This window comes from Sceloporus undulatus, chromosome 4 (assembly GCF_019175285.1).
Source record: "Sceloporus undulatus isolate JIND9_A2432 ecotype Alabama chromosome 4, SceUnd_v1.1, whole genome shotgun sequence".
NCBI lineage: Eukaryota > Metazoa > Chordata > Lepidosauria > Squamata > Phrynosomatidae > Sceloporus > Sceloporus undulatus.
Window position 1 is genome coordinate 226142223 of NC_056525.1, and position 60948 is coordinate 226203170.

Below are 60948 nucleotides of genomic sequence, written 5' to 3' on the forward strand. Positions count from 1 at the left end.
ACTTCTGTGTTTTCTGCAAAGCTTTTCAAAGAGAGTCCAAAGTTGGGGGGGAGTGCAATAGTTGTTTTTGTCCACACAAGTGCTGTAATGACACGTTATACTGACAGAAATACATGATGAAGCAAAATATAAAGATTTTAACATGAGACATTCTCGGGATTTTATTATTCCAAGGCATGGGCTTATTAAAGCCAAAAACCTCTGCTTAACCCACTGTATAATGGAATTTTAGTAAAATAGTAGGTAAGTTCTTTCTAAGGTGATGTTCAGGCATGATTTCTTTGAAAGAAGGTGTGTTTTGCCCAAGTAATCTAAAATAGTTATTCGCAGCCTGGAGCACAGGATCAAAATTCCCATCATCCCAGACAAGATGCTGGCATTGCTGATGAGATCTGTATTCCATAGGATCTGTATTTCATAGGCATGAATCTCTCTGCAAGTTTTTAAAACAAAAAAACTAACATTCCACAGCTCTGGTACCCATCATTCTCATGTGGCATTTCTTCCTTTCCGTGATTAATGGCACAGGTTAACACCACATGGAGTTCCTTTTACCTGAAGGGGTGTATGTATGGCATTAAGGAAGCAAAGTCTGAATGCAAAAACTCCTCCCTTTTAGATAGCAGCAAAAATATCCCATGTGTGTCTGTCAAATTGGCCAAGTTTGGGGTTTTGTGACTTCCCCCTCAAATCTGCATGAAATGACAAGAAATGTCAATAAATCATGAATTTAACCAAGTCCTAACATTATAAGGCCAGAAAGTAATCAACAAAAATGCCATGTTTCAAGAGATGGCTTTCATCTCATTAGTCTTATGACGTTTAATGTACATAACTTATCTACCACCATTTTCCTCCAGAAAAGCCTAGAGGAAAATAAAGAAGAAATATATTTTCTGTAAAACGTCACTAGAACAGCTTTCAGGCAAATGCTATAAAGCAATAAAGCACAGCCTCATTCTTAAGGAGTCAATGCAGCCCTGAATCCCAGTTTGGGAGCAAAAGTATGGTATATAAATAGGTAAGAAGAAGAAGAAGAAGAAGAAGAAGAAGAAGAAGAAGATGATGATGATGATGATGATGGTTCCAGAAATTTATAATTTACACTTGAGCCACTGAGTGGAACATCTATGACAAAACTGACAGATGACACAGAAAAATCAAGGGTGGGAAAATAATGGCACCGTTAAAGAAAATTCAAGAGCAAAAGAATACACACACCAACCTAAAATAGGAGCGATCTTGTAGCACCTTTGTTTTAGTTACTTTTATAGTTATGATAGGAAGAATATCATATGGTCACAGTGCTGGTTCATGCTATGCCTTGTCCTCTGCAGTGGATGTTCAGGCAATGTTGAGGTAGAAAAGAGAAGAAGATTTTTGTACTACAAGCCAGCAGCATGTAGAATTCAGGTGGGCAGGGGATCCAAGTAATTTAACAAGATGTTATTTTAGTTGCTTCTAAGAACTATAAAAGCAAAAATAGTAGTTTTGCATGAAAATAAAATTGTTACAAAAATTGTTACTGAGCGCCTTGGAACTATAACAATTATTTGTTAAAGTAACTGTCCAAGCATGGACAGATGAATGTTATGGCTGAAGGCAGACCCCTATAAGCATCTATCACATGTAGTCCCCCCCAAACTAACCCACACCTTTAACAGTGAGTGTTAGGGATTACTTGAACCTGTAAAAAGAACAGGAAGTGCATATCATTCACACTTCCTGTTTTGCCATGTGTGGCATAATGGACAGTGCATTTTTCCTTTGAAATGATGCATGTGCTCCTAGTCCAAGAACAGCTAATGCATTCCCCTGTGGCGAAGGACATGTGCAAGCAAAGACAAAATAGAAATCAAAAACAACTCATCACTTCCTTTTCTCTCTTCCCCCCTCCTCAACCTTCAGTCCCCTTTCAATGATTCAATAGCAAGCAAGCAAGCAAAGTTGCCTCGTCACCTCTGACAAATTCAGAATTGCCGCTGAAGCATTTCAGTGCTGAATATTTGTAAACTGGGAGAGATGGTTGTCTACTGTTGTTTCCCTTTTCTAGACATTAAAGCAGCTCACACATACCTTTAATATTATCCTTTGTAAGGCTGGTTTGGAGAAATCCAACAGCTCAAACAAAAGAGTCAGGTCACAGAACACAGGGTGAGGAGGAATGGGGACTAAACTCTGGAGGAAGAGTGACTCCCTAGGCCTACTACCAAGTTGTCCCCAGAAAGCAGCTTCCTACATCTTCTGACTACTAAGACCCTCAGTAAGAAAAAAGAGAAGTCTCCCTGGTAAGGGAGATTTCGATGCCAACAAGCCGCAACTAAACTACAACAACCATCTTCTTGGAGAAAGAGGAAAAGTTTACCAAGCTATGACTAAAAAGTGGATTTACTCATATAAATCAGAGGCACAATGCATGGGTTTTCTTCAGCAGGTGAAAACAATAATATTAAAATAAGATGACACTCTGTGGTACCCACTCGGAATGACCAAACTAGAGGGAATAGAAGATAATTTATTACTAGCTTAGAGGAAGTATTAACAATGGCTGCAAAACTGTCCCAGCTTTGGTGAGGGTGCGCATTCTTGTCAGACCTGAACAGGAAATTATGACAAATGTGCACATGACAAGGTAAAAGTTAACCTTGACAACTACTCTGCATTTTGGCTACAAATTTGTCACTAGAAACCACACTTACTGCCTTTCTTTGGGGGATTTACTGTCCCTCTTTATTCTGTATTTTGACAAAAGTTTAATACAGGCGCTACAATCCTCTGCACTCTTGCTCAGAAGCAAACCCGCTGATATCTAGAAGACATCTGAGCATACATGCAAAGAGTTTAAGGCAACAGACAACTTAATATCCAGTACTGGCCTAAATATCTGAAAGGCTCCAGATCCCATCTGATCTTTGAAGCTAAGCAGGGTCAGCTCATGTTAGTACTTGGATGGGAGACAACCAACAAATACCAGGTACTGCAAGCTATATTTCAGAGGAAGGAACTGGCAAAACCACCTTGCTTGAGAAAACCCTATGAAATGCATGAGGCCATGATAAATTGATAGAAGACATGAAGTCATATACACACACAATATACAATATACTCAATAGATGGTAATATAATTTGCAAGGAGAGACACTGAACACATATAGATGGCCTGTAGGCTTTGCTGTTTTCATAACTATGGCATCATACCTTCAACAGAAACACACAAATACAGTTTGGATCGTATTTGATGACTCTCATTGACCTTGATTTCTGCCAGGTCCAGCCTAGACCAGGCTGCAGGGGTGGCAGGAACTTAAAACCCAAGACACCTAGAGCAGAAAATTTATCTGCAATTAGTTACCATTTCCTTTACTCTGGCATGTACAAAAGGTCACATCCTGTGCTCCACCTAAATTTCCTTCATCAATTCCCCTGCCCTGTATCCACAATCACTAGCTTTGCATAGAACATATTTCAGTATTAAGCATGCATTGAAGTGAAAGCTCACCTCAACTGCAGTTGCTAGAGCACAGTTATAGAGAATTAAAAGGTCAGTAATTCCATTTCAGTGCTTGAACATGTACCCTCACAGTCTCAGTCCCACTCATTTAGATACAACCAAGGCTGAGATTATTCCCACTTCAACTAACCTAACAAATTCAGTATTATTTGTTTGTAAACATGTATAGGAACAGACCACATCTGCAAGTGTGGGACTGGTTTCTGAACTAGAGTTGGGAGATAAGAGCTGGGAGTTTATCACACAGAGGCAAATTGGTTAAATCCTATGGAGAAACAGGATTTAAAAGTCTGGTGGGGAAAAACTCGCAAAAGTGGGTTGTTTTTCAAATGTGTTCGTGTAAAGGAGAAATGACACAACATTAATTCAAACAAAAAGATGCCAAAAACCACTCATTTTTACTTTTGGAAGTTCCAGAAAGTAAAAAGGAACAGGTTTGGGCGGCTTTCCATTCAGGTTAATGTCACATTATTTCTCCTTCATATAAACATTGTCTGAAAAATCTACCCGCTTTTGTGAGTTCTGTCCTTTTTTTTTTTTTTTCGGATTAAGCCCTGACATTGTTTGAAAACCTACCCACTTTTGTGGGTTTTTTTCTACTTTAAATTCAGCTTCTGCACAGGATCCATCCCGTGAGAGGATCAGACCAAAAGGGCTCAAAAGCATTTAATAGGGTGCCAAGTGTCTAGGAGCAGATAACCTTTAGGAGAAGGATATCTACTACTCATTCTCTCTAGGGAGAAGGCAGGAAGGAAGAAACACAGAGTAATCCTATAAGCACTATTAACTCACTTGTACTTTGAATCTAAAGCCAGTGTGGCATAGTGGTTTAAGTGTTGGACTACAACTCTGGAGACCAGGGTTCAATTCCCAGCTTGGCCCTGAAACCCACTGAGTGACCTTGGGCAAGTCACATGCTCTCAGCCTCAGGAGAAAGCAATGGCCAACTTCCACTGAAGAAATCCATTAACGGAAAGACTTAAAGGCACGAAATAACAACAACCTTTGAATCTAAGAATCAGCATGGTGCAGTGGTCCAAGTGTTGGACTAGGACTCCAAGAGACCCAGATTCAAGGTCCTGCTTGGCCATGGCAACTGACTGGGTGGCTTTGGGCAAGTTACACTCTCTCAGCCTCAGAGAAAGGTGGTGGCAATGCACACACCCAAACATATTTTATCAAGATAACCATGTGACAGGTGTGCCTTAGGTCGTGATAAATTAGAAACAAACTTAAGGCATGCAACAGCAACTTTTAATCTACAATAAAGCTCAAGGAGCATGTGAAGGTGGTGCCATCACCCATTCCCCCAGGATCAAATCCAGAAACCTCTAGAGAAGAAGGAAAAGTTAGAGGTGTGTGCAGGAGCGATTATGGGGCTGAAGAAAGCCAGTGTGGTGTAATGGTTTGAGCATTGGACTACCACCCTGGAGACCAGATTTCCCGCTCTGTCATGAAAACTGGATGACCTTGGGCAAGTCTTCTTGGAGTCCCTCCACCAACCTCCCCATCCTGAGCGCATGGACACAGAAGTCCACACCATTGGTTTCCATGCGTGGGAGTTCCTCCTAACTTCCAATGTTCCTGAGAGGATTCCACTGTCTGCAATATTGCCATGATTCTTATCCTACTTATTCAGGCATCTTTCTCTTCAGCTCTTCTCTCCTCTTTGCCTCCTTTGAGTATCCCAAGTCACCCTCACCCATTTCCTTTCCAAAAGTTGTAGAATTCAAAGATATAACCACGTTGGTCTATTAAATTAGTATGTAAAGAGTTCGTGTAGCAGCTTTGAGACTCACTGAAAGAAACAAGTCAGCAGCATGAACATTCATAGATTTCAGTCCACTTCCTCCAAAAGCCGCTAGACTTAAATCTAGGGAAGCTCAAAGTGCTACCAACTTCTTTCTTTCAATTAGTCTCAAAGGTGCACCAAGATCTTCTGACATACTTTCTTTCCAAGAGTGTCTCAAAAGGAAAATAAAATAAAATGTCACACTGAGCTCTGAAGGTGCACAACCACAAAAATAATGGGGTAGAAGAGGAGCCAGTGTGGTGTAGTATTTGAGAGCTGGACTATGATGCTGGGAAACCAGGGTTCGAATCTCTGCTCTGCCAAAGGAATCCCCAGATGACCTTCATGTTTGATAAAGAAAAAAACTGAGCTATAAAAAGATAATGCATACAAAAGGAATATAAATGAGATTTCCCCATCCCTAGTGGTGAGATGGTGTGATATAATGGTTTGAACATTGGACGTCAACTCTGGAGAGCAAGGTTCAAATCCCTGCTCTGCCCTGGGGACCCCCTGGGTGACCTTGGGCAAAGTCACACTCTCTCAGCCTCAGAGGATGGCCATCGCAAACCCTGTTTGAAGAAAAACAAAAATCCATCAGTGATGCCTTTGTTGCCTGATGAAGAAGCCCATGGAGCTTCGAAAGCTTGCCACAAGCGTATTGTGCATTTCATTTGGCTGATAGATTTTTGTTTGTATTTGTTAAAGGCTAGAGCCCTGAATGCCCTCTGAAGACACTTGCCAAGAAAACCCTAAATCGGAAGGGCTTGAAGGCACACAACAACAACAAGAGGTGGGAGAAGACAAGAGGCAAGACCTGAGACACACTGCAGAAATAATCCAGTTTGGGAATGCTAGGGAATTCTGGGAAATGTAGTTTTGTCAGGCAATTAGCCTTCTCCGCCAGAGAATTCTGGAGCCACAATGAATTACAATGCCCTGGATTCCCAGGGCAGTTAAAGCGGTCTGAAACTGGATTATTTCTGCAGTGGGTTTTGGACCCCTTTAGATCAGTGCTTCCCAAACTTTGGTTCTCTCCAGATGTTTGGGACTTCAGCTCCCAGGATCCCAGGCCGCCTTGGAACTGGAGGCTTCTAGAGGAGCAGAAGACCCCCCCCCCCGATTCCCTGGGACTAGGGCCAGAGCTGTTGAGGGTGCAAATCCTCCTCCTCCTCCTCCTCACCTCTCTTGCTGCGTCTCCATCGGCTGCTTTGGCAGTGGCTGTAATCCATACAGTTCAGGACGATCAAGGCGAAGGAGAAGAGGCGAAACTGCATCCTGGGGCTCCGGAGGGATGGGACCAGAAGGAGGTTTCCAGCAGCAGCAGCAGCAGCAAAAGGCGAAAGGGGCTCTTTCCCAGGAGAGTTCTCCTCCTCTCTCTGCAGGAGGCGAAGGGCAAAAGAGAGGGAAGGAGGAGAGGAGAGGGACAGGGCAAGGGTCTTGCCCTCAAACAGCCTCTGAGTCGCTGAGCAGAGTCTGCAGCCTCCGGACAACTCCGAGCATCTGCCTCCTCCTCGCTCTGCAAGAGAGAGAGAGAGAGAGGGAGGATGAAGGGCACGTGCATCAATGAAGGGAAAGCACAGCCTCCTTGCAAAAGTGGAGGCGGCGAGGACTCCGCAGGGATTGGGCTGTTCTTGGGCTGCTGCTCTGGAGGCCCTCCCTTCCCTTCCTTTCCCCCGGGGCCAGGTCACACTCTCTCAGCCTCGGAGGGTGGGGGCCAAGGCAAAAGCAGCCCGCCCCGTTTGTGGGAGACACTGGCCAAGACAAGCCCGCGTGGGGCAGCTCTTCACCTTCGGGCGGGAGGCTCTGCGGGCACAGTCACACTCTCTCAGCCTCAGGACCCCCGCGGAGAGCCCGGGCGCACCTTCGGGGCTGACTCTGGGAGGAAGAAGTGGGCAGCAGGAGCTGCCTCCCTGAAGTCCGCTTCTTCCTCGCCTTGAGTCCCGAAGGGGCCTCCCGGGCTCTCCGGGGCTGACTCTGCCGAGCAGCGGGGCCCCTCAGCAGGGCACCATCCCCTGGAGAAAGGGCCCCGTCAGCCCCGGGCGGAAAGAGCCCGAAGGCACCCGGCCAGAGTCACCGCCAGGGCCGCCTGAGGGAACTTGGAAACAACTGGGAAGCAGGCCAGCGAGGACTGTCAGCGTCGCCTTCGGTGGGAAACCATTTGAAGGCAGCCAACAACAACAGGGGAATGAATCCATCAGTCGGAAACGACTTGAAGTAGGTTGCATCCACATTGGAGAGAGAACCCGGTTTGACACCGCTTTAACTTGTCGTCTGGCGCAAGGCTATAGAATTGTGGGAGTTGGGAGGGAGTTTGTTGCGGGGCGCGGGGCGGAGTTGCCTTGGGCCAAAAAGAGTGGCATCGGGGCCAAAGCGGTCTCTCGTCTCCTCTGCCCTCTTCAGAAGCCAGAGACCGGGCTCTTCTGCCCTCCTTCGCTTCGCCTCTGGCTCCTCTCTCCCTCGGACACTTTCTCCCCTCAGAAAGTGGGAAGGAAAGAAGCCCAGGAACCAAAAAAAGGGAGTCAGGAAGGAAGAGAGAAGAGAAAGGCACCCACGGGGAGAAAGCCGCTTTGGGGGCGTTGGGGCTGCCCTCCCGGAGGCGCCCCGGAGAGCTGAGTGGCTGCTGCAGCCGCCGGAGAGGGTCTGCCTGGCTGCCTGCTCCCGGCTCTGGCCTCCTTATAAAAGCTCTCCCTGAGTCCCGGCGCTTCTCCTGCTGCTCCCTTCTCGCTCCCGGAGGCGGAGGCGGGACGTAGGTGGCGCTGTCCTCCGCAGCATCCTTTCCTCTCGGCCCTTTGGGGGAAGAGGAGAACCAGGCCAGCCCTGGCTGGACTTCTTCGCCCCTTCTGGCTTCTTCCTCCGAAGAGCTGGCTCTGAGGCTGAGAGAGTGTGGCTTTGCCCGGGGGGGCGGCGGAGGTTACCACCCTTGTCCTCCAGAGTCCAAAGCTCAAAGCCCTCTTCCCCAGGCTGGCTCAAGGTCTTCTGGGCAAGTCTCTTCACAGGAGGGCCTCCCCTGAGGCTGAGAGAGTGTGACTTGACCAGGGTCATCCGGTGACTTTCCCTTGTGTCCTTCTTGTCCCTGTTGTCCTCACATGCCTTCCAGTCACTGCCAGCCAGGCCGGCCAGATGTCCCAAGCGCAAAGGAGGAGGAGGCGCTGCCAAATGGAAGGCACTCCAGAAAGAAATGGAGGGCTCAAAACACCCCTAGAAATCTACATCCATGCTTCTTATGGAGGACATTTTTGGCATTCCTCCTGGACAGAGGTCCTGGCAAACAAGGACATCTGGACTTTCCCCCTCTAGACCTTCAACAAGAGGAATCATGGCAACCTGGTGTCATAACTTCAAAGGAGGGCAAAGCACTGCAAAATGTAGGACATTCTAGAAAAAATTAGGACATAGCCAAAGAAAAGCTCCAAACACTCATTTCATCTGGTTTATTTACAGCTATAGGTTACATGGGCATGCTGTGCACCTTCCAGTTGCTTCTGACCTCTGGCAACCCCAAGGCAACCCTATCATGGGATTTCCTTGGCAGGATGAATTCAGAGGAGTTTTTTTGTGGGTTTTTTGGGCTATGTTGCCATATTCTAGAAGAGTTTGTTTCTGATGCTACACCACCATCTGTGGTTGGCATCTTCAGAGAAAGATGCCAGCCACAGATGCTGGTGAAATGTCAGAAACAAACTCTTCTAGAACATGGCCACATAGCCCAAAAAACCCACAAAAAACTATGGATGCAGGCCATGAAAGCCTTTGACTTCAAATTCAGAGGAGGTTTGGCGTTGCCTTCCCCTGAGGCAGAGAGCATGCAACTTGCCCAAGGTCACCCAGTGAGCAGGAACTGAACTGGGGTCTCCAGAGACATAGCCCAACCACTAGGCCACCTTAGCTCTCTCTTTTTTTTTTAACTCAAACCTATTTTTCTGATGAACTTATCTTAAAATGTTAAAACGTTGGCTTGCAATACACTTATAGAACTCTGAGCAAGACAAATGCTTAAAAATGTACTTTACTAGCAAGAACCTCAACACTGAAATTATTACTTTCATTTCTCATCCCTCCTGCTTTTTCCTCAACCCCAAATTGTACACTTTTGGGGACTCAGTGCCACTGATCTGCTTCAACAACCCAAATCCTCCTTGCCTTTCCACACCTCCATCAGAAAAAACAAAGAAAACCACCACATGGTCAGTGACAGTCTTCTTCACAGCCTACAACTAACAAGCCCTTTGCAGCAGTAATAAACCTGTTTTGCTACCTCTTGCTTGCCTGCTGGGATGATGAAGGGAAGCTTTTATGGCTCAACATAGAGGATGTTTTGCAGTTCCTCCCAACCCAGGACATAAGGTTGAAATGTAGGACATGTCTGGGAAAAGGAGGGCCTCTGGTCACCCTGCTCACTAGGGTTGGTGTCACCTGGTGCAGTAATTCCTGGTGTCACCCACCAATATGCCTACATATTGACCTCCTCCTCCCATACCACAACCAACAGAATCCTGTTGTTGTTGTGTGCCTTCAAGTTGTTTCTGATTTATGGCAACCATAAGACACATCAATCTTGGGGTTTCCTTGGCAAGATTTGTTCAGAGAAGGTTTGCCATTGCTTTCCCCTAAGAATGAGAGCTTGTGACTTTCCCAAAGCTACCCAGTGGGTTTCATGGCCAAGCCAGGAATCGAACCCTGGTCTCCAGAGTTGTTGTCCAACACTCAAACTATGTTAGCCTTAGTTTTAAAAAATGTACTAGTGTTACTCATAAATCATAATACCCATATACTGAAAGTAATGGTAATAGTTGTGACATAAACAATAAGTAAAACTAAAGTTATACCTTTTAAATTACAATATTGTATGCACAGCTAAATGTGTTTACGTGTACCTTGTTTTGTGTGGTTAAAGTGAAAATTTGGTAAGATGTAGTGGATTTTTTTTTAGAATTTAAATTTATTTTTAAAACAATAATTAAAAAAAAACCTCTGGGGCTTCTGCTTTCTTCTCCCATTGAGCCTGGTCCCATTCACACCATCTCTTCCGCATTTTAAAGGGGTGCAGGCAAATGCTACAGCCTGCTTCTGCCCAAAGACAGATGTTTGGGGAGCATCGGTGTCACCCCTCTCCCCATACGATTTCACCTGGTGCAGCCTGAATCCCCTGAACCCCATAGTGATGCCTCTATTTCAGAGGAACCAAACACATTTGAAAACCAAAAAACATTAGACAAAGAGACTGAGACACCTTTATCCAAAATGCTTGGGACGAGAAGTGTTTTGGATTTCAGATTCTTTTTTATTTAGATACTTCTATTTGGATATACGTACATAATGAGATCTCTTGTAGATGGGATCGAAGTCTAAACACAAAATTCATGTGTGCTTCACACACACCTTATACACATAGCCTGAAGGTATTTCATACCTTACAATATGTTTAAATAATTTTGTGGACAAAACAAAGTTTCAGTACCCGGAAGCATTAGAAAGCAAAAGGGTCACTATCACAGCCACCCATGAAAAACGGTTTTGAGGTTTGGAGTATTTCAGATTTGAGAATTCCTGATGAGGGAGACTCAACCTGTCTAGAGGCTCTCAGGCCAGCCCAAGATATTTTGCTGACAGATATTTTGTTGCTGTCTAGTCACTTCTAGTTTTAAAGTAAGAAATTGCCACAACTCACATTCAGTGCATGGTACCCAGAGCCACCTAGATTACTTTAGCACAGGAGGCAGAAATAGTCCTTAAATACCTCTTTCGGAGCTTGAACAAATTGCTTTTTTTCCTTTTTTGGATTACAATTGTAGTTGGCATGGCCAGTGGGGAATTTTGGCAACTGTACTCCAAAAGAAGAAGAAGAATTTGCCAAGCACTGGCATCTCTTCCATCTGTCAAAGTAACATTTAAAAATATAATCATCATAAAAAATAGTTTCTTGTGTCTTCACGACATCCAAAATCTGCTGCTTGAAGGAGTGGCCTTATCCTGCCCTAATAGCAGAGCTGGTATTGAGGCCACTGGTTAAATGTATACCTTGCACAGCTTAAAACAACAGGTACAGTTGCTGGCATCTCCTGTTAAACAATTACAAATAATATCGAGACTTTAAAAAAAGACAGCTGCTCATCAAATTACCCCTTTACACATTATAAACTTATTTGAACTTTAATATGATACTTTAAATAATTGTGTTTTAACATTTTTATCATCCAGGGATGGGTTGTTTGTTTTTAAATTATCCTGTTTTAGCCTTGTTGTAAGCCAACTTGGATCCCATTTCAGGAGAAAGGCAGGGCATAAATACATTTTTTTAAAGTAACAAAAGTAGCATGGGATTAAGGTGAACTTTGCCATGCTATTTGGACACACACACACCAGTTGTTACACTTACCTGGAAGGTGCCAGGTAAAGAAAGTCTGAGTTAGTGAAATTGATCTTTAGATACATTTAAAACTAATGACATAGAGGCCCAGGGCTGTGTCTGATATTTAAAATGTGCAAACAGACTGAGAGATTTTTTATTTGCTCTAGAGAGAAAATAGCAACTGATAACCAGCAAGAAAAAGCTACAGGAAAACAATTCACTGTTGCTGTTTGTTTGTTCTTTCATGAATGACTGCTGAACAGTGCTTACTGTGAGCCTGAACCACATACCTGGTGCATAGTTGCTCTGAGCATGTATAGAGAGAATTTCCCTTGCTGATGAAAAACCTTCCTTTAATAGTCAACTTGTTCTTTCATACTTCTGTTACCAAAAGATCCACATCAGGAGAGACTGGGGATTTCCAGAGGTCAGGGCTCTCACTCAGCCACGCAGGGCTTCAGAGACTTGCACCCACCTTTCTGATGTCCTCATGTCTTCTAGGGAGTGCAGTTGGCTGTTTCACCCAGTTTTCAAGGACCCTGGCCCATGTCCAGTCTCTTCTAATTTAAAAATAAGGTCTTCGTTCAGCTAAAACAGGCCAGGAAATAGAAAAAGTGCTAAGCATCCAAATACATCCTCTAGAGAGCCTAGTTGCTTTGTGTCCACAAACTGGAAGTGGGATGTGAAGGTGCTGCAGTGGGGGCTCTGTAAGTCACACATTTGGTCAACTGTTGCATTACAAGGCTTGACAAGCTTGGGACAGATGTCCTAACTGCAAAGGAGGATAAAGTGCCACAAAATGTGGGATATTCAAGAAAAATGTAGGACATTCCAAAATAAAAACTAAAAACACAGATATAAATATAAACTCATGCTTCTTAGCTATGCTCAAAATGGAGGACATTTTGAAATTCTTCCTGAACAGAAGGTTGAAATGTAGGTCATGTTCTGGAAAAGGAGGACATCTGGTCACCCTTGCTTGGGACAATTCTGAGATCTAGTGCTATATATATTAAGAAGGGTCAAAAGACCTAAAGAGGGTGATCCCAAAACATCCCAAAGAAAACTGGCTATATACTCATATGAGCCTGGCTTACTGTTGGGAAAGAGACAGAAAACCAGGAGGAAGTAGAAAATGGAATGGCACATTCTGGATTTGGTATGACTAGCAGCAATATTGTCTTGACACCCCACCACCACCACCACCTGTCTTATAAGGAACAGAACATATAAAGCAAACAATATGTTTGCCAGCCCTGCTTTCTTCTTTCTTTATTGAAAGCTTGGCCAGGCATAGGTTGCATGTGTGTCTTGTCTTTCCATTTAAACCTCTTCACAGCACCAGTTGCCAGTGAACCTTTTTGGCACATGAAGAATTTGAACTCTACAATGCTTTCACATAAGATCTTCAGATGCCAGACCCCAAAGGCTTTAATCCAGGGGCTAATTTGAATGGCCTGTGGCATTTTGTTAACTAAAAGACAAGACAGTTCCCCTTCCGTATACAGAAATACTCACACATACAGAACCTGGTAGGACTGCCAACTGAATGCTAGCAATGGAACAGTCTTCTTCCCTGCCCCTGAGGGCAGCAGACCTGTTAGAGGTACACCACACTCAGCTCTGCTGTCCAACAGAACTTGAATGGCCAGGGAGCTTGAAAAGAATGATTAGGGCAGGGGTAGGCAACCTGCGGCCCGCGGGCTGGATGTGGCCCGGCAAGGCCTTGGGACCGGCCCCAGCCCGGTCCTGCCACCAATTGCCACCGGGGCCTTTGGCCTCTCGTGCGAGGGGCATGGTGGGGCAATTGTCTATAGAAGCCTCAGAAACATGCATTTATCTTAACATTTTTTTAAAAATCAGCAAATTTTTTCATGTGTCCTCCACTTTTTATAAAAAGTGTCCTCCATTTGAAAATTTTGTCCTACATTTGTCCCTGTTTATTTATTTATTTAATTTTTAATTTTTAAAAAATTATTTATTTTTTGGCTTCAGCCCACCAGTTGTCTGAGGGACAGCAACCCGGCCCCTGGCTCAAAAAGGTTGCCTACCCCTGGATTAGGGGAATGACATTGCTGCCACTTTCCTCACTCTAGCTATTGGTAGGGCTCACCCTTCTAATGCCAAGACTCAGAGCAAAACTGTGTGACAGGGAGGAAAGACTTCAAAGACAAGATTGCTGGATTTTCAGGTACCTGAGCATTTTTTTCCTCTTGAATTTTCACAAGAGAAGATTGAATTTTGCCTTGAAGAGTTTTGGTTCAAGGTTCTGCTCTGAAGTCACTTCAAGCCAAATTGCTCCGAGCTTCACCTTCCTGACTGTAATATAGGAAATATTAAACAATCTACTTTTTATCGCCCTTGTGAGAACAAAGAAGAGGGGGGAGGATTAAAAGCTCCAATGTTTGCTAATAATCCACTGCATATTTTTAACAGGCTTTTAATATGTATTTAGATGGTCAAGGTTGACCCATGACATTTTATTTCCCTGACCCACTCAATTCAAGGTGCACAGCACCCAAGGCTACAGAATAGGGTTGACCCTACCATTAGTTTTATTTGAAGGACCATATCTCCCTCTACAAACCTGCTTATGTCTTGAGGTCTTCTGAAGAGGCCCGCCTTCTATTCCACAACCCTCTCAGATACATATGATGGGAACATGGGGGAGGCCATTTTTGGTGGCTGATGCCATGTATCCTAGAGAGGTTAGACTAATGCCCTTTTATAGGCAGGTACAAATCTTTGCATTTCAGCAGGCCTTCAATGGCCTGCTCAGGGGAAAGGGCTTATTGTGTACTGTGTTCGTCATTGGTTATGCTTTTAACTACTTTTATTTTCTTTGATAGCTTAATTATATTTTAACTTTCATATGAAGTAAAAGATTTCGCTCTGCCTATGTCTGTTATATGGATATACAAAGAAAGGAATCTTACTAACCAAGCAATATAGATGGCACTTTAAAGAGGCAGGGTGAATTTCTGTGCTGCAGCACAGCAACCCTAATTTATTAAATGATCTTCCATGTTGTAGTAAGGCAAGAGTGCCCAAAAAACCCAGAAATGAACAAAGAATCCACACAGGGACCAAAAATGGCCTTGGGAGCCTCACTTGACCCACTGTTGAAATTTTGAAGTCATCAATTCCTTGAGAGGGTTTAATGTGAAGAGCTAGAAGATGCCTGTTTTGCAACAGCATTGTCGCAATATTTCATTGGACTGGGAAATGAAAATTTCTGCCAAGTGATAATAGTAAAGGGAGTTTGAAAGGAATCTTGGATAATGAACAATACTAAGATAAGCTCCTGAAAAAGTGTTTTGACAAGGTGCCTACAGCTATTGGGTGGCCTGCCAATGTAGTTTTGGAATCACAGAACTGTATACCATCAGCAAATTTAAAGAGTATAAGAATTCAGAACAGCTTGTGTGCTATTGCAGTACAAACCCACTCACACTTATACAGAGATATACTGTATGTGTATATGTGCATGTTCTCAGTTTCTGTATCTATCCTGCTTTGACCTCAGGTCTGGTAGCAGTATGCATTTGTACTCCAAATATCTACACACAAATAAAATCACAAAAAGGCCCAACATAATTGAGTTCAACTCCCAGCCAGCATTCACATCAGCAACACATCACATTCTAGCTACAGAACACCAAAACATTTTTCTTGATTTTTACCATAAGCATTAGAGCTTGTCACCCTATGAAATGGATGTTCATTACTTTATGATGGTATTCATAAAATTTAGTAAAAATCTGCCAAATGGAACTATAGTGGCTTTAATGCAAATCGTCCAGAGGGCAGAAAGAATGTGTATAGATCCACCTCCTTGAATAGGATTGTAATATCTTTATTCCACAGTCGCTTTTCATATCCTGTTTTAATTGTTAATTTTAATGTATTTTTATTGATATGCTTGTATTTGTATTTTATATTAGGTTGTAATCCCACCTCAATCCACCTGGGAGAGGCAGAAAAATATAAATAACAATTTTATTTTAATATTATTTATAAATTACAGGGGAAGAGATTGCAGCTAAACATTAGGAGACAATTCCTAGTAGTGACAGTTGTTCAGCAATGACATGTACTGCCACAAGAGATACTTGTATGCTATAATTACTTAGGGAGCAGCTAAATGTCTTCCTGTAAGGGATGCGATAGGTGGATTGTGCATAAGTAAACAGTGTGTGTTTTTTTAAAATATATTTAAAATTTGTAAAGTATGTTAATAGTTGCTCACAATATGATATTGTAAACCCGTCCCCACCCCACACACCCCAAAGTGATATTTGAAGCATTAGATAAGATCTTAAAGAGAAAAGACATACAACTGAGCAGTAAAGTTAGACTAATTCAAACCATGGTATTCCCTATCACTATGTATGGATGTGAATGGGCAATGAAAAAAGCAGATAGGAGGGGAAAAATCAACTTATTTGAGACGTGGTGCTGGAGAAGAGTGCTAAGGATACAGTGGACAGCCAAAAAGACAAACAGATGGGTCCTTGAACAGGCCAAGTCTGAAATGTCCTTGGAAGCCAAGATGATATAAATGAGGCTGTCATACTTTGGCCACATCATGAGAAGGCATAAGTCATTAGAAAAGAAAGTAATGCTAGGAAAGGTAGGTAGAGGATAGTAGAAAGAGAGGAGGACAGCATGCCAGATGGATAAATGCATTCAGAGAAGTCGCTGTAAGAATTAAACAGAGTGGTGGAGGACAGGGGCAATTAGACCTATCTCATCCAAAAGGTTCACCATGACTCAGGGACTTGAATGCAGTTAACAACAACAAATAAGTGACACAGTTCATATTGTTATTGCATAACTTGTCAATTATGATAAATAAGACATAAGATCAATTGAGATATTTGTTTTTATTATGTTATAATCTGTTTATCCAGAAGTTCAGATGGTGTTCCAAAGGCCCTTGTGATGATTAAGATTCAAAGTGCAGAAAATAAAACCCATTTTTTCAATTTTTAAACATCTCACCTTTTGTGAGACTAGAATCCGTTTTTAGCAAATGCAAGAAACCATACCTTTGTAAGTCAACAACGATGCAAAAGATCATGAAGATTTTTCCAAGACTAAGCAATCACCAATCTGGCAACATTCAATTACATGGAAATCAGAGATTTGTGTTACAGTTTCCAATTTTCTCCATCAAAAGGATAATAAAGGAGTATTCTTAGACTGTACAGTTTGATTATTCATATATAAGAGTCAATCTGGAATTTTGTCTCAAAACTTTTTAATAGTTGGACATGAAAACCAACAGTTGGACATGAAAACCATCAAGTGTACTACAGAGCCTATTAATCTCTGGAACAGAGATTGAAAACTTCTATTAGTTTTATTAGGTTAAGATGGATGGACAAAAATGTCATCTGTGCCCTGTTTTTATTACAAATTCTTTGGAGGTTGTTGATACTGATATTGTAAGAAGAGGGTGGCTATAGTAGATGACATGAGATTTTCATGCCACTCTTTTCCATCACATCTGTAAGTTGTTCCTTTGTAAGACTTGTGTTTCTAGTTGACCATTCCTGTATTTCCCAATCTGAAGCTTTTATATTTTCACCATGAAGACTTTTCTTCAGCCCCAATGGGGTACACGCAAACATCATGAAGCCTTCTGACTCATTTAAAAAAAAAAAACTCTGCAAGCAATTACTTTAGTATAAGTTACTTTTTTGAACTATAAGCCCTGGCTATCCACTGCATCCTTAGCACTCTTCTCCAGCACCACATCTCAAATACGTTGATTTTTTCCCCCTATCTGCTTTTTTCATTGGTCTTGTTAGCTGTGGGGATCTTGGCACTGAATTGAAAAAATTACATTCTCAAGATGTGATTTTCCCCCTCCTGCAAAGCAGAGAAAAGAGAGTGTCAGAAAAAGAAAGGGTGAAGGAAAGAAAGAGAGAAAAATGAAATATACTACTTTGGATCTGTTTGCATCCATCATTTGCATATACTACATCCCATTCCCATAGATATACCTGAGACTGAGAGTAGTCCATTTCTCTTATAGTTTGCTTTCTTTGGTATGGGGGAGCTTAATGGGTTAGACTTGTTAAAATAGCTGTGTTTTTCTGTTCTCCAAAACATGTAGACAATTAGATAATAAACATGGTGTCAGCAAGTGTTATTCAGACTTACTTTTTAGTACCAACTGGATGGAAGGAATGCGTTTGCTATCAGGAAAACTCAAGCTGTATTGCAGGTTACATACAGTTGATTCAGCATGCATGGCATCCCATCTTGCCACTCTTGCATTTTGGGTTTAAATAATTTTAAACGAAATAGGATTTTAAATGTGACAGGGAATGGCTAGCCCATCAAGACAGATGGTCCAAAATTTTGCTCGGTATTTCAAGGCAGCACCCCCTCTTCTCATATTCTGAGGTAACTGCTGTGGTGGGGAAATTCCTTGAGGACAGATGTATCATTGAATGTAAACTGCTGGCTTTTACATCTTGTGAGAATTTTTTAAAAAAAGCTTCAATGTCTTGTTGTATTTCAATTTTTGTTATAAACGAATCCTTGAAGTTCTGTTGTTGCTTGAACTAGCAGTTTTCTCATATCCTCTCCTGATACTTTTGGTGAAGAGTACAGAAGTTATTTCTTTAGAGAAAGAAAGAAAGAAAGAAAGAAAGAAAGAAAGAAAGAAAGAAAGAAAGAAATTGGAGAAGCCTGAAGGCAACAGTTTTGTTGGCAGGATGTGCTACTTTTCAGTTCTGACTTGGCACACTCTAGGCTCCAAGTAATACAAATGTCTCCTGCTTAACAGAATTAGCAGATAAGCTGTATAACAAGATAGTTTTTATAAAGGCTCTTTCTTAGATTTTATGGAGTGGGTAAGGAAACATTCAATACAGAATCATCACCAGGATTGTCTGCAGTGTCCAACTAGAATTTATCCTTTTAGGCTGCCAGAAAGCCTTGTTCTATGACTGTCCATGCAGCACAGCGCAACTGACCAAAAATTGCTGTGTTTGCTTGGGTTCTTTGCCTAGGGTCAGTCAATCATGCCTCAAAATGACCATAACAGATTGAAGAGTTTGGCCACAGTTAACAAAATGCATTTCAACAGAAATAAATGTTCTGTCTTAACCAGCAATGATGAAAGGCACAAATGCTGGAAGGTTAACACCTGGTTTGACAGCAGTTCATACAATAAGGGTCTTGGGGTTTTAGTTGAAAACAAGTTAGACTTGAATAGTGTGATGTGGCCGCCAAAAAAGCCAATGCAATTCCAGGCTGTATCAACAGGAGTATATTGTTCATATTCTGGGAAGTTGTAGTACCACTCTGCTCTGCTTTGGTCAGACCTCACATGGAATACTGTGTCCAGTTCTGGGCATTACAGTTCAAGAAAGATGTTGACATAATTAAAGGTGTTCAGAGGAAGATAACTGAGATGGTAAAAGATCTGGAAACAAAGCCCTGTGAGGAATAACTTGAGGAGCTGGGTATATTTAGCTAGGAGAAAACAAAATGGAGAGGGAAATTATAGCAACATTTAGATACCTGGAGGATGACATGTAGAAAATGGAGTGAGTTTGTTTTCTGCTACTGCAGGGATCAGTGAATTCAAATTACATGAAGAGATCCCACCTAAACATAAGGAAGAACTTCCTGGTGTTAAGATGTGTGCAACAGTGAAACAGACTGCCTCTGAGGATGGTGGATTCTTGTTTGGAGGTGTTAACAAACAGATTGGATGGCCATCTCACAGGAGTGTTTTAGTTGTACTATATGGCCCTTTTGGTCCCTTCCATCTCTATAATTCTACGTAATATATTTAAAATAGCAAATTGATTATGCCAATAAAGGGATGCTTTCCCTTTCAGTGAAGGTTTGTTTGGATGTCTTTAGCAAAAAGACACCAAAAACAACATAACTTTGGTGCATGTCTAACACCAGGCAATTCCTCAGATAGAAGTGAATACATAGAAAGCCAAGGGTGGGGGAACATGTGGTCTCCAGATGTAGCTGAGTTAAAACACCTATCAGCCCTTGCCAATGTAGCCACAGGTGAGAAACTGAGAGAACTGCAATCTAACACAAATTGGAACCCAATTGATAATGGAGATTTTGTGTCACTACAGGTTTGCTAAACATGATTAGGATAAAAGTGCTTATATTTGTCTTTACAACAGGGGTGGGCAAGTACAGCAGGACTGGTGACCATTATTTGCACCATGCTAAGCTGTACAGCCTCATTTTAAAACATTGTTGGGGCTAAAAATTGAAACAACTTTTGAATAGAACTCCAGTATTCTGTTCGTGGCTCAAGCTGGTGGTTCCTATGCAGTAAATAAGTATTCAATGCCAATTTAGCCAAAGAAAAGATACCACATCGGGACAAGTCTTGAGACATTGTACTAGTCCATTTTCCTTGTAAAGGTTGTCATCTAGCCAACTCAGAGTATTTTTATTGTCAGAGGAGAGCATGCAGTATAGCCCTATTGCCAGACTAAGGGCTGGATGAAGAAATGACAATAAACACTATCAAATAGGGGTGTATGTGCTGGATTCTAACAGGCACTGGACTCTTAATAAAGGAAACGTAATGAGATAAATAAATTATTGGGGTAATGCAGTATATCATGTCTTATGCAAGACTGCATCAGACTAAGCTAATAAATGTCTTTGTTGAGCATCTGTCTTCCAAAAGTGCAACTTATCCCAGAAGCTTAAAAGTAATACAGATACCCCCACTGGACAAGAAAGTGTGCCTTGTACACTATTTTCCTTGCTTATCTTTGTTCTGAATAAAACCCATCTCTGCAGACTCATGAATCCATTTGTAGTGAGATCATGCACTTCTAACAAAAGATTACTGGTCATCTATCTTTTTCATCAGACATCGCACTGTGCTGAAGACTGACTAAGATATTAATCACTGCTCTGACGACATTTGACATTGTTGGGAATATCCTCTCCAGCTGTTTTGACTTTCATAAAAGGGGACATTACTTAGAGGTTAGCAGCCTCTTCTGCCCTTAAATAGCCATCCAGCTTAAGGAAGTTGGTATCACTTGTTAAATAGACACTGGGTTTCATCATTTTAGTTTAAAGTAGATCAGCCATTACAAGGACCAGACATACAACCTGATCTCTGAGTATATTATGTTTGCTTCACATTCTTTCAGTTCAATCTTACACATGTCTGCTACGAAGCTAGTTTCATTGAGAGCATGATCCAGTGAATGGGTTTATTCTGTGTAAATGACAAGGTAACATATTAACTGGACATCGTTCAAAACATAATTTCAATAGGAAGTGGCTACTATTAATACAGTGGACCCTTGTTATATGCTGGGGTTTCGTTCCAAGATCCCTGATGGATAACAAAATCTGTGGATGCTCACGGCCCATTAAATATAATGACATAGCAAAATGGTATCCCTTATAAAAAATGGAAAATCAAGGTTTGATATTTGAAATGTATACTTTTTTTGAACATTTTCAATCTGTGGATGCTTGAATCCGTGTATAAGAAATCTGTGTATAAGAAGGACCAACTGTATAGCTGGATACATTCATTCCCACCAATTTCTAGGAAAACTAAGGGACGAAGCCTCTGGCCACTCCATCCCAGTCACCCCCCAATCGGCATGGGACTGCAGCAACTGCCGGGTCCGCTCTGGAAGCAGGCCACTACTGCAGTCCCAAATGGGACTTTTTGTCACTCCTTTTTGGGCTGTCTTTTCCCGACTCTGTACGCTCTCCATCTGCACACCCTGCCCCAAAGCAGCTGGAAGCTGTTCTTTCCTGCCCATCTGTTTTGGGCCTAAGATAGCAAAGCCTATCACAATTCTCTTTTTTAAAAATATTTTTATTGAATGAAAAATACTTAAAGTAAAATTTGAATAACACAGTTAATAATAAAGTAACAAAATACAAAAGGAAAAAGGTGACTTTCAACAATCTTTTCTACAAATGCCTTTTACCCTTAATTTCACCTCTCTTACCTATTAATTACACTTTATCTATATACAGTGGGTCCTTGTTATCCACTGGAGTTTGGGTCCAGGATCCACCATGGATAACAAAATCCATGGATGCTCAAGTCCCATTACATATAATGGCATAGCAAAATGGTGTTCCTTATAAAAAAAGTGGAAAAATCAAGGTTTGCTATTTGAAATTTATACTTTTTCTTAATATTTTCAAGCTGTGGATGCTTGAATCTGTGGATAAAAAAATCCATGGATAAGGAGGGTTGACTGTATTTAATTAATTTAACTAATAAAACTAACAGCCATCAAGTCACACTCATTTCCCCCAAAAAAGTCAGTTTATGATTTCCAGTCTCTTCAAATTCTCACCAATGAATTGACTTTAATAAAAATAGACAACGTATCCATCTCTGCTAAATCCTTCAACTTAAATAACCAGTCTTCTTTCATAGGAATTAACTAATTTTTTTAATTTCTGTTTTTTTATATTTCCAGCAATGGCGTCCCTGCACCTGGTGTCACCCAATGGGGGCGGGGCTTCTGGGGCTGGGGTTTCTGGGGACGGCACACACTCCCTCCTCCCATGGATAGGACAGCACAGGGGAGGGGGTGCACTCAGGGACAGCATGATGGAGAGGGGAGTGTGTGCAGGGATGGCATGGGGAGGGTTCGACCAGGTGTCACCCCTCTTCTGGGGTGTCCCAAGGGCCATCCAATCCACCCCCTGCCCTGCAGTAATACACAATCAAAGCACTCCCAATAGGTGGCCATCCAGCCTGTTTAAAAACCTCCAAAGAAGAAGACTCCACTACATTTCGAGGCAGTGTATTTCAGTGTCAAATAGCTCTTGCTGTCAGGAGGTTTTTCCGAGTGATGAGGTAGAATGTCTTTTCCTGTAGCTTGACTCCATTGCTCTGTGTCCTATTCTGTAAACAAACTTGCTCCTTCTTCCATATGACATCCTTTCAAATATTTAAACATGGCTATCATGTCACCCCTTAACCTTCTCTTCTCCAAGCTAAACATACCCAGTTCCCTAAGTGATGCCTCATAAAGCATGGTTTCCAGACCCTTCACCATTTTGGTCACCCTCCTCTGGACATGCTCCAGCTTGTCAACATCTTTTTTACTGTGGTGCCCAGAACTGGACTCAGTATTCTAGGTAAGGTTTGACCAAAGCAGAATAGAGTGGAACTATTATTTCCCTCCAGACACTGTACTCCTACTGATGGAGTCTAGAATTGTCTTGGCATTCTTAGCTATTGCATCACATTGCTGACTCATGTTCTGTCTGTGATCCACCATTCTTCTTGATCCCTTCTGGTATTGCCATCAAACCATTTGCCATCCAAACCATTTGCCATCCATTCTGTATCTGAGCATTTCATTTTTACTGCCCATGTGTAGTATCCTACATTTCCTCCTGTTGAAATTCACTATTGTTAGTTTTGGTCTACCTTTCTACTCTGTTAGTCATTTTGAATTCTGAATTTGTACTCTGGGGTCTTGGCTACCCCTCCTAGTTTACTGTCATCTGCAAATTTGATAAACATACTCTCAAATTTGATATGTTGGCAGATTGCAGCTCTCTGAATCCCTAGCCAGCACAACCAATGGTGAGGAATACTGGGAGCGCAGTGTCAGGAGAAACACATATTGCCCGGTCCTAAATGCTTGGCTTTTCCCTTCTTAGGACACCTACATGATTAACAATAAACATCAAGCACATAAATACTTGAATCACATTCCCTATAGACTAGAATGGTGGGGGGGGGGGAACACCTGGTTACAATTATAGTTAGTAACAAACATCATCAGTAGTGTTTTTCATGTCAACCTCTTATTGGCTCCAAACTTCACTTCAGTATTATTAAAGCAGTTGATTTACGCCGCCCTGATCTTTTTGGAAGGGCGGGATATAAATAATTTATTATTATTATTATTATTATTATTATTATTATTATTATTATTATTATTAATTTAAATACAGAAAGCATCATTTGAGCAGCCAGAAAGATCAGAAGCATCTATTATTTTGTAAATATGCTATTAACATCACTTTGGTGTTTTTTTAAAATTAAGTATTTGATAGTGGTATCCATTGTCCTGTTATTAATAGAGATAAAATTAACATTTAAAATGCAGCAAAATGGAAAGGCATATTAAAATGTGTAATGCACTTCAGTCATAGGTTATTACAGGATAAATTAGTGAGTTTTGCTTTGGGCATCTGTTTGTACACCACACAAAAGCATGCCTCTTAAGCCTCAAACATCACACATGCTGGCTAACACACCATTTCCCTCTTTGAGGACAGAGAAGAAACAGAGTGGCAGTTACCCGGTTGTTAGTCTGCACCTGACAGAGGACCAAAAAAGCCAAAGTGCCATTGGAGGTGCTGTGCATCCTTCATTAAAATGGATTAACTGAAACCTGTGTTAGCTCCCCCCCCTTTTTTTTTAAACTCAGAACTACAACTTTTTAAAGCAGCTTTTTGATACAGAAAATATGTTGGCAGTTTCTATGTTTACAAGCAACATTCCATTTTAATCTTTCAAAAAATGTATCTTAAATTATTACACAATACTACTTTTGTCAACTATCATCAATGTGTGATGTGACCATTGCTCAATCTAAGCTGCTTTAGCACTCTGGGGTGGGTGGGTTATATAATAGGCCAGGATCCAAATCTATGGGCATCTGTATACCCATTTCTTCACTGGATTCCAGCCATAGATCATAAATTACAAGCAATGTGTACTCTTCAAGGTTGCCAAGAAAAGGTGTGTCCCCTTTCTGCCTTAACCTTTATTTTTTCTTGCCAAGCAAATGCTACACATTTACTTGCTATTGTGTTTTTTATAAGTTGTAATGGTCTTACATTGTACTTTCATTTCATGCTAAATCTTATTTAAAAGAGGAGACAAACATTAAACATGGATGCTGAATGTTCAGCGAGAATGATATCCCAAATACAAATGCACTAGCTGTTTAATATTAATGGCACTGATACTGGCAGTTTGGTTTTTAATTCTTTTCACAATCCTTAGCATAGGATTATCTTTTTCACTGGGTTGAGTTGGTCCACCAGTTTCTTTACTAATAAGTCCATTGCCTGTTCAGAACCCTTCATCATCATCATCATCATCATTAATAATAATAATAATAATAATAATAATAATTTATATAGCACTGTAGATTTACACAGCACTGTAGATACAAATAATAAAATCAATAAAAAATGAAACCTGCCAATGGCGTACACTCTACAAAATACATATAAAACAATAGGTACTAATACAAGATAGAATTAGATAAAATAAGCAGACAATATCAAATATCAAATCAAATATCAGATAATCTTCACTGAGTGTTTCCAGATACTATGCCCCAATATATATCACTTTTCTCTCACTTTAATTGAACCACACTTCCCATGTTGTTGTCCATTGATTTCACTGAGATCATTATCATTTAGTCTTCTTGGAATTTTCACCATCCTGAAACATTTGGAGTCATCCACATGTAGTCTCCTCACAGCTGCTCACCACAACTCAGCCACATCAGGTTGTTTACATAAACAAATTAATTACTATATGGGTTCTTAAGGGACCCATGTTTAATGTCTTTTACTGAAGGAAAGTTAGCAACCCATTGTGCAAGCCAATATAAAACAGAGTTCAAATTGTCTTGCTTTCTCTTGTAGACCAGCAATGAAGTTAACCTTAATTCTGACAACACCAAACTCCTGAAATAAAAGTGAGATGTAGCCAACAATGTATGACTCTCATCCAGAAAGCAATTACAGCTCCCCATTTGGAAAATACACCTGGCTCTATTCATTTAAAGTAGGATTCGCTCCCAAAGCAGTTTACAATTAAAACCCAAATATACAATTATCAGGGACATGCAGCAGCATTTTGCCCTCATTTCAGTTTCAGATGCTTTTGATTAAACTACGGGGCAAAAGGGCTACATGTGTAAAGTACAAGACAGATTATGTTGTATGCTCCTTCAAGGCAGCTTTCCTATATGATTCTCATTAAGGCATTTTTTTTAAAGTATGCAACAACCTTAGCTGCACCGACACTACAAATTTTTTTATTTTTTACTCTTATTTTAAAATAATTAGTTTGGAAAGAGTCCTAACTGGAGACTTGAAGTTTTTAAACAGTTACCCTATTTGTTTTCATAGGATGAGCTAGTTAGTTTCAACTCCCTCTAGTTTAAAGCTTGATACACTTGTTCCTTGAATCTGAAGATCCAATATTCATTTAGCACCAGTTCTGTTAGATGCACATATACATATGTGTGTGTACATGTATGAATGTAGAAATTTTCAAACCACATGTTTTTTTTTTATCTTTAATTACACCTGTGTTCTCTGCCATCTGCTTCTTGCATATGCCAAAATATTTAAAGCTAGTGTTTAAATTTAAAGCTAAGTACAAAACAAACTCCACCTGGACAACAGGTGTCCAGCAGGGAGCAACAGCAGGAAAGATTTAGAATGCAATGGTAAAAATAATATGAACAGGAAATCAAACCTCAGATTTCTTGGTGTCCAGGCATATAACAAATACAATACAAAGACTGGTCCCCAATTTTCTAAATGAAAATATTGCAAGTTTCTAGCCATGACAATTATGAACAAAACAAGGTGCCAGTTATATTCAATGTATATTAAAAATTAAGTCAGTTGCAAAGTTCCAGCCACACTTAAAGGTGACTCAATGTTGTAAGGCTGTCTACATCACAGTTTTTCCATCAGCACACAAGTATTAATGGCAACAGTACAAAGATAAATCAAAATGAGCAAGAACTGCTCATAATGCTATTCCTATTAATTGATTCCATTATGTACAAGACCTCATAAGATTACCGTCTTGAGAATGAGTAAGATCCACCTAAGTGTCCATTGTCTATGGACTGCAGCAACACAAATCTGTTAACAAGCCATGATGGAACTTACTATTTGCAGATGGCTGCCTTAAACAGAGTCAGGTGCATGGTGCACAAGCCCAGTATTGCTTACTTCCAAGTTGACAGGCATGAAAGTCTATACAAGTTTCTTTTAACTTGAACCAGCAAGTAGTAAACAGATTTGATTTCCTGTTCATATTATTTTCATTATTTTATTCTAAAACTCTTCTACTGTTGCTCCCTACAGGACACCTGTTGTCCAGGTGGAGTCTGTTTTGTACTTAGCTTAAAACACTACCTCTAAGAAGCACCTAGCAGACAACATAGATATAATTAAAGATCAAAAAGCTTGATTTGAAATCTCACTATATGTACATACATACACACATGCACATCTAACAGAACAGGTGCTAGATGGATACTGGATGTTCAGATTCAAGGAACAAGCATATCAAGTTCTAAACTAAAGGGAGTTGAAACTCCCTGTCTTAACATGAAGTCATCATACATTCAGTGTCACTAATCCCAAATGTTCTGTATTTTGGGCTGCTATGTCTATGAAAATAAAGACTGTGATTTGAGATATCCTTGACTTTTCTTTCTACACTTTATAAGGAAATAGATTTATAATTATAGTTATCTTTTAGGTTATGTATCCTTTGTAAAGCAATCATTCATTCCTCATACCTCTGATTCTGTCCTATCTTCTACATAAAATACACATTTCATCATTCTACTATATTAATACTTTTAAGTTTCTTTTTCAAAATATGGTGATCATAACTGCATGCAATATGGAAAAGCAGACACCTATATAATGGCAATACATTTCATATTATTTTTCTATTTGTGATAATGAAACACTTGTGACACAGATACAGTACATTTTCTTGTTGACTACTAGTTTCTCTTGGAGAAAAATGCAAGATGATAGCAGATCAATCTCATTAGAAAGTATGTCTATTATGTCATTTCAAAGTATGAAATTACTTGAGAATAGTAAGAACCACACTCACAGTCAAAGTAGCACCAAGTCCAAACCTTTTTTTTTTTTTGAATTACATCCTGTGGTGGGAATTTAAAAAATTAGGGATGTTTATCAATGACAGTTGCAGTTTTAAGTGAATATTTAAACTTTGCATTCAGTTTTTGAAGCTTTTATAGAAATTGCTAGCTTTGCTGCCTTAAGCAAAATGTTGTTATACATACTCAATTAAAGGTAGACAACCAGCTGATTAAAAGTAGCCAATTTTATTCAAATCATCATGTGCTGCAAAGTTCACATAATTGCCACCTCTTCAACATAGTACATAATTGAAGTCCTTATCAAACTGAAGTTGTCTTTCTTCCACAGAAGTAGTTCAATAGAAGCCAGAGTCTTGAGTTGCCCAGTTTGGTGCCTTGGAAAAAAAACAAATATGAAAGTCAGAATATGTAATAGATTGCATTCCAAGATGACAAAATCTGAAAGCAAATCCTGTTTGAGAAACATTTTTACATCTACTTTTGTTAAGAGTAATAAATATAGCTGTGGTAAAGTTTAGTTATGTGCACATGGATTTACTTTTAGAAACAGAAATATTTAACACTAGATGCATTTACAGTATCTGTATATTCCAACCCTAAAGATGAATAATTAAACAGACAAATGCCACAAATATATATTCTTGCTGTACTAAAATATCCCAGGGTGATCCTTCACCATCTTTATTAAGTCTTTCATTTTTGAGAATTCTACTTGCATTGACACAACACAGAATTTGTGATTACCTCAGCCCGACTGCCCTGGTTAAGTTTTTTCTCTATATTCATAGCCAACATCTGACTCCGGAAAGACAAGCTTTTGGTCTTTTCAATCACTTGCTGATAAGGTGATACTGCATTGTTCCCCATAACTACATGACCCTAAAAAGAAAAAAAAATCAACAAAAACAAATATAAGTTGTACACTGTGCAATCAAGACTAGTTAATGCATTTATTTTATGTTTATGGTCACTAACCAGAACCTACAGGATACAGTCTATCTCTTTACATAAGGAAAGGCTTTGTACAGCTACATACACAAATCAAAAGACATGTTATTCTTTCCATCTATATGTCAGTGCTGAATAGGGCTGACTGTAACTTTTGTTTTTTTAATGTTTAAAATATAAATGCTCCTCACACTCCCAGAAACTCTATATAAAGTACAAAACATGCCTAGTTTTCTAGTACTCATCCTTTGTTTCATTTCCACAAAATCCCAGTGCAATGTAACCACCCTCTTAAATTAAGAGTCTATTTGGAAAAAAGGTACAGTTGGTAATGACACTGAAAATGCCCTTTCCCAGTTGACAAGTTTCTCACTGAACATCTACTTAAAATTTGAGGAAGTCTTAATAATTTAGTGAGTTGTTAGGGAGTACTACTGGTAAAATGCTGCAATACTATCTACAGAATTTTACTTTATATTGCTAATTTTACCAGCTTCTGCCAACTTAGAACCAGAGATCTTCTTAAACCCTGACTCCCACCACTTCAACTCCTGTTAATATAGTATCTGGTAGTAAGGTAATGTTAAAACCCCACTTCTATCATCAATCTCAGCAACATTCCAACCCACACAACTTTGGAGCTTAATTATGCTTAATTATATTTGCCCAGTTGTTTCTGATCTACCACAGATTAAAGAGCTGTATTCACATTCAAGTCTCCCTAACCAGATAGTTGGCATCCAATGAATTCTGCTTTCCTTCTGCTTTACTGCATGGATTATTAAGCATTACGTACTAAGCATGATATTGAGAAAGATCATAGTACAGTGGCAGAATGCATGCAGAAGTCCTCAGGTTCAATCTCTAGCATTTTGAATTAAAAAGATGATGTATTAATTTTTATGCAAAGCTTGGGTTTCCCTAAGTTAATTTCTGGCTGGTAGATAACTGGAATAAAGATTACTTAGATATCCTGTACTTTCTCTTTTTTATTTCCTAGTGAAACTTAAAATTTCATGATCTTGCTTGAACAATCTAAAATCAGTGGTACTCAAATAAGCTGTCCCTGGACTACTGCCAGTGCATGAGCCATCAGTTGCTGGTCTGTGACTTTCCAAGGGGAAAAAAGAAACAACCTAGTCAATGGGCACAAATATGGTACTGGCCCATAAGACACTGGGGAAATAGTTCTCAGTCTTCCATATTGAAACATAAAGGCCCAGGAGGAAGAAAAGATCCAGTCTCCCCATTCTTGGATAATTGAAAAGAAAACTGAGTATTTTACTGTAGCTGATGAATAAAATTTTGAATACATGCTCTTCGTATATTTATTCCTCCTCAAGTTATTTCTTAAAAACTAGATAACAGGGAGACTTTTTATATGATAGGTACAGTCTCTGACCAGTGCAATTCCTGGTTTTGGTATCTTTTTCTAAGTTTTCTTTATGGGAATGAATGTTTTATGCCTGCTTGACACTACAGAAGCTAAATGAAAGAGAAAACTATTTTGTCTTCTCTAATGTTGATAGTTTCTTCTGCCTTATTGTTTCTGCTTGCTCCTAATAAAGAGGCAAAACCAAAGCGGTTCCTTACAGTTCAGAACTTTGTCGTTTCAACTGTAACAGAAATTAAAGATTTTAAAAAAGGAATTCAATTGTTTAACTATTGTCTGAACGGCATTTCTATGGTAATTTTATACCAATGTTATATAATAGTATGTCTGTCATATGTTATGTTGCTAAAGTAACAAAGTGATCTTCAATCTGTAAATAGTATCACATTTTTCAACTTTTCCCAATTTTTTCAATTCCTCCTACATGGCTTCAAGGTTTCCAAAAATTTTAGATCTCTATCCCCACACTAAATAGCTTAAGAAACCGTCTGTTCCATATGTGCCTTGTGATGGTGTCTTCCTTCACAAAAAGTGCTATGAGTCATCTGAGCATCTATGAGTTGTCTTTTTTAAAAAAGACTTATAAGTGTGTGGGGGGACAGAACAGCAAAACAAAAAACAAACAAAAAACAACAAAACAAAAAAAAAAACACTTCAGCTTCCTGCAGCTAGTAATGACTTACAGTTTTCCCTAAACAAATCAGATTATACCATAATGTAGATCTTACCAATTTTGAATCTATCTTGGCATCCAGTCTTGCGTTCCTGATTAAATTCACAATCCATCGCTCAGCTTCATCAGGGGTCATATTTAACTTGTCAGCCAACATACTGAGAAAGGAATATATACATATATATAATAATCTGCATAGTTTAACCTCTGTATTGTGTTTTTACTCAGCAATACAGTGGTACCCCGGGATACAAATTGATCGCGTTACGAAATTTCCGGGGTACGAAAAAGTTAGCTTGGAAAAAACTGTTCCGGGTAACGAAAGATTTTTCGGGTTACGAAATTTTTTTCGGTGTGTTTCGGCGCTTTTTGGCACGAAATTTAAAAGCCGCGGCTTTCCAGCGCTAGCGGAAAGCCTTTTTTCGGGTTGCGAAATCTTTCGGGTTACGAACGGCGCCGCGGAACGAATTAAATTCGTAACCCGGGGTACCACTGTATTTAGAATCATTAGAAAACAGCTAAATAACTGATCTAATTATTGCAACATGGTTGCCAGTTTTGTTTCAAAGGTCTTGTGTTTATCTTATTGTTCAACTATTTAGAAAAGAATAAACCAGCTTTGAAATTGTAATAGCTGAAAACAACTAGTCAAGAAGGAAACATGGGAAAACAGAATTACCTTATACCAATCAGTAATACCATCAAAGGATTGAGATTTAAAAAGAATGAGAATGTTAAATTTAGTATCAGGGAGAGAACTAGGTAAGCTTTACAAATCTGAGACACTGGTCGAAAACATACTACAGAAAAATGCAGTTTGAGACCACTTTAACTGCCCCTGCTCAAGGCTAGGAAAAGAGGGACCCAAACAGCCTACTCTGCCAGAGTTCTGGTGCAACAATAAACTACAATTCCTAGGATTCCCTAGCACTGAGCCAGGATAATTAAAGGGGACTCAAACTGGATTATTTCTGTAGTGTATTTCGGATCAATGGGGCTATACTGGCTGGATCGATGCCACAGCAACAGCATGCCATGGCACCACTGATCTGGCCACTGTAAAGCACAAAAAGGAGCCAGAAAAAACACCTTGAAGGGGCACCATCGCTGCCGCAACATGGTGTGGTGATGCCCCTTTGGTGCTGCACCATTTGCACACAGTGCCAAAGGTACATCATGGTGCCGCTGTGTGGATCGGCACGTACCAAAATGGCATCTCGGTGGTGACGTTAGGACGTTGAGCATGAGAACGTTCAGCCCTGACTCTGCCCGCAGGTCGGCACTTATTGCCGGTCAGTCCAGGGCCAATATTGCCTACTTTGCATATTTTTGACTGGAATCATCAATACCTACTGTGGATTCATGTGCTTAATAGCTGGCTATAGTTATGTGCTGTCTAGAGTATGGCATATCTATGGATGAGAGGCTTCTAAAATGTCATGCTAACTAAGGACTTGCACTCAGGGCCATGGCCTCTTTTACTGCATTCAATCATCTGTAATTACAGTCTTCTTTCTTCCTGCTTCCTTAACTAGCATCATGCTATTCTCCAATGTGCTATGTTTTCTCATGATCAATCCAAACTACAGTAGCTTCAACTTAGTCATTTTGGCTTCCAGTGAGAATTCAGGCTTGAATTAATCTATGACCTAGTATGATTATTATTGGTGGTTGATGGTATCCATGAAACTCTCCTTCAGCTTCACATTTCAAATGAGTTGAAATGAGTTGGAACTCACTTGTCTTTTAGTAACTATTCTGGGAAGAGTTTCAAATTAACTCCAACAAAGCAATTGACAAAAGGTACTTTTATATGTTGTATCAGATAAACTCTTCATAGTACCTAGAGTTTGAAGCAAGTTTTTAACAGCTGGATCATTACTTTGAGAATGCCACATTATGACTAAACTTATCCCAATTTCTTGTTTATGGAACAAACCAAAAGTTGAGTCTCTCCACTGATGGTAAACCATTCCACCAATGGCGTTCCCTTTGGCTTTCTATAAAAATTGGCATTTCTTTCTGTGTTTCACATATTTTAGTCTTATGAATTTTATTCTCCTCCCTGCTTCTAGATTTTAAGAGCCCTGGTGGCGCAGTGGTTAAATGCCTGTACTGCAGCCACTCACTCACAAACCATTAGGTTGTGATTTCAATACCAGCCAGGGGCTCCAGCTCGACTTAGGCTTGCATCCTTTCAAAGTTGCTAAAACGAGTACCCAGATTGTTGGAGGCTATTGGTTTACACTATTGGTGTACACAACGCTATTGGTGTACACAAATGTACACTTTGGTACATTTCTATACCACTTAGCACACTTAGGGAGTGCTAAGTGGTATAGAAATGTACCAAATCATTTTTTCCCTTATCCCTTTTCATTGATGACCCTGGAATGTATATATCGACTTCCCCTTCTATCTGGCCATTTTGTTGTTAGTATTACTATGTTGTTTTTAATGCTGTTTTTAATTGATTTTATTGGTATGTTTTTATATATAATTGTTCGCCGCTTTGATCAAAATTTTGGAAAAGCGGGTTACAAATAAACTATATTATTATTATTATTATTACTTGCTATTGTTATTTAGTAATTCCCAGTGTTTTTAATCTGAAATCTCACCGATAAACAATACCATGGGCCCTTGTTATCAGCTGGGGTTTGGTTCCAGGACCCCTCGTGGATAACAAAATCCTTGGATGCTCACATCACATTAATTATAATGACACAATAAAATGGAAAATCAAGATTTGCTATTTGGAATTTATACTTTTTTGGAATATTTTCAAGCTGTGGATGCTCGAATCCGTGGATAAAAATCCATGGATAAGAGGGCAGGTTGTACCAGTGTTTCTCTATTAACTGCAATGCAATTTCTACCTATACAATTTCAATGTAAGTCATAAAGTAAGTTTTACCTTATGACTGCTTGTGTTAAGGTAAAGTAAGTGCCAGTACAGACATGTCGCCCCTTTGAATGCTGGATTGGGGCTGCAACAACTGCACACTGTGGCCCTGATCTGGCTAATTGCTGGCTCAAAAAGAGGTAGCAAAATGCAAATCCCTTTTGAGCTAGTAAAAGTGTGCCCTTTCCACTGCAGCACGGCTTTGCGGCGTCTGAATGCCATGCCGCTAGTGCGCCATAGAAGCCAGCCAACGTGCGGTCAGGAGGGAGGCTTCTGGGTGCTGTCGCAGTGTGCGTCATGTGTATGCCATGCCCCCACACCACCTGCAAGGTGGCTTTTAATGTTGGTCTGTACTGGCCCTAAGTCAACTTATTAAAGTTGCAGACATTATATTCAACTGCTTAATTTCAAATACACAGTAACTTATTAAAAACTAACTTGATGGTACTATAGACTAATGAACACAATACACTACATACGTGTTGTGTTCATTAGTTTTCATAAAGATCCGTAAAACTGAAGATTATGATTAGCCAATAATATGTATATTACAGACTCAAAAATATTCTGAAGAAACTTAATGGAGGCTGGATGTTGTCCTTCCTTCTGGAATTTGTAAATCTGTGTTCTTTGAAAATAAAGATCTAGAGTGCAAATCAGCTTACCTGGATTTTTAAAATCTAGTTACTAGTTCCAACTATAATACAGATCCATTGAATCAACTGCTGAGTGTAAGTCAGCACATACATAAATACTATTAATTCAATTGATTAATTAATTTGGACTAGCAACTGTATTTAAGGCAATGGATAGGATGGATATGGGGAAAAGTGGTTGGTTCTGATTATCTAGAGACAGAAATGTACCAAAGAACCTCACCCTACTATATGTTATCAAAACAAAGACAGGTTCCTATCAAAATAGCAAAGCAGAAACAGGGATTTATAATCTCTCTCCAGGACTTTTCAATTAATCATTTCTTTGTCCAACCAATGCACATCTGTTTCTCATTTCTTTCACAAAAGCATCACAGTACCACAGCACTCATGAAGTAATTTGGGGGGAATTATCTAGGGAAATAGAATACTTCCTTCACACAGCAACAAACACATGAGATGAAATTTGTCTCCTTAACCAGCACAAGTACTACTGATCATTTCCAGTGACATCATTAGTGATAAAAGTGACAAATGAGTGACAAATTAAGATGGTTGCATAATACATCGCATGGCTGGTTATAAGAAGCACACAAGTCCTTTACTACAGCAGTTCCAACTGTTAATAATCTTTCTGGGCACAAGTCAAAATGCTAATTATGTTCTGTGAATGTGTCCAGATTAACTGAAGGACTGTATTCTTCCATATGAGCCTACATGGGCTTTGGGATCTTCAGGGAATCCCATCTCTTAGTGCCAGCACACTCAGAGGCATGTCTGGTGATTACATGGGAAGGTATCTTCGCAATGACTACCCTGAGGCACTGGAAAAAAAATTCCTAGGAAATTTCTAGACTGACTCTCTTTGATGTTCTTCTGTCAGCAGGTAATGACTTACTTCAATAGGCTTTTGGGAATTATCTGTTTTTAATGAACCCCCCCCCCAAGTATACAAATAACCTTTATTGAGTTGCCTATATTAAGATGTAGATAGTCCTGCTCACCAGTTTTCATAGTAAAAGTTTTTAATGGTGTGCTGTACTGGTTTCATTTATTGTCTTATACTGCTATGTCATTATATTTAATGGGACTTGAGCATCCATGGATTGTGTTATACATGGGGGATCTTGGAACCAAACCCCAGCGTATAACAAAGGTCCACTGTATTTATGATGTTTTAATTTTTTAAATTTTTTTTAATTCTATTGATAACTGTATTTTAACTTTTTGTGTTTTTATCTGTATCCACTTTAATTTTTTAAGGTGCCTTGAGTCTCTATGCAAGTGCAAAAGGCAGGAAATATTACTACTACTACTACCACCACCACATGAGACTTCCATTCCAGGTGCAGTGACTAATTAAGTTAGAGAACCTAATCAAATATCCATCCTGTTGTTGCACTGATTCATTCACGTTCCTTCCTCAACTCTATCTGAAGATAGTAATCTACAGCAACTAATATACTTTCAATTTGATCATAACAGGTCAGCCTGATGTAACAACTCTGAAAGAAGAGTCGTCTCCAAATTCACATAGTGCCTCCCTGTTATCTGCAGGCTTGTCATCCATGGATTTAAGCATCCACGGATGGCAAGCACCATTGTCCCCAATGGCAGCATGTGCATGCGGCTCCACTAGCGGCCGCCCATTCATCATACCACCCTTAAGGACAATGGGGCTTGAGGCCCTGCATTTTTTGTAGAGTGTGTATGCAGAACAGATTTCCCCATGGAGACAAAGGTCTGACTGTACTCATGTTCTCTCATACAAATTCCCACTCAGGGTGGCTATAAAGAAAAAAGGTTTTGTTGTCTGGTTTCTGCCTTTCTCAGAATAATAGTGAACACACTCAAGAAAATGCTGGAACTATCCCAATCCCAACACCTGATCTTTGAAACAGTGCACACACATATAGATGAATACTGTATTTTCTGGCATATAAGACTACTTTTTAACCCAGGAAAATCTTCTCAAAAGTCGGGGGTTGTCTTATACGCCAGATTTCATCTTATAGGGAGGGTGCTGAAACCTCTGAGCCGGACTGGAGAATCTGTGGGCTTTGTATACAATACAATCCAAGCAGGCTTTGTACACAACAAGTTTTCCTGCTAAGTACCTGCATGTCATAAGAATCTGAATTAAAATTACCATATTGAAATCAAATCTGATGTTTTTTAAATTTTTATTTGGTGTGCGTTGGAAGAGAAGTAGTCTTATATGGCAAGTATATCCCAAACTCTATATTAGCTGGAAAAGTTGGGAGTCGTCTTATATGCCCAGTCATTTTATATGCCGGAAAATACGGTAGTAAGATTTTCTGAACCCCCTTCCCCACCTAATGAAGTACTAACAAACCATAATGGCACCAACCAATACAATGATTATATATTTAGATTAAATATTAAGCTTGTAACACGTATAAATACATATAAATGTACATTTACAGTTCAACTACTAATGAAGCACGTTCCCATCATGGTAAATGAAACCAGTCGTCTGACTACAGGTAACAATTTTATTAAATTTCTAGCACACTTACTTTATGCTGATGCACTGATGGATACGGCAGAAAGTCTCAAATATAAAGAGCCGGGCATTCTCAATGAAGTCTTCAAGACAGGCCACCAAGAAGAAGTCATTAACAAGGACCTGCAAAACAACATACAGTTTGGTGAGTGGTAGAGAAAAGCCCAGAAAATAGCAAGATTACGAGCATGACTTGCAAGTATGTACCTTTCTTTAAAACTAGCCTTGTTATAAAAGAGCAACCAACAGCTCAACATTTCATTCTATGTGGTGCTTAGCTTACATGCCAGAATGCTGACTTCAACAAGCTGGCAAGTATCATTGCTGAATAATTTTAGGATTATTTTTGTGGGCTTTTCGGGCTATGGGCTATTCCTGGGAGGGAGTGAAAGGATAGGCCCAACGCCATCGGGCCTGGCCTCAATTAAGAAAAAAGAGCCCTCCCTCCAGTCCATCTGCCTTGGTCCAGGCCTCAGAGGGAGAGAAGAATGCCGACCTGATCCCCTCCCCCCTCACCATTCCCTTCTCCTTTTGTGTCATGTCTTTTTAGATTGTAAGCCTGAGGGCAGGGAACCGTCTATTAGCCCCTCTGTTGTAAGCCGCCTGGATTCCCAGTGATTGGGCAACATATAAATAAATCCTATTATTATTATTATTATTATTATTATTATTATTATTATTATTATTATTATTATTATTATTATGTGGCCATGTGCTGGAAGAGTTTATTCCTATGTTTCACCAGCATCTGTGGCTGGCATCTTCAGAGAATGCTGGCGTGGAAGTGAGTGGGGTATACACAGGAACATTAGAGACACTGCAGAGTGGGTCAGCCAGAAAAATCAGCAGTAGCAGAACACATTATGAACCACCCTGGGCATAAAATGCTATTTGAAAACACTGAAATTCTGGACCATGCCAACAGCTATCGGGTCAGAATGCACAGGGAAGCCATTGAAATCCACAAACACCTAGACAACTATAACAGGAAAGAAGAAACTCTTAAAGTAAACAAAGTTTGGCTCCCAGTCCTGAAAAACACCAAAATCAAGACTCAGCAAGTACAAATGAAAACCACCCAGGGTAAGGGGGGGTTTCCCAGCAGACAATGGATCACTAATTAAATGTACACCCTGAGGCCTTGCCATTCAACAATAGACCAACATACAGATTAACATGTAAATTACTTCATCGCAACCAAGGGTCACACAGTATATATACCCCCTCACTTCCAGGCCAGCATTCTCTGAAGATGTCAGCCACAGATGCTGGCGAAACATCAGGAATCAACTCTTGCAGTACACGGCCACATAGCCCAAAAAGCCCACAAAAATAATCCTAAAATCCATTTACAGACTGAAAATTGGACCTCATAGTCCAAATGTCAGGCATGATACTTGCCAGCTTGTTGAAGTCAGCATTCTGCTCCAGGATGTCTTGGATGAAGCTGATTATCTAGACCCCTTTCAAATCCCATGCTCAGATCATGAGTTTTCTGCTCACATGTCCCAAACCTCAGCACTCTAACCCATAAAATGACTGCACAATACTGTGTTGGTCTGAAGGCAGGATAAGGAAGCAACTATCCAACTAGTGTGTTTATAAAGGAAATGTTTTTCCCAATTTTTTATACTGATTGCCTGTTGATTTCTTGTGGCCCAAGTGATCATAAGTGCATATAACCGTTTAGACATTTCACCATGCAATTAATCATGGTGGCCATTTATAGGCTTCTAGTTATTAAAAACACATTTCTTAATGATTTCTTACCGATTCACATTCTCTCAACTTTTTCTGAGCTCCATCAAAATCAAAGTTCACATACAAACATTCTACAAACTCTGTTATTGGATCCTTGTAGGTATATGATTCCTGCAAATTTAAAAATTCACAATTAAAAGTAGTTACCTCCAAAAGGGCATATTACCAAAGGCATTTATAACAACTGCAACTTTGTTCAAGGTATGTTTCCAATACGGCTTCAAGCAGCAGGGACTTTATGTTGATACAACTGCTGATCACTTAAGATCACAACTGAATTCATACAACCATCTAGTTTTACTCAGAAAGCGGACACATAATATATTTAGGGCAATGGACTGTTGTTGTTGTTATCAAATAATCATCTTCTCTAAGTCAAGGAGGTTAATAAGACAATTATGAAACATGTCTGATACATCACCTATTGGGTCCATAAACATGAATCAAAACAATTAATTTTTCATGATATCTTATGAGTAAAAAATCATTTTTTCTTTTTAAATTATCTGAAATTGTTTAATTCTATTTTATATTAATTACATAGGTATTTAATGTGAAGCACTTGCAGATTTCATTGTATCAGGCAGTATGTAAGTGTTACAAATATAGATTATGAACAAATTAATCCTTACCTGTTGAATAACCTTCACCAGGTCCTTCAACACTTGTCTACGTTTTCGAACATCTTTGTTTGTTATTACTGCTGTAGTCAGATAGCGAAGAATGTGTGGACACATTGTCTGAATTGCATTAAGGTATCTGGATAAACAGAATATTATTCTGAGTAAGAAGCAGAAATTTTGAAGGAATCAGGAATACAAGATAGTTCAAGCTACTCTCCTGGTAGAAATCTATGAGTGCAAGTCTCTGTCTTAATCAAGCCTATCTAGCAGAGCAGAATATAGTTGGGAAAGAAATCATCTATGCATCTCAGATTCCTCAGCAAAGCTCAGAAATGAAATATGTAAGCATACGAATGATTATGCATCTTCAACTTTTCCCATCTAGCCTCTCAAAATATCATGGTAGTACAGCTTTTAACATCAGACACTATACAGAGATCATAAACTGGAAGCACAGCAGGGAATCCAGGTATTTACACATACATGCAGAGATCTGAAGCCACATTACTCCGGTTTTGAGGTCCCTCCACTGGCTGCCTATCAGCTTCCGGGCCCAGTACAAGGTGTTGGTTATCACCTTTAAAGCCCTAAATGGCTTGGGTCCAAGCTATCTCAGGGACCGCCTCCTCCCGTACAATCCTCCCCGCGCTCTCCGGTCCTCTGGGAGGAACTTACTGCAGCCTTTAAAATCTAGGCTTGCGGCGACCTCCCAGAGGGCGTTTTCTGCTGTCGCCCCCAAACTCTGGAACGACCTGCCGAATGAGATCCGTCAGATAACATCATTAGACAGCTTTAAAAAAGCGGGCAAGACGGATCTCTTCCGGCAGGCCTTTCCAGATTAACCATCCCGGCCCAGGTTCCCTGATTCTCTCATTCCTCCCGTGGCCCCATCTTAGTGATGGTGAGGATCAACAGAGGGATATCAGGGTTTTTAGTTTTAGTTTTTAACTGTTGTTTTTATGAATTGATATTGTGTTTTAATATGTTAGACTGTTTAATACTGTCTTAAGGGGGGAGGGATAAAGTGTTTTTAATTGTCATATTTTATATTTTCCTGTTGTTAACCGCCCGGATTGGTTTGCCAGAGGGAGGTATACTAATAATAATAATAATAATAATAATAATAATAATAATAATAATAATAATAATTATTATTATTATTATTACTGTTAGTTCCATCTAGAATAGTCCCACTAAGCCAATGGAATATCTATAAACCCTGATTTACAAAGTTCCTACTCGTTCAGTAGGTCTACTGTAGCTGGACCCAACAACTGGATTTAGGCCACAATCTCTCTGGTTTCATCTTTTATTCTTTACTAGACAGTTTACCATCTGTTTTTAAAATTTAAGTCTGTTTTAAGTAATTCAAATATATTCTGGTTTAGATCCCAACAAAACACACTTGCCATAGAGCTTACTTGCTGTCATAATAATATTTAATACACATTTTCAAATGCACATTTAAAAATACTGTAAGCTTAGCTTCCCTGAGCATAGCATTATGACTTTAAGCACATTTTTGTACACTGTGAAGACTGATATGCCCTTTCTTAATGGGAAAACGAAATTATTTAAATTAATTTAACTGACATTCTCAGATACTGTATCAGTTTCAAACTGAATATACTGGTTCACTGTTACTCGCAGCACTAAATGCACGAAGAGACAACAGCAAAACAGCTGCTGATCTGGAACAATCTTAAAGCAAAATGTATTTCTACAAAATATCCTGGCATGCACAACCAGCAGCCTCCAGATGGTCCTTGGCTGAATGTTTGTGACTTCAACCTGCTCCTTCCCCACAACCAGGTTAATCTTCCAAACTGGGGAGACAAGATCCTGGCCAAGCTGAGAATCGAACCCTGGTCTCAAGAGTCACAATCTAACACTTAAACCACTACGCAACAATACTAGGCATCATAATAAAGTTCAGCAAACTTGGATGTATAGGGATTGGTTGAAACTGTTCACTTTAGAAATATTGTTTGGCATCTGTTTGTCCAGTTTGGATATACAGTGGTACCCCGGGATACGAAAGCACCGCCTTACGAAATTTCCGGGATACGAAAAAATCCCATAGGAAAAAACTGTTCCGGGTTACGTTTTTTTTTCCGGCTTACGAAAAAAATTTTTGGTGCTTTTCGGCGCTTTTTCGCACGAAACGCGGCTTTCCAGCGCTAGCGCCTATGGCTTTTTCGGGTTACGAAAAAAATCGGGTTACGAACGCCGCGGCGGAACGAATTAATTTCGTAACCCGAGGCACCACTGTAATTGCTACAAATGATAAACCATACCCATGAAACAGTGGAAGATAGCAATGAATCAGTGCATTACTTCATGCAACACTTACATCACCACCCAATTTCAATGAAATAAGATACACCTTAAAATCTTTGGTAGCTTTAAATGTAATACAATATCAGTGACAGCAAGCAGAGTTGAAGTTATCTCTATAGTAATTGCTCTTCGAAATTTATAAGAGCTGCTACCAAAATGACACTTGTAATGCTTATTACTTCAACGTTTGCTACATTTCAAAAGTGTAAAAACATTCAAACTCTAAGTATCATATTGCTAATACCACAGTTAACTTTCTAACACAAGCCATATGAAGATCTTAAACTGTTTCTCTGTTTCCAAAATGATGAAACTCAAGCATTTAGCTTTTTTCTCTTTCACATACCTTTGACCTCTAAATGGTCTACACTCAGAACTACAGACTTAGCAACTATGAAGGAGTAAGTTCCCAATGGCTTAAGAAGTTTGGTCCAAAACACACTGCAGAAATCCAGTTTGAGACCGCTTTAACTACCCTGGCTCAATACTAGAGAATTCTGGAAACTGTAGTTTTGCCAGACATTCAGCCTTCTCTGTCACAAAAATTTGCTGCCACAACCAACTACAATTTCCAGGATTCCCTAGCACTCAGCTGGGACAGATAAAATGGTTTCAAACTGGATTATTTCTGCAATGTTTCACTTCACAATGGCTCAATAAGGCATGTACCAATACTTAGGATACTTAGGGCCAGTGCAGACATGCCTCTTCCAATCTCTTAACCACAGTTCATTATAGATGGTTTTGAGATGATGTAAGATGGTTTCAGAACCATCTACAATCTTCGATGTCCAAATATTTCTTTTCACAGGCTACATTAATCTGGAAGAAACACAGTAACCTTCCAATACTGATTAAACTTTTAACATTTCAGGTAGAAAACTATTCCTGTTCTGTATCCATACACAATTTCCCATTTTTGGTACAACTCACTGAGGTTGATAAAGAAAGAGATCAATGATGTTATCTCTGCCTTTAGGATGGTTGAAGAAAACGAAGAGAGACCAGTGAATAAGCCAGGTTCTCTGCTGAAGAGACTGAAGTGGAGAGCTGACAGACTGAAAAATACAAAGGTATTTTACTCAACTATTAATATTTACTATCAATTCCTACTTTCCATCCTACACTGTTCAGGAGGGCTACCCATTCTTCCAGGTTGGCTGCTTGATAGCACAGGAGGTTGCTAAGCAAGCAGGTGGAAAATCTTTCTATCATTAATTTCCTTGAAATCTAGATCTAAGAATTTTTAAACATTTCCTTCTTCTAGGCCATTTTAACACAAAGCAGATCTGTCCCCTATTCTGCAAATCACTGTCAGTCAGTGGCTTGGATACCCCACAAAGTGAAGATTTTCAATCTAGCAGAAATAAACCACTAAGTAAAAACGGGAGGAGTTGATTTCATCAATTCTCCCCTTATTCTAGAATCCTCTATTTCATCTGAAAATCTTCACCAGAATCCTCCGGAATGGTATGGAAGGCAGGGAAATGGGCTGCAACTTGCAAAGGTAATACAATGTAAACTGGTAAAAATACTTCTTACTGCCCATTTGCTAACATTAACATCCTAAGGAGAAATTCATTTTAGAACAGTCCGACTGGTAAAAACAAATGCTCAGTTCAACCCTATCAGTGAGCAATATATACCAAAGATCTAAGTCAGTATCACACAGCTTTCCAAACCGTGTTAGTTTTTTTTAAAATAAATATTGGCGGGTTAGACCGCCGCTTTGAGGCGGTCTGCTGCCGCCGCCGCCTGCTCCGTAAGGGAGGCGTCGCAGCCACACCACGCAGCTCCCTTACGGAGAAATAAAGAAGCTCCAAAATGGAGCTTCTTTCTGCGGTGCCCTAATGACGTCGCGAGGCGCCGCTGGTGCACTCGCGACGTCATTAGCGCCGCAACACGTTCGGACGCACAGCGTCCGATACGTAAAGATGGCACCGGCCGTGTGGAACAGCCGGCGCCATATTGTACGGACAGAGTCCGTATTAGAGCCAGGGGCATCTAGAAGAGACGCCCCTTTTTTAAAATGGGACGTCCTGCGGACGTCCCAAGTGGCGGTCTATAACCCGCCATACTGTGAGAATTTTGTAGAGCATAAATTTAAAAAATGAACATTTGCATTTCTGTCAGAGTTGTGTATCTTGTGGAGGACCATGATATTTTGATCTTGTAATCAGGCTATGAATGAGGCTGTCAGACATAAAATTAAAAAAAGCAAATGATAGTTGTGTTATTTTGCTATAAGACACACCATTTTACTGTGCCATTGGGGACATAATGGGACTTGATCATCCACTGATTTTGATGTCCACAGGGGGACCTGGAAGCAAACCCCAGCAGATACCAAAGGCCCACTGTATTCATTCTCTCTCACACTTTCAAGCCATATAAGGACATGCAAAAATGAGTCTGAAAAGTAAAACATGAACTAGAATTCAATATCTGCTACCAACTCCAATCCCTTTCTCTTCCTACCTAGCTATCTTTCAGTGTATAATCAAAATAAAACTCACGTTATTATCAATTGTCTCTTTCAATCGTGTAAGGTCCTCCATGGCAGCATCCCAGTTCTGCACCAGAATTTCAGATGCCAGCTTTCCCCAGAGGGAACTCAAAGCATTTCTATCTGTTGATGGAACCTGTTTTGAATAAGTGAATCCAATTACAATAACCACAATAATTTAATATTTCTGTAGGTCAAACATTTTGATTAGAGACCTGCTGGCACCAGTAGAGAGAATATGCTTCTGACATGCTTGCTCCACAATTTTGGGAAAATGAGCTGTGTTTCATTTAGCAAATCAGTTTTGATTTTCAAGGAAACAATCAGCAGTAGGCATTTCCAAGGAGATTCAGCTGGAGATTATAAAAACCCAGGAAAGTCTAGAGAATTGGCAGCCACAGTTTCTGCTCAGAACATTCAGTGCAAGCAGTAAGGAGTCCTTTGTCAACAATACTTCAGTGTAGTATGGGTTTCACGCATTAATTTAAAAGGGTTTAAAGCTTAAGTGGTAAAACCACGAACTCTACTTAAAACCACTGCTAATCAGAATGTAGAAAATTCAGACAAAAACCAGGCCAGCATACCAATGTCTTGCATAGACTGTTAAAAGAGTGATAGATATAGTCGTCATTACTTCTATGTAATTTCAAGGCAAGGTATCTTTGTGTAATAGAGGGGAACCTCTTACAATTCCAGCAGGTACAGTTACAGCCCAGTCTGGCATCTTTCAGCATATTAATGTATCAACCTTCTTATAACACAATTTCACATATATGCCAAAAGAAGAAAAAGTCATATTTCAGGAAACACAATGCTGGCCGCACGCCCTTATGACTATTCTTTCAAGAATAATTACTCATTCATGTAAGGATAAAGTCAGTGAGCTTTAGCTGAAACAAGGATGAATTACACCAAGTCATTCTAAAAGTAAATTCTATTCTCAGACCAACTGTAATGGTTCTTTTGCAGCTTGTGCTTCCCAACAGCCCATTTAAAAATAATTTGCTCAGAGCAAGGAAATCTTGCAAGTTACTACCAGTGCATAGTTACATAGTAAAATACATAGTACAGTGCGTCCTCGCCTTACGTGGGGGATCCGTTCCGGATCCCGCCGCGTAAGGCGAATTCCGCCTATGCTCGAGCCCCATTGGAAACAATGGGGCTCGTGCATGGCGGTGCGGCCGCGCGCGGGGCGCAAGCACCCATTCAATTGAATGGGACGCGCCGCCCCTTCTGCCCCGCGTGCGCACCGCAGCTTGAGCACATACGCTCAAGTCTGCATATGGCGCGCCCGCGTATGGCGCGGGCGCACTGTATTTTACAATCTGGACAGCACACTTAAACATTAATCAAGTTCTAAGACATTAAAAAGGGCACAGCGGAAACAAAGAAAAAGACTGTATATTGAGCATTGCTAGTTCTACAAGTAATTCTACAACCTTATCATCCTGGAATTTTTACAAGCTTTTGAAACATGAATAACTAGTAATGTTAGCTGTCACTTTATCTTGCATGCTGCTTCAGTCTGAATGAAGAAAAAACTTTGATATACCACTTAACATTGCAAATAGAGGTCTAAATTCAACATAATATGAGCAGAGGAAAATGCCATACTAGTAGAGTTTCACTGTTTTTCCCTAGTTGCACATTTGTTCTTGTAGTCCCTCAGCATTACAACTGAAAACTGCATTGACTCCACTCCTTACATGCAGTCCACAACCAAGTACCTGTGATTGCTACATTATTTCCACTAATGGAATGACAGTGTTGGATGATGGCCACAGAGATAAGTAAAGTTAACATTTTTGAAAACATCTGAAATAATTCTGTTCATATGCTTCAAAAACTTTAAATGATGCTGAAAGTAAGCATATTTAAGTACCTAGTCGAAAAAATACTATTTTTCTTGCCTTCAGAGCATAGACATTCAAGGTGGCAAAACCAACACTTGCTATTTTGGCTTAGTTCCCTACAACTTCTGTTGGCACTGCACAGTAACCCACTTTCAGGAAAGTCTATGCTAGAGTCGTTTCAATATCTGGACTTCCCCCAACTATGAGTTTTCATTGCTTAACAAAATAAAATGTTCACTCAGCCAGCCATAATAAGTTTACTGTGCTATGACTGCAACAAAATACATCTTCTCTCTCAAAAAGTATTCCTCCCCTGCACCACACACATTAGCAAGCAACATGAATAATCCACTCTTCATGCTGTTGTAGTACATGACCAGCAGTTGCATTTGCAAGATCTTGACAAAAGCAAGAAGGCAGAGCCGCTTAGAGTTTTGGGGGGTGGGTGGGGGAACAGGTTGCTTTTTGTACAAGCTATTTTCCAAGAAATGATTACTCTAAATCCTTAACACTCTATAAAGATCTGACAAAGTTCTCATGAGCAGCTGTTCAGCATTGGGTGTGAGTTCATGTGTCTTTGAGCTGCCTGTAGACTATGGCAATCCCATGAATTTCATAGGGTTTTCTTAGACAAGAAATACAGAGCTGGTTTCCACCTATTAATTTTGTTCTGTTTGTCTGTATCTCAGCAAATTAGTTCTTTAGGAACTAATATTCGGAGTCTTCTTTATATATTTATATATAGGTCATTTTCTCAGTTAAAGACCATCTCTTGACAAGTGCTACTATTAACATAGCAATAAAACTAACTAAATGAACAAGTATATTTTTAAGTAAAGCATTAAGCCACATCCATAAAAATCGATAAGTACTGGTACATAACAAACCATCTTCAATTCAATACCCCTTCTATCCTTTTAAACAAGATGGTATGTTCTATTGTTCTAAATGTATGAAGAAAATCAATAGGTGGCCTGCCCTAGGAAGGATATTGCAAAGACAGGACACCGCCATCACTGATACAATTAAGTATTTTCTATCAAAAGTCACATTTTTATGCATGCAGCTGGTCCTTCAGGAGGGCACACGCCAACACATCAGGCAGTGTCCTGTCTTTGCAATATGGTATAATGAGCATCTTCAACTACTATATAGATATCTCTCTCTCTCTCTCTCTCTCTCTCTCTCTCCTGGACTGGTGTAACTAGCAATTTGGTGGCCAATTCAACATCTATAGCTACAACACTTCAATTTTGGCCAAAGTAAACACAAACATCCACCCAGTGTATATATAAAAGAGAAATGGTAATAACATATCCACCCAGAAGTTGAACAGCAACATACATACTATGGTGAGATATGCTGTAGTATAGTCCAATACCATCTGGAAGGGAACATGATTCCCACCTCTGATGAACCATCAACCTAGAGGCCAACTTTGTTTATCTTTATGGAGGCACATGATTTCAACCCATGTGTGCTGGATGTGTCAGGCTTCCAGTTTGTTCAAGAGTTAAACACAAAGGATCAAACAGCCTGTTATGATGATTTGGCAGACAAGCATAAAATCATTCTTACCATCACATGTGTGATTGAAAATACCCTCTTAGAAATGTGTCCTTTCTGTTAATAATATTCTCTCAAAATTAACAGCAAATCCCTATGTAATGTGGAGGCTATAAACATTTAAATTCATGATCATTTAAAAAATACACTTACCAATACTCTAAACAAGTACAGGTATTCTGCTGCTCCTGGATAGTTGCCACATTCATATTGGATTTTTGCATATCTGTAGAGTGTATCTAGATATTCCTGCCTAAACTGAAAAACAAATCAGGACAAATAGCATCAATAAAAAGTTTTAGCTGATTCATTTAAAGGAGGGGTACTCTGTCAAGAGCTTCAGGAGTTTTCTATCATGGGCTGCATGTGACAGTGGGAAGCATGAATACTGGTGCTTAACAGGGCAGAGCTAAAAGTAGGTAGGCACACTGTTTTCTCTTTCTACCATACTCTTCTCTAGTCTACTTAATTTTCTCATTCCCATTTCCAATTCCATACTGAGCAGGATACTGAAAAGAAGGAAATCACTCTTGTAGAGATTAATTACCCACAATGGGCTTGTAAAATTAGGGCCTAGTTGCCTATCCTGGTTTTATGTCTGGTCTAAACACACAGCAGCAGAACTGGCAACACAATGGACTGAAAACAGAGACTCATCTTCCCAAAGTAATAAAACAAGTATAAAGCCCACAGAGCACAAAACAGGCTAGGCTAAAACCTGCTCCTTGATATATGGTCAGCTCTCCATATCCATGGATTCCTCATCCACACAATCAACCATCCATGGTTTGATAATCTTAAATATATAAACACAGTCCAAGAAGTAAATCTTGATTTTGTCATTTTATGTAAGGGGCACCATTTTACTTTGCCACTGTATTTAATGGGACTTCAGCACCCCAGATTTTGGTATCCATGAGGATGGGGGTGGAGGGGTTCTGTATACTGGCCCACTGTACACTGTTCATTGCTGTTTTGTTTTCCCTGACAGAAAATCTTTTATATGGAGGCATTAAAAAAGTGAACACCTTAGCTACAGTCATAAACATACAGCAGAGTGCTATAGTAGACTGCAGTTTATCTTAGACCACTGAGGTATTACCCACATTTCAAGCACATTTACTTACAAGGATGGGTTGAGAAACCTATGGCCCTCTAGACATTGTTGTCCTCTATTAGCCCTCACCTGCAAACCAGCTGTAATCCTAAAATATCAGGAGGGCTTTATAAAAGGGAAAATCAGCTGGTGTCAAAGCCTGAGATGAAAGTTTGCTTATCATTAGTAAGGTAACTGGCTACATTGACAACCAGAAACCATCCCCAGGCCACAAGTGTCAACTCTAGAGTTCCAATTTTATCTTTTAGAACATCCAACAGATATATTAGTTTACTGTGACTGAATTAAATCTTGTGAGCTCCAAACATAGAGATATGAGGGTCTGAGGAAAATAATAAAGAGCAAGTTCATTCTGCCATCTTTTGTATATACAGGGGGGCTTTATTACCTGCTATAACACACTACTGAAGATTGCCAAAATACGTACTCAGTGTACATGTTATATCTAAATATGTTGCAAATCTAAATGTTACAACTGTAACTCTAAATGACAGTTTGACCAGATAATAATACAGTGTGCCCCTGCTTTATGTGGGGGACCCTTTCCAGACTCCCCCATGTAAAGCAAATTCCGCGAATGCCTGAGCTCGATTTAAATGAATGGGGCTCGTGTATGTGGTGGTGTGCGCGCGCCATGCGTGTGCACCCCATTACTCCCAATGGGACAAACCGCCTCTTCCTCCCTGCACGGAATTCAACGTATGCTGAAAGCTTCATATGACGCGGGTGCACTGTAGTCATTTTGTTTATTACAAAACCTACAGCTTCTGTTGTCTTTTCTTAAGCCATTAAGTGGACGTGTCTCTCTCTTTAGTGTAAGATATATCCACACTTTTGCTTGTAGAAACTAAGACAGAGTTTAGGTTTATGATTATTTTCTAAATAAGCACTATAGGAAGCTAGGGCTTTGTTTGTTTTGGCTTTAATTTTGTTTTGAGGGAACAAAGGAAGCAGGCTAAGGTGAAGAGAGGCAAGCAAGAGGAAAAAAGAGAAAAGCATAGAGCTCTCTTCCCAACATCAGTATATAGGGGAGGCAATGCATTAGACTGGGAATATATGAGGAATTTTAGTTCAAATTGATTGGTGGAGAGCCTACCTAAAGAAGGGCATAGGAGGACAAAACCAATTCAGCACAGAATATCCTCTGTACACCAGTGGCAAACCTGCCTGGAGTGTCATCCAGTGTGGGGGATCAGGGTTTCTGGGGAGCAGGGCTTCCAGGAGAAGGGCCAAAAGGGCATTCCCCCCATTTTGCTCTTGCGGCGCTTAGAAGGGCATTGCAGTAGTGAAATGGGGGCCATGCTCGCCCCCCTCCCCAGTCCTGTGGGGATATGGCTGCATAGGACATGGAAGGCAGCTGCCCACCTCCCCCACCGGGGTATACTACTCCACTGGGTGACACCCCATCTGTGGTGTAATCTGGTGTGGTCTGTACCAAAACACTGCCCTTAGTGATGCTATTGCTATATACTACAGAAAGCAGCTGTATTTCTTAAGCAATTCACTTTAGATAGTAGAATACAGTGGTGCCTCGGGATACGAAATGATCGGGTTACGAAATTTCCGGGATACGAAAAAGTTGGATTGGCAAAAACTGTTTTGGGTTACGAAATATTTTTCGGGTTACGAAATTCATTTCGGCGCGAAATTCAAATGCTGCAAAGTGCAGCTATAGGCTTTCCAGTGCTAACGGAAAAGTGTTTCGGGTTACGAAATTTTCGGGTTACGAAAGGAATGGCGGAACGAATTAATTTCGTAACCCGAGGCACCACTGTAGTATACATTATAAAAAATGAACAAAATTAATTGCAAAAATTATCTGTTTCACTAAGCGAAGCTCATTTGATCATCTTAATATTTTTTTTTCATTTCATGTTTGATAGGCTTCATTTAAAAACACAAAATATTGCACTCAATATTACAGATATAATACCTACACCATGCTTGTCTGCTAAGTAGTCAAACAGCATCCGACCATCCCTGAAACAAAGAAAAGTTAACTGTGATGCTATAAATCACTAAAGATTTGTGAAATTAGAGAAAAATATATTTGTCTACTGACTGCTAATTTTAAAGTTTATAGATATCATATATTAAAACAGATTAGTTTTGATACAAAAGCAATTGACACTTGACTAAAGGATTTTTACATGCGGTTGGCTCTACGTACAATGTCAAGTTGCCCAATACTTATGTATACAATGGTCAGAGTCACACTAAATTTGCTCTGATGGTAGCAAACAGAAGCTCGCTTCCTTTTCTCTAATCCAACTATCAATTAATTTAAAGATGTTCAACTAGTTTAACAAGATTCAAGTGTGTGTGGTACTGTGGTTTGACTGTGAGATTAAGGTTCAAATTCTGCTCAGCCACAAACCCACTGGGTTACATTGGACAAGTCACACTCTGCCTCAGAAGAAGGCAATGGCAAACCTCTTCTGATCAAATTTTGCCAAGAAAGCCCTGAGATACATTTGACCATAAATTAGAAAGAACCTGAAGCAACACAAAGGCAAAACAAAAACAGGATTTTCAAATTACAACAGAGTGTACTGGCATACACATGCACACACACACACAATAAGTTGGAATCCATAACTGCAGGGATAACATCTACAACACATTTGGAAACATATTCATAAACAAAAATAGCAAGTGATGTTTGCGACCATTATGTAAACATCCAAGACGGCCATCACTTTAATATGAAGATTCACCAGCAGCTTGTTAGGTACTCCTAATAAGATTATCTACAGCAATTTGAAAGAATAAAAAGGGCAGGATGCACCTTTTAAGAAATATGAACAATTGCAACCAATTAATATTTCAAATCAGAACCAATTTAAAAAAACAAACCTTTTTAGAAATCTTTAAGATCAATTTTTCCATCAGAAAAGTCTAAGTTATAAGATGTAAGCAAGATGCAGAATTGTTAGTTGCATAATTGGTACCACTGTAAGGAATTACAGTGGCCCCTCTGTTTTCACGGGGGATCAGTTCCAGGCCCCCCCTGCAAAAATCCCCTGCAAAAATGGAAATGTGCCAACATTCAAGCCCTAGTGGCTTGAATAGTGGCACCCTCCTCCAGGCACCTGCGGGCACGCTCCCCATTATAAGTCCCTTCATTTGTCCCTCGCGAGTAAGTGAGATTCAGCACAAATGGAGGGACAACTGTAGACATTTTAGTTCCTAATTCAAAATACCATGGCAGAACACTCTGTAAGAAATCAGAATACCAAATCACAGCTTATATTCTTACAAGGCAAACTATTAAAGGAAATGGTTCTGGAAGTTTAACTGCGACAAATACAGTATAGCCCTCTCATCGTAGGCAAAACCCACAAACTATAAAGGCCATATTTTTCAGTATACAAAACTAAGTGCCCCCTATACATTCATAACTCAAATTCTACCCACAATTCTTCCTTAAAATTTAACTTTCTAAGAATCTCAGTGTCCATTTCAAAAACTTCAAAGTTGCTACAAAACTAAGACCAGGGGACTATAGAGGGAGTGAAAGCTGCAACTGTGGTGTTTCACCACATGCTACCTTGCAAATAAACACCAAGCCATTTTTAACCTTTTTTACCCCGTCTTTATTAAAAGTGAAAGGTAGTGTCTCTGAACTCCCAGAAAATATGCCTCTGAACACATAGTAATAATAATAAATTTATTTATATCCCACCTCTCTACAAAAAGTAATTGGGGCAGGATATAAATAAATTTATAAATAGTTCTTGTGTTCAAGCATTTGAACACATTTGAACAAACATGTTATGTATTCAAGCATTTTCTACAGCATGTGATAGGATTAGGTGGAATGTTTAGAGCCAATTCTTCCTTTGTGCCCTGATTTTTCTATGCGGCATACACTTCAGTTGCTGTCAAAACTATAACAGCTAGACAAATTCAGCTTTCACTGTTTGCAAGCTTCTTTCAGTTAAGTTTCACAAGCTGAACAGAAGCTGCAGGATATTAACATACATAAAAGCAGTGCTACTGCTATCTCAATTTCTAAGAGAGAATTAAAATCTCCTAATAACTGAGGCTGCAACCCAATGCATATTTACATACAAGTCTAACATGGACTGAAGAGGACCTAGTTTTGAATACAGCTGTACATGATTGTACTGAAATCATTTAATTAGAAGATTAAACACAGAACATTCTCAAATTCATGTGAAATAACAACTCCGCAAACAACTGCTATCATTTATTTGGAAAATGCATAGAAGCACTAGCTAATAAGATCACCTTGTAGACTGCATTTGCCGTGTAGTTTCTGGGTCTTCAAACATCTTGACAATTGGATCAGTTTCTGCCTTAAGCTGTTCTAGCTGTGCTACAACTGTGGTTCTCTTCTCACGCAAAGCTGGGAACAAAAATAAAACGCAGGATAAACCATTTTTATACTAATTCTTTGTAATGTTTACACACTACTAGATAAAGGCTTGACAAGTGGGCGAACAGCGGGGATAAGGAATTATAGTCCTTTCTTGTGCTCCCTCCTTAGCCTCTCTTCACCACCCCTCCATTCTTAAATGAGAAAGGTGCAGGCAAGGCCTATTTTAAAATCCTGCCTTTCTCCAAATCAGAAAAAGAGACATATGCACCTGCTCCCTCCCATTTCTTGTTACACACAGAGACCTTCTACTGGCAAGGGAGCAAAACCCATCTTCTGCCTCTCTTGTCCCAGTGTCTGGATTACAAACCAGTTTTTATGCCTCGGTATTTAGGCTGCAAGTGTTCAACTGGAACAGGCAAGTAAACCAATGTTGTCTGCATTGGGGCATAGAAACAAACACATGGAAATGAGCAAGATTGGAAATGAAATTGGGGAAAATGAATGAACACATTCATTATAAAGTGAAGACTCCTGACCTGGTCAACATTAAATTCAGTTAATATTTATTTTATTTATTGTATTCTTTCAAAAGCATGAAGGCAGACCATGTCACATTTCTTTTTATGGGCAGATAACTTACCATGAGGAATATCATCAGAATACAAGTTTTTGTAGATATCCATAGCAAAGTCCACCATCTTGGTGTCACTAAGGAGATCCAGTTTCCCCTGAAGCAGTTCTTTTTCATTGTATATCTGAAGAAAAATAATAACTGTTTGACAGACTTTCTATTGTAATAGCAAGTTTAATTAAGAATCTTGGTTTGGCGCAGTTCACAATATGAGTATCAATTCACAATATGAGTATAAAACAAAGAACAGCATTGTGATAAACGGCACCTTGCCAATTGTCAAAAAACACCTTAGCAAAACTCTATTATTATAAAGCTCATATCCCTTTAAGATAACAAGAGGGACCAATTTTAACCAGCTTCCATGGTCATATTTCTAGTGGCATAAGAATTTAAGAGATCTGAGAAAGCCAGAAAAGTGGTTTCATCCAGAATAGGGCTCTTTTCCTCCCCTCCCCCCCAAAAAAGTCAGTTTATTTCTTTTTCAATTCAACATAGAGTTTTGAACACTTAATAAATACTGACTCATACAATTTCAAGAACACAAGAAGTCAGTAGCCTCTGAACAAAAGACAGAGAAAGCAACCAATTACATTTAGAATAACAGAACCAGAGCTGGAAGAGACCACAAGGGCCATCCAGTCCAACCTCCTGCCATGCAGGAACTCACAATCAAAGCACCCCCAGCAGATGGCCATCCAGCCTTTGTTTAAAGACCTCCAAAGAAGGAGACTCCACCGTTCTCCAAGGGAGTGTCTGGGTGAAATGGTCAGAGAGATTGCAGACATTCAAAATAAGCCAAGGACTAGTGCACACTTTCACTAATTTAACTGTTACACAAAGGACACTACCATGCCAACATATCAGATCTTGCTGCATTTTTAGCAAAATAAAAAATTATAATAATATTATTAAAAAGGTTGCCAGCATCTGCTATTTGCACATGATATAGGCCATCTAAAATAGTATCCTGCTTTTGCCTTATGCTTCCTGTGTTCAGATCATTTTATAAATGTTTTGTTGCAATGCCTACAAACCCCCAAGTAAGATAGGTTATTGTACTGATCGAATACTGTAGAGGAGCTGAAGCACTGAAAGATGAGTTTACGTAAGACCATCTAGTGAGTTCAACAGAGGCAATATTCATACTGGAAAATTACCAAATTTTTATTCAGTTTTCTGTCAAAAGGCACAGCAATTATTAACTGTGTTAACTATAGCGATCTTTCCCAGGAATATGCCAGCCTATTTCAATGTGATAGGGCCAGCATGACAGTGGTTTGAGTGTTGGGCTACAACTCTGGAGAACAGAGTTTGATTCCTGGCTCACCCACGAAACCCACTGAGTGATCTGGGGCAAGTCACAAGCTCTCAGCCTCAGGAAAGGCAATGGTAAACTCCTCTGAAGAAATCTTGCCAAGAAAACCCTGTGACAGGTTCGCCTTAAAGTCACCGTTAAGTCGGAAACAATTTGAATGCATTAAACAACCAATCACAAAAAGTAGCTAATAAAGCTGTCTGTAGACTAGAACCACAAGTTCACATTTCATTACTGTAGTTGTCAAAACCCATTATCACTACTGTACACATGAACATTAGGGAACTACAAACAGAGACTCGTCCAACACATTGAAAACCTTCCAATTCTCTCTTTTTGAAACTTTAAAAAGGAGGTATCATAATCAATTTTTATAGCATGATCAGTGCACATGGCGCACTTTACAAATACAAGAAAAACAAAACAGCAAGCCCCACAATGGTGTATTATAATAATAATAATAATAATAAATAGACACACATACACAAGGGAAGGAAGGGGGAATAAAAACACAAAACTACACAACAGAATAGTAAAACAAATTATCCAGGCAGAAATACAATGCAACACCATATAAAGCAAACCAACAAATACACAGATATAGCTGTGTTAGTCTGCAATATCTATAAGCAAAGGGGTCTTGTAGCATCTTTGAGATTAGGTAAAAGACTTGGTCTTCCATCTGAGAAGCAGAGCAAGGGTGAATCTACACTGCAGAAAATATGCAGTTTGACACCACCTTAACTGCCATGGCTCCATCCTACAGAATCCTGGGATTTGTAGTTTTGTCAGGCACCAGCACTCTTAGACAGAGATGGCTAAGTATCTAACAAAACTACAAATCCCAGGATTCCATAGGATGGATCTACACCACTTAAAGTGGTGTCAAGGTGCATTATTTCTATAGTGTAGATGCACCCTATATCTAGGAAAGCTATAATCTCTTTCACTCAATCTCAAAGGTGCTACAAGATCCCTTTGTGACAAATACATGTAACCAAAACATACAAGGTGACAAAACGCTAACAAACTAAAGTTCCAAAAGCTTTTTTAAAAATGAGCAAGTTCTTTCCATTCTTCTAGGAAGCATTTTTATTGCCCTCCTCTGAGGATGAGAGAGTGTGGCTTTCCTAAGGAAATGTCACCTTTGACGAAAGCAGAACTGAATTTGATTGACAGCAAAGGAGTCTTCATTTTAAACTGGTACTGCAAATGTGAACTTATGCTTCTGGGATTGCCTTCTCCATATATGATTTAACCACATGAAACAATGTACAGTGGGCCCTAGGTATCCAATGGGGTTAGGTTCCAGGATACCCAGCGTGGATACCAAAATACGTGGATCCTAAAGTACCATTAAATACAATGGGTAGTGAAATGGTATTCCCTGTATAAAACAGCAAAATCAAAGTTTCCCTTTTTTAAAAGTTTAGATCATTTTGGAATATTTTAAACCCATGGATGAATGAATCTGTGGATATGGAGGGCCATTTGTACATGTAAACACATTTAGGCTACGCATATGATATTGTAATTTAAAGGCATGACTTTGGGTTTGGCATGGTAGGAGGTCAACAGGGGGATGACACCACGAGTTATTGTACCAGGTGATGCCAACTCTAGTGATGCCATTGATATTAGCCAATGAATGTTTGCTATAGGAGTAATTATTTATTTATCTATTCACTTATCCCACCTTTCTCCCAACACCAGAGCCAAGGCAGTGTATGGGAGGAGGAGGCGGTCAATGAGGGGGGCATACCATTAGTTACCACAACAAGTGACACCAACTTTAGTGACTCCATTGGGACTTACCATACAACCTCTGAAAATGCCCTTCCCCTGGGCATCTATCAGGGATGCTTTAAGATTTCCTGCACGGCAGGGGGTTGGACCCTTGCTGTCTATTCCAACTCTATGGTTCTGTGATTCTATTCATGGTGAGTGGGCAGGATCAGAGAAGTGTCTCACTCTATGGATTCCAAACTTTGGTCCTTCAGATGTTTTGGACTTCCACTCCCAGAATTCCTGATTGTTGGCCAAGATGACTTAGAGGCTTCTGGGAGATGAAGTCCAAAACACCTAGAGGAACGAAGTTTGGGAATCACTCTCTGTAGCCAGATGAGGAATGATTACATCAGCCAGGTTACCTTCAGGTCTCAGCACTGCTGCAACCATTTTAAGTTTCTGATCCTGCCCATGAGGCTCAGTGCTGCCATGCAGAAGGGCTTCAAAGGTTTACAGTAGTAAGTCAAAGAGGGTGTTGTGAGAGGACGATGGGTGTAACAACTCCACAGTGCCCCAAAAAGGACACATGCAGACAAATGGAAATTTTAATTATAAGCCATTAAATGGAGCCAACATAGGATAGTGGTTTGAGCACTGGACTATGACTCTGGAGACAGGGTTCGATTCCTTGCTAAGCCACGCTCTCTCATCCTCAGAGAAGGGCAACAGCAACCCCCCTCAGAGGAAACTTGCCCAGAAAACCTCATGACAGGTTTGCCTTAGCGTTGCCATAAATTGTAAACTGGAAGGCACACAACAACAAGAAAGACGGTGTGGCCATCTGCAGGCCAGATTGAGGGACCCCAGGGAGGGTGGATTTGATACCCAGGACTAATGTTCTTCATCCCTATCCTGAAGGGTAGCCCAAACAGTTTAGGAAGAGATAGTTAGACAACAACAACATAAGCCCTTAGACAGGATGCCAGCCTCTTACAGGTAAATAGGGGCAGATAATGTAAACCCGCTATGATGTAGGACGGGGGAAGGAGGTCAATGGTGGTGGGGGGGTGACACCATGAATTACCCCACTGGGTGATGCCACTGGAAGCTCTTAAATATAAACATTAGTGTGTGTGTGTTAGGTGTGTGTGAGAGAGAGACAATGAGAGAGAGAGAGAGAGAGAGGTGCAGTGGTTTGAGTGTTGGGCCATGACTCTGGAGAGCAGGGTTCGAATCCCTTCTCACCATGTAAACCCACTAGGTGACGTTGGACAAGTCACACTCTCTCAGCCTCAGAGAATAGCAATGGTAAAATCTTTTTGAAGAATCTTGCCAAGAAAACCCCGTGACAGGGTCGCCATAAGTGGGAAAAGACTTGCAGGCATACAACAAATGTACGTGTGTGTGTATACAGAGAGAGAGAGAGGTGTGTGTATGTATATATATCTATATATGTGTGTATGTGTGTGTACATACAAAGAGGAAGAGGTATGTATGTATGTATACGTGTGTGAGTGCAATGTGTGTGTGTGTGTGTGTACAGCCTCCCTCCTTTAGAACCCACATCCCTCGCTTATGTGCAAGGGACAAACTGAGGGAGAATGAATGTGGAGTGAGCCTGCAGCGCACGCTTGCGCACCTATATTCAAGCCAATGGGGCGAAACTCCATTTTCATGACAGGGGCCGGAACGTATGTGTGTATGTATATATGGCACAGTGATTAAATGCCTGCGCTGCAGCCACTCACTCACAAAGCACAAGGTTGTGAGTTCAATACCAGCCAGAGGCTCCAGGGTCGATTCAGTGTGGCATCCTTCTGAGGTGGCTAAAATGAATGCCCAGCTTGTTGGGGGCAATTAACTTACACATTGTAAGCTGCTTTGGGAGTGCATACATGCAGTGATAAGCGGTATAGAAATGTACTTGCTACTGTGCTCTAGAGAGACAGAGAGAGAGAGAGAGAGAGAGAGAGAGCACATATACAGGATAATTCAAAAAGAATGATGCAAAACCAAATATGAAGAGCTCTGCTTTTGCAGTCTCTCTCTCTCTCTCTCTCTACATTCACACATATAGAATTCATACCGTGTCAATCTATAAAGTCAGTATGTGAATAGATCTTGTAGCCCCTTTCAGACCCGCTGAAAAAAAGAAGTATGCATCTGAGGAAGTGGACCGAAGCCATGCTGCCTCTTTCTTTCTTTCTTTCTGGGAGTCTCAAAGGGGCTACAAGGTCTCTCTCTCTCTCTCTCTCTCTCTCTCTAAACCTGGGTTTATACAGCTTGGCTCTCGGGCATTTCGGGGCCATGAGGCGGCAGAGGGAGGCGCCTCTCTCCTTCCCTTTCCCCGGCCAAACCCACTCGGGAACCAGCGAGGCAGCCCCGGCCGGAGCCTCCAGTCCTCCCCGGGCGGCGCTCTCTCACCTCTTTGACGGAGAGGAACTCGAGGAGCGGGAAGACCAAGTGCCGGTCCAAGAAGCGGGCGATGCGGGTGGTCAGGTCGTACTCCGCCATTTTGGACTCCGCCAGGCCCAGAGAGAAGGCCACGCCCACTTCCGTCACTCCAGGGAGCCCCGAGTGCGCATGTGCGGTCGGGCCAACCGCCACAACCTCCTCTTGAAGCAGTAAGCCCCCTGCGCATGCGCGCGGGACGAAGCCCAATTCCTCTCTTTTTTTCCCTTCCCCTTCCACTGATCATTTTTCTCCTGCTTCCCAGCAACCCCGCCCACAGGCCTGTAAGCCCCGCCTCTCGCAGCGAGTCACGCAGCGCGAGCGTGTGACTGTGGCTGGGACGCGCATGCGCAGTGCTCTTGTTTCTCCCCTCAGTCCTTACAGTGCTTCTCAACCTTTGCGTCTCTAGATTTTTTTGGACTTCAATTCCCAGAAGTCTCAGTCAGTGTGCTCGTTGTTGAGGAACTCTGGGAGTTGTAGTCTCAAAAAATATATAGAGGACCAAAAGTTGGGAACCACTGTTTAAAATGAGAACTGGGTAATTATTTCATTGAGATTAGGATCTATCAGTGGCTCTTGGTCAGGATGACACTATATCAGCTCCCATATTAGAGGCAGAACTGGCAAATTGCATCATTTTCTGGGGAATGTGGGGTGCACTTGCACCCATGTTCTGGTGTTCCTTTCCCTCACAGAGAACTGGCCATTAGTGAACAGAATGCTGCAGAAGAGCATGATTCTTCTTAATGTTCTTTTGGCAGGACGTCAGAGCTTGCAGAATTTACCTTCTTGGGCTAAAGCTGCAGCATTTTAAGATATTTTATGCATGAAGAGTATGCTTTTACAGAATACACAAGCAATATATCCACCATTCCCTTCTCCTTTTGTGTCGTGTCTTTTTTAGATTATAAGACCGAGGGCAAGGAACCGTCTAATCAAAAATAATAATAATTGTAAGCCGCTCTGAGAGCTTTTAAGGCTGAATAAACGAAAAGAACAATGCACGAAATGAAGGCACATGAGAAAACAAAGCCCGAATCGCTGAGAGTGAGGTGGAACGCTGCCATAAGAGAGAGATTGCAGAAGAATAATTCACCAGGAACAGATGATATTCCAATAGAGTGAGACAGAATCAACCCTAGTGATTCTAGCCAACATGCCAACAAATATGGAAAACAAACTGTTGCCAATGGACAGGAAACGATCAATATGCATCCCAATTCAGGAAAAAAAGAAGACACAAAAGATGGCAGCAACTATAGGACTGTAGCATTAATATCCCCGGCAAGCAAAATTATGCTCACCATTCTGAAGCATAGACTGCAATCATATATGGAGAAGGCAATCCCAGAAGCACAAGTGGGGTTCAGAATTGTTCCAACATAAAGAGAACAAAAATAATGACCATGGAGGATCTATATACATTCAAATTAGATAATAAAGAATAAAAATAGTTAAAGATTCCCCATGCCTTGAATCAAACATTGATCAGAATGGGGACTGTAGTCAAGAAATAAGAAGAAAACTCGGAATGGAAAGGGCAGCCATGAAGGAATTAGACAAGATCCGAAAAGCCATCGTATTACTCATCACCATGTATGGATGTGAGAACTGGACAGTGAAGAAAGCCAGCTGAAAGGAAACTTGCTGAGGATACTGTGGACAGCCAAAAAGACCAACAAATGGCTCCTTGAACAGTTTAAGCCTGAACTCTCCTTGGAAACCAAGATGATCAAGTTGAGGCTGCTATACTTTGGCTACATCGTGAGAAGACATGACTCACTAGAAAAGATGATAATGCTGGGGAAGGTGGAAGGCAGCAAAAAGAGAGGAAGACCACACACCAGATGGGTAGACTCAAGGGAGGCCATGGGCCTGAATTTATAAGCAGAGCAGTGGAGGACAGGGGAGGTTGGACATGTCTCATATACAGGGTCGCCATGAGTTGGGGCTAATTTTCTGGCTCCAATCCAGCCTTTTATTTTTCATTAGGAACCTGGAGGGGACTGATGGCCCACACTTT

General features: G+C 40.3%; 2 protein-coding genes across 7 annotated transcripts in view; both read right to left on the reverse strand.

Moving 5' to 3' along the window:
- Positions 1 to 8092, reverse strand: part of RSPO2 (R-spondin 2) — a 132603-nt gene extending 124511 nt beyond the window's left edge. For 3 of the 6 annotated variants that reach the window (XM_042466410.1, XM_042466407.1, XM_042466405.1), the window contains exons 1-2: positions 7859 to 8092; positions 6487 to 6822 (exon numbers count right to left, since the gene is read on the reverse strand). In XM_042466410.1, coding sequence (XP_042322344.1) covers positions 6487 to 6580 — 94 coding nt within the window. In that variant the 5' untranslated portion in view covers positions 6581 to 6822; positions 7859 to 8092. Of the gene's footprint in view, positions 1 to 3198; positions 3252 to 6486; positions 6823 to 7093; positions 7114 to 7858 lie in introns of those variants that run through there. The other 3 variants (XM_042466406.1, XM_042466408.1, XM_042466411.1) reach the window with 3 other exon arrangements.
- A 19701-nt stretch (positions 8093 to 27793) lies between these two features.
- EIF3E (eukaryotic translation initiation factor 3 subunit E) lies at positions 27794 to 59052 on the reverse strand. Its single transcript, XM_042465001.1, has 13 exons — positions 58899 to 59052; positions 53438 to 53552; positions 52707 to 52824; positions 50390 to 50432; positions 47489 to 47593; positions 43927 to 44052; positions 42344 to 42468; positions 39080 to 39206; positions 38457 to 38558; positions 36700 to 36809; positions 30654 to 30756; positions 28329 to 28463; positions 27794 to 27958 (listed from the first exon to the last, which is right to left on the reverse strand). Exons 1-13 carry the CDS (start codon positions 58986 to 58988, stop codon positions 27920 to 27922), a joined length of 1338 nt encoding a protein of 445 aa, XP_042320935.1. The 5' UTR covers positions 58989 to 59052; the 3' UTR covers positions 27794 to 27919.
- Between the last annotated feature and the right edge of the window lie 1896 nt (positions 59053 to 60948).

What these genes read in the sequence shown, in the direction of transcription:
- EIF3E (XM_042465001.1), bottom strand. Translation starts at nt 58,988, where the DNA reads ATGGCGGAGTACGACCTGACCACCCGCATCGCCCGCTTCTTGGACCGG. An exon ending in TTCTGATGATATTCCTCATG is followed by an intron (nt 52,825 to 53,437) that starts GTAAGTTATCTG and finishes TTTTGTTCCCAG; the next exon opens with CTTTGCGTGAGAAGAGAACC. An exon ending in CCAAGATAGATTCAAAATTG is followed by an intron (nt 28,464 to 30,653) that starts GTAAGATCTACA and finishes TTTTCTTTTTAG; the next exon opens with GGTCATGTAGTTATGGGGAA.